This window comes from Astatotilapia calliptera, chromosome 6, assembly GCF_964374335.1.
Source record: "Astatotilapia calliptera chromosome 6, fAstCal68.1, whole genome shotgun sequence".
Classification (NCBI taxonomy): domain Eukaryota; kingdom Metazoa; phylum Chordata; class Actinopteri; order Cichliformes; family Cichlidae; genus Astatotilapia; species Astatotilapia calliptera.
Window position 1 is genome coordinate 20,830,129 of NC_137427.1, and position 57,994 is coordinate 20,888,122.

The 57,994-nt window shown below is 40.4% G+C and overlaps 2 protein-coding genes across 6 annotated transcripts; one reads left to right on the plus strand and one right to left on the minus strand.

Annotated features, from left to right (window-relative positions):
* Positions 1-13,146: 13,146 nt before the first annotated feature.
* On the plus strand, positions 13,147-33,356 carry lcorl (ligand dependent nuclear receptor corepressor-like). Of its 2 annotated transcripts, XM_026170989.2 has the most exons (8): positions 13,147-13,375; positions 14,676-14,738; positions 20,413-20,501; positions 20,641-20,767; positions 21,242-21,463; positions 21,585-21,663; positions 28,022-32,673; positions 32,772-33,356. In XM_026170989.2, exons 1-8 carry the CDS (start codon positions 13,285-13,287, stop codon positions 32,777-32,779), a joined length of 5,331 nt encoding a protein of 1,776 aa, XP_026026774.2. In that variant the 5' UTR covers positions 13,147-13,284; the 3' UTR covers positions 32,780-33,356. The 2 variants fall into 2 exon arrangements, with proteins under 2 accessions (XP_026026774.2, XP_026026776.2); XM_026170991.2 differs by lacking the exons at positions 28,022-32,673; positions 32,772-33,356 and adding an exon at positions 22,547-23,852.
* A 4,171-nt stretch (positions 33,357-37,527) lies between these two features.
* ncapg (non-SMC condensin I complex, subunit G) lies at positions 37,528-54,887 on the minus strand. 4 transcript variants are annotated; one of them, XM_026170992.2, is made up of 22 exons: positions 54,777-54,887; positions 54,360-54,489; positions 53,637-53,885; positions 52,971-53,199; positions 52,621-52,766; positions 52,445-52,529; positions 51,514-51,706; positions 51,283-51,432; positions 49,440-49,580; positions 48,496-48,619; positions 48,112-48,201; positions 47,089-47,277; positions 45,908-46,018; positions 41,907-42,026; positions 40,928-41,170; positions 40,658-40,839; positions 40,393-40,558; positions 39,913-40,080; positions 38,422-38,545; positions 38,097-38,144; positions 37,890-37,959; positions 37,528-37,784 (listed from the first exon to the last, which is right to left on the minus strand). In XM_026170992.2, the coding sequence occupies exons 2-22, from the start codon at positions 54,465-54,467 to the stop codon at positions 37,658-37,660; spliced, it is 3,063 nt and encodes a 1,020-aa protein (XP_026026777.2). In that variant the 5' UTR covers positions 54,468-54,489; positions 54,777-54,887; the 3' UTR covers positions 37,528-37,657. The 4 variants fall into 4 exon arrangements, with proteins under 4 accessions (XP_026026777.2, XP_026026778.2, XP_080159056.1 ...); XM_026170993.2 differs by having other exon boundaries at positions 54,360-54,484; positions 54,777-54,886; XM_080302930.1 differs by having other exon boundaries at positions 54,621-54,845.
* Between the last annotated feature and the right edge of the window lie 3,107 nt (positions 54,888-57,994).

A 57,994-nucleotide genomic window follows, 5' to 3' on the forward strand; every position in this document is an offset into this window, starting at 1 on the left:
CCACTGAATCCTTGCTGTTGACCCCAGAACGTTATGAATACAGACACTTGAGTTTACTTAAACATCTGTTACATCTGCTACAGTCACCATTTGTCATTTGTGACAGTCACCTTTCATGCACAAAACTCTACTTGGAGCATTTTCTCTATATTTTTTAATATTATAACTGCTCTGTTGTTTTTGGTTGGTTAAGATGTTTTGATTGGTAACAGCCAAAGCTGTTGCTAGACACTAAGCTCGACTGAATTTGAGCGTGATGCTGTAACAGGATGCCACCATTGCAAAGTCGAAGTCTTTAGGAACCAACCAGAAGCAACTGTCACGGCTGCACAGCAGTCGTGTGGTGTATTGAAAAAAAGGATCCAAAATGCAGGTACCGGCTGGGGTGCGAGTGAGTGTTTATTTACAGCGGTGAGAAGGTGACAAAACAGGAAGAGCAGAGCGGGGAGTAAACAAACCTAAACTGGGAAAACTAAAGAACAAAACTTAAACCAAACACTCACGGGAGGAGGAGCGAAATGCACAAAGAGAGATGGCAGAGAGACGCAGAATGAATACCAGGTAACAGAATAATGCAGACTGACATGGAACTAAACAGACGACGCGACAGAGAGCACAGGAAAACACAGGGCTTAAATACACGGGGAGTAATCAGGGAATGGGCCACAGGAGGGAGACACAGCTGGGAGCAATAAGGCTAACGAGACAGGGGAGGGGTAAAACTGAACACACTGACATGAGACATGAACTTTCAGAATAAAACAGGAAACTAACAGACACAGAGAATCAGACAGGACACTGAACTTGACAGGCAGACTCATGAGCAGACACAATAACACCATGGACAGACAGAGGGAACACAGAGAAGTGGGAGCAGGCAGGCAAAGAACAGAAACCTAACAAATGGCAAAATCACAACAGAATACACACTCGGAATGAACAAAAGCATAAGGAAACACAAAACACTGAGTCCTCAGACTCAGGACCATGACAAAAACACTGAGTCCTCAGACTCAGGACCATGACAGCAACAGCCTGGGCGCCTAAGCATCAGTAAATTAAACAGAAGGAAGCCCCACATGAGTCCACTCACTTTAACTGCAAGTGGCATTTATAACTCTGTCTAATTGAACCCAGTGATTGATGCCAATAAATGAAAGTTGAGAGGAGTTATTATTCTGGGAGTCATGCACGAAAGAACAAAAGGTGGCAATGAAAATGGAGTGATTTGGAGAGTGAAACCCACTATGACATGGAAGCTTACTTAGATATTACTGTTACAAGAATCTTATATTTTATCACTTTATCTTCTTTCTCTGAAACATTACTCAGGTTTCTGGCACCGGCAGCAATAGAAAATGATAAATACTGATAATGCTAGCTATTATTCTCCTGTTCAGCTTCTCATTTTTCAACCATGATACTCTTGTCTTCTCTAAGTTTGTCTCCTGCACATCCTGGGTTCACATACTAAAGGAGGGCATGATGAGTCTGGGATGATTGCAGATGTTCCTTGCCTGTTTCTGTAGGTAAGGGGTGAGCGGATTTTATCCTGCCTGCGTGGTTCAGCTTTGCTCTAACGTTTGTCTTTTTACTGCCTTTTTCTAACATTTTGATGACTTAGAGAGTCATTGTACCAGATCTGTGCCCACTGTTGGCCACTCTTTTGCTTTGATAAGGGTTATTCAGTACTAAAGGTACTCCAAGTCTAGATCTACAAAAACTGCATTTAATCAGCTCAGAGAGTGAACCGTGTCCACTGTAATGTGTAATGTTCTCGACTGTGACGAGCTCTGGTGATTGCAGCTTAGATTCACTGACCTCTACAGTGGTGACTTCTGGTGTTGCTGCCAATCATGCTTCAGGGCCATGTTTGTGCTTGGCTTTTGAATGGTGTCCAAGCTGTCCTCAGCTTCTGCAAAGGGCGTCTCCTGGTTGCTTGTGTACACAGACTGAAGGAGGACATCGGTTTGTGTGCATTCCAGATTCTCCTTATCAGTGTTCATGGATAACGGTGTGACCAGACTTTTTTTCTGCCTACTAGGTGATTTCCATATAACTTCTTCTTTCCAACATTTTGCTGGTGTGGAGAACTATCATATCAAACCTGTGTTCAAGGTTGGCACATTCTGGCATTTGCTCATGCACATCTGTCTGAAGCTCCATTTGCAGATTTAATGGTTAAACTAGCCAAACAATCATTGCAAGCACCTAAACTGAGGTACATTTCACAGATTATCACGTAATTATTATCAGTTATATGATGGTTGCTGAATAGATCTGATCATCACACTAACTGACTAACTAATCCTAGTTGTGGATTTAGGAAGCTGTTATCTCTAAAGTGTTGTTGGTTATCCAATCAGCCACACAGATGAGTTAAGTGAAACCACTAAAATCTTTCACCTTTTCACAGTTCTCCTGTTCTAGATGAACTCTGCTGTCGCTCCCCTCTCTGTTCTGGCCCACTTGTCAACCAGTCAACGTTCAGTGGAAGCCAGTGTCTTCAACTTCCAGGATGCACAGTCAGGATCTTAAGGACTGCCCAGGCCTGTGCGTGGGAATCCCCTCCACATCCGAACGGAAGCTTGTACACAGAAGGACACATTTGAAGAACCGTAACTTATGAGGGCCGACAAATGAAGACAAGAGAGTACTCAGGTGTGATACTGCAAATTTCTGTATTGATCCAGCACCAAGTGTTATATTATTGATACCAATACAGACAGTGATACTCTTAACTTATATAGGCAGCTTATATAGGGAAGATCAGTGCGCCATGACTTATGAGATGAATCTTTAATTTGCTAATTCTGGAGTCCATAAATCGATGGATGATATCATGGTGGCTACATACATCTGTTATGTGCAGTCTATAGTTATCATCTGTTTTATGGATCTAGTATTGGTGGGCCGAGTTGTTAGTGGTGTCAAATATGGTGACATTTCTCACCGTCGCCTTTACTGATAATTTGATGTATGACCAACCATCTATAGCTTCATCTGGGCTTTTATACTGCCTGTGGTCAGTTTATAGATGTTCTGGTCTAACATTAATATGAGACGTGGCACAAACTGGGTTTGATAACGCTGCACTGAAGTGCAGTGTGTTTCAGGTGTGGTGTGGAGTTTTGGGTGTAAAAGCAAACAAAGGTGATGGATATCACCATACATATTTTATTTTTAGCAACTTCTAAATGCATTACAGGTATATCCATGCTGCTCTGAGGATAAAGTAAAATGACTTTGGTGATCCACTGACTGTTATATTTACTTTTGGTGACACCAAAAGGACTCGTCCTGTGAAGGCTCTTGTAAACCTTGATAGACGTATCCTGGAAAATGGATTGACTTTACTGGTGTTTTGCTTTTTTGTAGCAGTATCATCATGAAACCTGTATTTGAGTAAACCAGATTATGAATGAGGAATAGCTCACTAAAGATTAGAACTGGATGGAGACGTCTGAATCTGTACAAACAATAGTTATAAGATATTACTGCTGCTCACAGTAAACACGTTACATAAAGCTAAAAAGATAACATTTAGAATCAATAAGGGTAATTATTTGTTAAAATAAGGTCCAAGCGCTCCTAAAGCCAGCTAAAGAGAATGATATGCATACAAGCTAGTGGGCAGAGAGAGGCAGAGAGAAACAACCCCATTGCTGTCTTGTATTTCCCTCTTATCAGTAAGTCACAGCTCTTATCAGAAACATGAGTCCAACAGAATCTTCATAACTGCATTACATAAAACACAAACACACACACACAGATTCACACACACAGCTGTCTGGATTTATGGGCAGTCTATGAGCACTGACATCTTCAAATATCAAATAACTATTTCATTTCCCTAACAGGGCAAACATCGCACATGGAGGTGACTCTTTTTGTTCCCATCTTCCTCCACAATAACATGTTCATATCCCGAGTCTCACAGACACGCCTGGATCACTCTCAGACCTCACAAACAGTCTTTTTTGAGTCTGCCATTGACGCAGGAGAGCTCAGTATCTGGTCTAAGCCACAGCTGTTTATAGTTGCTTCCATAAATGATTGTAAATAACACTGCCAGCTGATGCTTGAGAATCTGGTTAGTTGTATACAGGCATAAATCAGCGCTTTACAAATCATTGACTCCCACAAAACAACTGGCAGCACGGTGGCTCAGTATTTAGCACCAACAACAAGGTCCTGGGTTTAAAACCTGGGAGGGGCCCTTCTGTGTTGAGTTTGCTTGTGAAGGTTTTCTCTGGGAATTCTGACTTCTTGGCAAATTAAAAGCATGCTCAGTTAATGCTCGCTAACTTAACCCAGAAGACTGTTGCAAAAGATATTCTTTAAAAAAAAATTCACTTTCTGGTAAATAAAGGTTACAAGAAAACTGTGATGCGTAAAACAAATAAGAGAAATAATAAAGCAGGAACTTACACATTTGATATAAAAAAAAGGCAAGTTTATATATTTATATATGGTCCCACTACCACAGTCCCAGATTTCATGTCACAAGTTTTACAATAACATCTTTTTAGCGTGTACAATATGACATTTAAAATAGAAAAACAAAATCTAAACAAGCAACAAACTACCTCGAGCTGCTTGTCCAATGTGTTCAGTCCTGTTATAGCTACATTCAGTGGACATCGTTTAAAATATCACCAATTCTAAGAATAAGGTGCAGATGTGATTCCAAACTGCAAACTACTCCGATTTTTATGTCTGTATAGTCAGTTTAGATTTTACAATGTACAAATTACAAATATTAATGGTGTGAGCATTCATTTAACTGCAAAAACAACACTCAGCATTCTTGCTTGAAAACACTGGTGAACGTTGCTTAGTCAAAATTATTGCCTATAGGTGATCTCGCCTTTGAAATGGTTACTTTGAAGATGGGGAGAAAATCTGTTATCTTTAGGTGCATCAGGATGGCAATAAAACTTCTTTCGGTGGGGTATATATTGCAGTTAACTGTGGTTAATAGGCAAGAAAAAATCAAAAGTCGATTGACGTCTACATTAACTGAAATTCACAATAACCACTTGCATTCAGAGTCCAAACAGAACTTGGAAGATGTGAGAAAGAAACTGCACTAATAGTGACGTAGCTGCTGCTGGACAGTGATTTATCAGCAAAATGGCACAGACAATCAGGAGCTTTGCTTTAACATATATAACCAGAATAAAACCAGTTGGCGATACATTGCTATTGGAGAGAGAAAAGAAGCACATCAAACACTCGACATGCTGGTCTAAAGTCAAGCTTTGGTTAAAAAGCAACACATACCTAACCTGTATAAAAGAGACCCAGTTCTTATCTACACAATTAAATCGAAACTCTCTCGGCCACAATTTAGAAGAGAAAAAATCTTCACAGATTAACAGACCTAATCCGTATATAATTCAGGCAAGTGAAGGAGCAGATGGGGGGAAAAAACTAGACTGATAAGTCTGACAGCAATGTGGTTCTTTTTTAGCTTGTTCCTCCATTATATGCTAAATGAAGGAGAACACTTGACCTTGCATGTGTTTTTACTTTGGCTGTTTCCTCTCCCCTCCACCTCCTTCTACCCTCATCCCTGGGGCAAGGTCTGCCCCTGTGCACCTCCACTTAAAATGACCCTCCACCTTCCTGCCCCCTCCGCAGTCCACCTTTACCCAGCTCAAATGGTTAGCGTGTGTGTGTGTGTATGTGTGTGCGTGTGCATTTGTCTTCAAAGTCAAGTGCCTCATTGTGTGCAGAATTAATGATAATCCTTCGTAGTGCTCCTGTGCTGCATAAGCCCCTTGAGCTGCCTTTTACCTTTTACCTCCAGAAAAACACACGTCTCGCTGAGCCCCGTCTTACCTATAGAGCTGCCCAGAAGCACAAAAGACAGACAGCTCAGACAGGCAGGGAGAGAGATGGGGGTCAGTTGAAACCAGTTGGACCGAACAGAAGTTATGAAAGACTTCTTGAAATCGACAGCGGTTTGGTGTCTCCCTGCACAGCGGTAAAGCTCTCCAGGTCTCTGCATGCATGTCTACACACCATCTCCAACTCAAATTAAAAACTTCTTTTCAAACTCTTTGACCTTCCTTCCTCTTTCTGTTTGCCTTTCTTATCCATTTTTTCCAATTGCCCAAATCAAGAGCATAGCTTCAGAAATGTAGGCTATATATATATATTGGGTGGTCAAAAATGTATTCGAGGACCTTTGTGAAGGAATGCAAAGAAAGGCTCTATCACAAATAAACATTACCATCCCATACAGTGACCACCGTACCTCACTTAAAGCCAGGAATTCTAAACAGATGTCTTCATGCATTCACTTGCTCAACAGTGAGTACGCCTGTCTGTTTGGACATGGGAAGCTGATGTGAGGGTTCACACTGGACTCTGTAGGGAACGGAATACGGCATCTCTGTAATAATCACAATGGCCATGCTCCAACCATAATACTACCCCTCCTTCAGGACTCATGCACACATCCATACGCACTGCACAAGCACGTGCACTCAGAAAACACCTAGGTAATTATTTCCATACCTGTTTTCTTTGCATTTATATTCCTGTCTCCTTCATATGCGTTCATAAAAACAATGCCAAAGCTTTCGAAGGTTATATGAATGATTTTTGAAAACTCGTTTAAAGGCCTCTCCTAAAAGCACGGCGTGCATCTGTGCAACGTCAGAAACACATCCCTGGACTCCCTCAACTTAAATGGAATTTGGTCATGGTTAACTAAAATTTAACAAAAAGCTCAAGCTAGGTGGGAGAAAGAGCAACATGGTTATCTGAAAATCGACTTCCTCTTCTTCTTCTTTTGTGTACTTGCAAAAGTAACTAAAATAAAAATGTAATGAAAAAGTCAAGCCATTTAGCGGGGTGACACCCACCCCGCTAAATGGCTTGTTTTGATTTTTTCACAAAGGATTAAATATGTTTGATCCAGGTATTAGCACAAATTGCATCCTCAGCCTTTAAACTGACACAAAGCCTGTGCTTTCAGACACAAAGCTTCTGAGTGTTTCTCTAATTCATCTAAATTTTTAAAACTAAGCATCCCCCACTGGTCTGAATGTGGGGAGGAGGAGGAGGAGGTTAATGGTCACAGAACTGTGCACCCCCTGTGACTTCACTTGCAATTTGGTAAACTCAACAAAACGCCAAGAATTAAGAAGGATGAAACAAGAAAAAAGCATGGAAAAACATGCGTCACAGTCAGTTCTAGGGCACACAGGGCGAAGAGAGTGAGTTCATACCAGGCAAACATGCCGAGCCAATTTATTTGTTAGTGTGAACAATAAAACCCTACTAATACCAGGTAAATCTTGCTTATATTAAACATGGGAGGTGTTTCTTTTACGGCATATGGAGAACTGGTTCTAATCATCCTTAAAAAGTCTATGGGCACATGGAAATGCACCTGTAAATTAAATTCACTTGAAACATCCTAAAATGCATCATTCGCACTGCCCTCTTCAGGGAACAGAGAGAATTAAAGCAGGGAAACCAGCAGGATGAGATCTGGGCAGAAAAAGTGTAAATGAGGAAGGAGTTAGGGGAAATAAGATGGATAATTTGGTTGTCATCTTTCCGTGGTTATTTTAAAGGATATGCTTTGTTCTTGGGTGTAATGAGTTCTTGGGATTTATTCATCCTGTGGTTATATTTAATCGGGTAGTTGTGTTTGGACTTTGAGAGCTGGTTCAACTGAGGGAAATTAAAATGTAGTGCTACTGTGCCCCTCTTCTGAACTTAATAACAAGACCCAGGTGTGCACTTACACAGTTATTCTCACAGGCCCACACCTCTGAGAGGGCCTATCCGCAGTTACGGCTGTGTGCATTGTCGTAATGAGATATAGTGACAACTGAGGTGTTAAAAGGTCCTCGGGGTGGCTGCAGAGGCAGCAGAGGGCCCACCACTGAGGTGGGAAGCTGCTGCTCTTTCCCTGATCGCTCAATACATGTTGGAGATACAGTGTACTACACTGACACACAACATACACGCCGGCATTAAAACACACACTCACGTGCACGCACTGTGATGCATGGGTGCTTGAAAGTAAAGCGCACATAGCCACAGCAATGTGGTGACCCTGCACACGATCATCTCTGCCGCCCCCCCTCAGGGCACACGGGGCTGTATGCTGTTGGTCACGCTCCGGCCCAGAAATGCCATTCACCAGACTGCCGTCTTTCATCGCCATCTCCACAGCAACAGCGCCCTAAGTCACCGTGACAACGAATTCCACCTGGGCTTGTGACACTTGTGCCTCCTCCACGCTCACCATTCAATCACGTCTCCCCGTTTGCTCTACAGCCCTCCATCGCTCTTCATAACTATTTCATATGTCCTCTAGTCGGCCTCCCCGCTCTGTCCCCGCCACAGTCTCTTTCCACGAGCCCATTTGATTGCCCTTGTTGTTCACATACCTTCTGGGGTTCCCCATTATTGGTTTGGATTAACCTATCAGGGGACCCTGAGAGAAGCAAAAGGTTTCAGCAAAGGCAGACCCTGCATTCTTTGCGCATTACTTAAGACAGTGTAGATGGAGAAACACACAGAAAAAAAGCAAAATCCTTTATTTATTTATTTTTATTGCATACATCCTTCATCCCCTCAGACTGTACAAATATACCTTTAAGTCAGTGATTTAGGAGCACGATGTGCCTTAGTGGCATGTAATCCCATCAGATTTGCAATTAATTACAATTTTCAAAAGTGACACAGTGAAACTGGGGCTTTTGGGCCTCTTTAACGTCCGCAGCTTGAGTCCCCTGTTGACAGAACAGCCGCAGCTGGATGTAAATAAATAAACTATATTTATAAAGTGTCAGATAATAGAATTCTGTAATCACGATGAATAATAATGGTGAATTCACTCGACTCTGCTAATCCAAACATGTCCTGTGTACAGTGCGCCTAACCCTCACATCCTGAAAGCGCTCTGCTGCCCTCATGCGGTCACTCTGACTGTGACGAGTGTGATGACACTGAGGATAGTGAGAATATTTGCATTTGTTTGGATTTTCTGCTTTATTACAATCCCCATTAGCAGCTACCTTTGCGGTCGCACATATACATGCAATCAATGTTCAGAAAACATAAACACAAAACAAAGTAAGCCGTTCTCATTCAGATGTTATTGAAATTCATGGAAGAGAATATTTTTTAAAAAACTACCTTATAACAGGATATTAAACAGAAGCAATGATCACGAGCTTCATAGAATAAGTAATCAATGCAATATACATTAATTTCCATTCAATTATGATTCAGCATTTCCCATCTGTGTTGTTATACTTTAGCTTCAAAATCAAGGTTATAAGTCTGCTTCATATTCACACGGCAGCTATAGACTCTCTCTCTCCACCAGCTGTGTTTGTTATACAACTGGTAATGTCTTCAACCAGATCACAGCATGAGAAATTACAGTTTTTAAACAGTTTGATTCAGCTCAGTATAGTTTTATTCATGTAACACTAAATTACAGCAGCAGATACCTCAAGGGATTTAACCCTATCTAACCCTATCGAAAGATTAAGACCCTACAATAAAACAGAGAAAACCCCAACAATCAGACAACACCCTATGACAAGCACTCGGTCATGGTGGGAATGAAAAACTCTTTTTTAGCAGGAACAAATCTCCAGCAGAACCAGGCTCAGGGAGGGCAGCCATCTGCCACAACCAGATAGGAGTGAGTGGAGGGAGACAAGACGAAAAATAGAGCTAGAAAGTAATAATAACTAATGATGCACTTTTATGTTGAGTTGCTTGATTTTTTTTTTTTTTTATTTCATTGGCTTAAGCAATAGATCCAATCACACACAGACCACCTGGGCTTGAGTCCAGGCCCCCAACAGGACCTGTGCATCTTCTGTGCTCAATGAGGTGAACTTTAACAGTGCGCAACTCTACAGTCGCTGCTGCAGTTTCACTGCTGTTAAAGTGAAACTGTGAAAGTGTCAAGCTGCTGTTTGGCAGTGGTTAAATCCTTATATACGATCTCATTTTGTACAGATATGTGATATGTAACTCGGATAAAACAGGTGGTGTGTAGTTTCATTTTCTTCCTCTTTCAAGGGTAATATTTACTCCCTTGCAATAGCGCTGCATTATACAGTACAGCTGCATAACACTCAATGTTAGGTATATTTTAGCATTAACAATGTCTCCATTAAATGTGCTGTGAGTAAGTAACCACACAGCTTTGGTCTGCATTTTATGTCAAATCTGCACAAAAACTACTCTGTGGTGTGTCGCGCATCCTTCTTAGTCATGCCAAACACCAGATGCTGTGTGCAGAATTGTTCCGATATTTAAAAAAACAAAAAACATCACAGCGAATATATTTATGAAATCACAAGCTATTAATTCAATGATTTGAGTTTAATTTTAGGAGTTTAAATAGACTTTTAAAATAGTCGCGTATGCCACGTATTCCTTTTTTACTCTCACTAAATCAAAAATCACATATCTGACCTTTGACTGTGGCACATCAAATGTTTTAATGTCAGGGGTTTTCCTGCTCAGAGTGGGGCTGTTGTGAGCTGATTATTCTTATAAGCACAAATGGTCCACATGTAGTTCAGGCAAGGAGTCTGTGTTTGCTTACTTAACAGAATTGTGTGGTGCCTGATATCGGGCATGCTTTTAAGCTTGTGTCTGACTTGTCGTGTCTGAGTTTCACATTCTTTTAGGGAGTTTCTGTCTTCTTACATGTCAGGTATCGATTATTGTGTTTTGGTGTAGATTTTTGTGTGGTTTTATCTTCTGTCACTGCTGTGGTTTCAGTATTGTAGTAGTGCATTTCCATGTTGGGACATCACTGCCTCATGGTTTTGAGACTTCTTAATGGTCCTTTGTATTTATCACTGTGATTTTCTTGTCTGTGTATTTTATCTTGTTGTTTCTGGTTTTACTTGGATCTTTACAGCTGCTTGTGCCTTGAGTTTTACTTCTCCCTCGTGATTGTCTTGATTATGTACATTATGTCCCTTTCAGTTATCACTTCCTTGGTCAGCCCTCTCTCCCCCTCTTTGCTTTGTTGGTTTTCTGTTGTTCCTCGAATGCTCCTTGTGTATGTGTACTATATTCCTGTGCATGGGTTGTTTGTGTCATTGTTGAACCTTTGCATTCTTTCTCCTTTTGTTTTTTTTTTACTTTAAATTAAGTTCACTTTTTGTTTTGTCACTCTATATCCTGAAGCCTTTACTATGACACAAGTTCAGCATATCCAGGGTATCGTTCTGGATTAATTTCTGGATTAATTTACCCTAACACTGGACGTCGGGATAAGCAGTCACGCAATCCCACACCGTGTTGGACAGGAAAGGGGTGACAGTGGCAGCATCGGCATACAGAGGTCTGAGGGATCTTCCAGAAAATGGTGACTCTATTTTCCAGAGAACTGATTGGTCAGTAGACAATCATCTGGTCTGCATTTTTAACTGATTTGCGAAACACAGTTTTAAATACATTTTTGTTTAGCTAAGTAAATGATAAAGTAAATGACACTTAAATAAGTGGTTTGAAATATTGTAATCACATTGTGATTGTCCCTTAGTGTTTTTTAATGCAAGAGAGACTCTTGATAAAGTTTCTATCTATAAATGCCTACATATGTTTGCCACTGTAAAGAGAGGGGCTGACCTCTCAACTCACCACCTGGTGGTGAGTTGGATCAGATTGCAGAGGAGGATGCTGGACAGACCTGGTGCACCTAAATGTATAGTGAGGGTGTGCTGTGAACGAGTGGCAGAGGCCCCGGTCCACAGGATCTTCAACGCACACCTCATTCATACTTCCAATAGGTGGTGGTAATGCACCCGCCCAAATAAAGTTGAAGAGTAACTTATCAATACTCTTTTATGAGTTTATTATCGAGGTGCAATGCCAATGTTGCGTATGTAAGACGAGAGATGCCTTCTACTTTAGTTATTAATACTCTACCTTTTAATGATAAATCTCTTAAGAGTCACTGAGTAAATCTGTTTTTGAGTTTCTCTAGAATAGGATAGAAATTTTGAGTAATTCTTCTTTCCTGGTTTTTGGTTATTAGAATACCTAAATAGCGAACTTCTTGTTTTATTGGAATGTTACACAAAGCTGTTTTCGAACATTCTTTTATTGCCATAAGTTCACATTTAGGAATATTCAAGTACAGTCCAGAAGCTTTGGGAAACGTGGAGATTGTTTCAACAGCAATAGATATTTGATGTTCATCTTTTAGGAATAATGTGGTGTCATCTGCTAACTGTGTTATGAGTAAATCTTTGCCAATTAGCATATACCTTCTATATTGCTTGACTTCATATGACTAGACAACAGTTGGGCAATTAACAAAAAAAGGTATGGAGAAATGGGACAGCCTTGTCTTATCCCTCTTTCTATGTTAAATCTGGGTGAAGTACCATTTGTTAATTTAATACTGTTGTTACTGTTATTGTATAATCACTGAAGAGAAGTAAGTACCAAAACCATATTTATCTCGAGCTTGAAATATAAATTCATGCTCCACTGTATTGAAGGCCTTGTGGAATTCTAAAAATAATATGAATCCATTGCTATTTATTAGGTTAGAATAATCCAGAATATCTAAAACCAATCTGATATAGTTATGTGTCTTTTGGGCAGGAAGCCAGATTGTGTTTCATCAATAACCGAGTCAAGAACCATCTTAAGTCTACTAGCTAAAATTAGAGCAAATGCTTTATAATCGTTATTTAATAAGCTAGTTGGTCTCCAATTATCAATATTAATAGTTCCTTATTAGGCTTTGGAATCAACCTGGTCAAACCTTGATGCATTGTACTGGGAAGTTGTTGGTTTCCTATGCTTTCTGCAAAATACTCAAGAAGAAAGGGAACCAACTCTTCAGAAAATGTTGAGAAGGGTCTGGCTGCAGCCGCTCTGGAGCGCCATATTTTGTGACCTCCACAGTAGGCTGCATGGATACAGTGGAAACCTTGGATCGTAAAGGGTTGGGACAGAGTCTTTCATATATAAATTTGCCGTTAGTAATTTCATAATTCTATGAATCATCTAGTCTGCTTGCACTGATCATGTTGGTAATTTGTTTGCGTTACAACAACGGTCATTTTTAAATTTTGTTTTTTTTAATCGTGCTCCAGGAAATGTTGGCAAAGAGAGGAAGTGAGGTAAGGTTCGCGCATGCGTGGTCGGATTGGGTTTCAGGTACGGATCGGGTAGCGGCGACAAATGCACCGCAGCGGTTACAATACACAGCGGCTGTAACGCAAACAGGGGAGAAAGAGGGGCAGAGGACGAAGAATGACGACGCTGCAGTGTAGATGCATGGCAGAAAAGAAGTTGTTTCGGCGGGAACTTGATTCTTGGCGTTACAAATTGATACACTGCGTCGGTATGGTTCATATGCAGTTTAGTATTTTGTAAAAAATAAAACATGTAGTGAATGGTTTTGTCCGGCAACAGAGGGATCGCTACCCGAGCTGTGTTGGTTCCTAGCTAACTAGCAGCTACTGATGTGGCTGCTTTTAGTGTTCAGTTAAGCCAAGACAGCTGCTTAGCTAGCTCCTTTTGTCTGCGCTTGCTAGCCCTTCGCCGGCGTTAGCGCTTTCTTGGGTCGTTTCATTTCTGTCTTAAATTGGATTGTAACCAATAAGATATAATGCATATGCCCAACCAAGATATGTAATTTTATCTATCGGTGTACCATAACACAATCAGTTATATTAGTAACATACAGTTATAATTGTTTATTGTTCGATGGCTATGCTATAGCAGTGCTTAGCTAAAAGCTGTTGTTATTTCGGGAGGATGTTGTTGTTACGTTAAGTAGGCTAATGTCAGTGCAATGCCAGGAAAGCATTCATTTCAGTGGTGTCCGGTAACGGTTTTTCTCGGGCTCTCTTCTAATTTGAACGTAGTTTTTAATGCTACAGCAGCTGGTGATGTTAGCATAAGGCTGGCGCACCTATTCGTAAGTCAGTTTCCTACTGTGTATAACGTCTAAACAAGGGGTGTCAAACTCGTTTTAGCTAATGAACCATATACGGTCCAGTCCGGTCTCAAGTCGGCCGGATTTATAAGACCACTGTCCATTTGGTCACAAAAAAACTCGATCTTTTTTTTAATTTTTTTTTTTTAAACAAAGCAAAAAACTGACATCACCCAAAATATAGAAGACTCCCGTAAAATTTTGTCAGACATCAAATTATTTTGGTCATTTTGCAAATATGATGATTGATGTAGTTTCAGCATTTCTCGATGTTCTTTGCATCGTCTGGTATTGTATGTATCACAGTTAAAAAGGCACAAAATAAACCTTTACATTTGTTTTTGTGATTTAAAGAAATTGCCTGTATCTACAGTTACATTTTAATTCCTGTGAAATAATGCTGTTAACACCACACCAGGAAATTTTAAATGGGAGTAATAATAACTTCACGGTAATATTCACACTGCATGTTTGACACCTCTGATCTAAACTGTTGTGACAATGGCATCCTACATGTAATCATGTATGTGTGTTTTTCAAGGTTTATAAAGAGTTCATTGTAAACATCTAAATTGTTCTGTCTTCCTGAAAATGACAACATAGTAAACAGTTTTGAGAGCAGATTTTTCTCAGATCTTGGAGCCCTAAACCATGCACTTGTTCGTATCAGCACTGATGGATTGCTCCCATTTTTGTCTTGCAGGGTTTGAAAGCATTCTGGAGGGAATTTATGGCCCGCTGCCGAGAGACCTCAATTTATTTCATGGTGGGTTGTTGGTTGTATATGCTCTTTACCATTGGCTTGTGACTATAAGAGGACTGTACATTTATTTTCAGCATAAGCGATGATATTGCCAAACAAACAAATCATTATTCTTGCCATGCCTTTTGTCTTCCCAACGCTGTCCCATATCTATTCTTATAATATCAGACCTCAAACATGTGTCACCAATATTAAGGCTTTTAAACCAAAAACGATTAGCATTTGTTGTGGGATTTACTTAGCTATTGATTGGTATTCATTATGTTATTTAAGTAGTTGAATCAGAAACTACGTATTCAGTATGATTCATACTTGTACTTCCCATTTGACTGTAATTTTAACCGTATATTGTTTTTAAGTAGGACTCAAAAATAGCAAAAACGATTCTTTTCCTGCTCATTTAAAAGCAGTCCACTTCCTCTTTAACTCATAATTTTACATATATATGCTCTATGCTACCTCGAGAGAAAGCACAGCAGATTGCATTATTAGATTATTTAACAACCATTGTTAACAAATTATGATACAGTTTCACTGATCCTAGAGGCAAGTCTAAATATTTTCTGGTATTCTAATTTCAATATTTTGTTAGACCTAAAGCTGTGGTAGGAGTAATCAGGGACTAGATTTTCAAAAGCCTAAAACTGAGCCCTGAGGAGATAGAGTCCATTTCTGTGTCAGATGACTGTACAGTATGCTGAAAAGTAGAGTCTCCAGAGCTCCCAAAACCATGTTGAGTAAACTGTAATGTATCAGCTGAAATTTAATCTTCTTTGCCTTTGCCATGTGTTTATGTGTGACCCATTTCTCACCTGCTAAAATTCTGCAGTCACATAACAACCTCAGCGTCACAAAAGCCCCCACGCCCTGGAAACTTCCGTCACTCTTTACGGTGTGCTCCAAGGCACCACCAGTATGTCAGCCTCACAAGAACAAAGGTCTTCACAAAATATTTGCAGTATATAAAGCAAGCAGTTACACCATAAAACATACCCATGGTGCCACTACCCTTTGTACTTATATCAGGAAGGAGCACAATATCGAACCTGGAAGTCAAATAAATCTAACCTAAAACACCAGAATTTGGTAGATCCCTGAAAAAACTAAAGAAAGTCTTACTTTCTGTCTCTCTGATGCCTTTATTAGCTTCGATCATGCCTTCACATCCCTCTAGCACTCTGTGGACACCAGCAGCCAAAACATACAGCTTGCTTGACACTGTCTGGGATCTCATTGAAGTCTGCAGTGTCATCTGGAGTTTGAGTTAGGCTACACTGGAACCTAGTCAGATGACGTGATAGACTCCTGGCTGGGTGGATGATTTGTTCAGTGAGGCATTCATTTGAGACAAGATCAGGGTGGGAAAAAAAATCTATCTTAAATGAATGATAAGACAGCGCAACACCACTGTGCAACATTTTTTTTACTGCCACCCTTAATAATTTATTTTCCACACTATAAGGCATACCGTACTTAAAATCCTTTAATTTTCTCAAAGATCCTCAGTGTGCCTTAATTATTAATTCCGGTTGTGCTTACTGACCTTGAACCAATTTTATGTGGTACACAGCGCTCAAAAATCTGACAAAAAATCTTTTAGTACAACTTTAGCTACGAAGTCGCACCGCTTGATGTATTGTCGGAGGATTACGGGTACCGTAGTCAAGGGCCTCGCGGAGTAATCTGGGTCCAAAGCTGCGTCTGCTTCAGGTCTCAAAGTCAAACGAACACTGCGGCATCACTGAGAGTTACAGACTGTCTAAATTCTTTCATCTTTAATAAAATGAGCAGCGTTGCTGCTTTACCAGGTGTGACAATTAAGTTTAACATCCAGGTATCCATGAAAACAGAATTTCTTAAATTTAATGGAGTTAGAAGTTAGCAGGAAGTTAGCTCGCTAGTTTCCACCTAAACATGGTATACCACGTTTTGAGTGAGTGATTTGTGAAAAATATAAACATACAGCTCTGCTATCACTTCCAACATAAATGAAGACAGAAAAGTAAACAGCAGTGACTTTTGTAGGGTTACTGAAGTTGGACTAGCTGGTATATAATGCTGTGCTATGTGATCGCTAGCAACATAGCTATGTTAGCATAACATAAACAGTGAAGCTGGAGGATAAATGCTAATGCTTGTTTCGCTTAATGCGCTTTATGGTCCAAAAAAATACGGTACTAACAATATGAAATTAAAATATACTTAATTCATATAAATTGTGCCTTCAAAGTACCAAAATATCCTTTACACTTTAATTCATAGTATTTTAGGCATCGGTCTAAAATTATTCTGGAAAACTGATATTACATGTACCTTTAAGAAAATCATAGCAAGGCTTTCCATGATATGAAGTAAACTGCTGATGGGTGTAGGTACATCCAACCTCAGAAACATTTTAGCTCAAAAAGTCAAATGCAGTGGCAGCTGATGCCGCTTTTTAAATACAAGCGTGCAGCACACTATTGGCAACAGTAAAATTACTGGCAACTGTAGGCATTTACATTTAATGCAGCATCATATCTAAAGTCTGATTTTAATCACTTCTTCAATCAGTGATGTATTCATGTAATATACACTTGGATTAGAGCAAGATGGTTACTTAAAATGTATCTAAAACAATTTGGGGTAATGGGTCATATGCAGATAATATAAAATATATAATTTATAGGACATTTTATTCTGTTATACATTTACAGCTCAATGTATAAGGTTGGAAAATTATATTTTCAGTATTCTTTTTAATGCTATGTCATCTAATCAGACAAGAGGTGAGTTGTGCATATACCATGATGAGGCATCATGTGTCTGTCTGCCAGAGGTGGGTAGAGTATCCAAAAATTGTACTCAAGTAAGAGTAGCATTACTTTAAAATATTATTACTCAAGTAAAAGTGAAAAGTAGTCGTCAAAAAAGTTACTCAAGTAAGAGTAAAAAAGTACTTGGTGAAAAGACTACTCAAGTAGTGAGTAACTGTTTGAAATGTCCGGTTTATTTTATAAATAAATGTTATCAGACAAACAAAAATAAATAAATATATAAATTTTAGTATTTTCAAAAGGAATATATGTAAAAACATCAACAAAATAAGGCACAATTCTGATTTCAGTTTTTCACAACATAAAGCTTTTTTCACCAATACCTACAGTAAATAATATAAATATATAAACAGTGCAAACAATTTCCAGTGACAAGATATGCTGTAAACTTTATATTCATTTTTGCTCCAAATGGCACAGCAGCCTCAGAGAAAACATTAGAACGAGGCATCTTCAACATATGTACATACAAGGCAGCTCAGTTTACCATAAGTTGTATGGGTGTGCATTTTCTGGATATTTAGCAAAAATGTGCCATTTCTTCACTCAGTGAAGTGATGGTTAAGCTTCAGCAGCAGTTTGCTCTCAAGGTTCTTTCTGTGAAGCTGTAACTATTAAGCAATGAACAGGAGTCCTGCATGACTGAGAAGTCCTTCACAAGCTCCAGATGCAGGAAGAGCTGTATTGATTTTGATTGACAGCTTCTTAATGTGAGGAAAGCCATGCAATAGATCCACACCTCCAGTGAATGGACATGAAAGGTACCTCTCCAGCTCCCCTGCTTCTGGCTTTCCTGCCCCCATGGATCCATCATCTTCGTCGGTTAGGCCGCTGTTTGTACTGGCATCATCCAGCTCTGTGTCTAGGTTATGTCTGATGAAGTTGAGACCTGTATGATGTATGGTTTTCAAAAGAATTAGCTCTGGTCATTATAGTGCTGTATACACTGCCAAGCTGCGGATGTTTGGCAAGAAAATTTGATCACACTGGAGATGTTTTTTTACCAACTCTTGTTGAAAAACAAAATCTTGTCATTCATATCCCGCACAAACACTTTGCAATGAATTCCAGATTAAGTTTAAAATAAGAACGCGTGCAAGGCTAAGCAGTGCTAGCCATTAGATCCTCCTGTTTGGCTGTTACTCTGGGAAAGACGAGAAAGACAGTGATGGAAGCCGTGACTGGAGCTACGATGTAGCCTCTAATCTCTCCATGGCTGTCTTGAGAAGGCAAACACCTCAGTCTGGCTGCAAAAAGATAAAAACCCGCCCCTTCCAACCACAGGGGAGGGAGACGGATGAAGCTAGCTTTCAAAAGCTGGGCATACACTGTGCAAATTTTTTTGGCCCATTTTGAGCCGATTTTTCAGTCGCGCAACCGTTTTGGGGATCGGCCCGAGTTTCGCCTTAACCGTGTGTTGTGCATAGTGTAGTATACATGGGGTAACGAAAAGCAATTAAGATCTCACGACCAGCTCCCAATCATCAATCGTATGGTCGCAAGAACATCAAACCTGTTTGAAATCCTGTTGCCCCTCAACGCACCCTCTCAAACTGCGCATGCACAAACACAGAAATGAAAGTGAAAAGGCGGAGCAGCGTTTGATATGGACACGAGATGGAGGCACAACTTGTAGAACTGTGGCAAGCTCATCCGAGTACGTAAGCGTAGAGCTGCCACCCAGGCAAAAGAAAAATACAGCTATATCACGTTATAACCTGAAAAGTTTATTGTTCTAACAATATACTTTTCATGTTAGTGCAATATACCTTTCACGTTTGAACAATATAATATCACGTTATTACAGTATACATAATTATCATGTTCATACAATATAATTATCACGTTCGTGCAATATAATATATATATATATATATATACATATATATATATATATTGTATTGCTTTTAAGCAAAACATTCTTTGTATATGAGGCCAAGGGTGTTCATCCTCTTCAGCTCTAGCGTAGACAGTTGGCTCTGCCATGTTTTCATGTGTTTCTTCTTTCCGTGTGTCCGCTACTTTGAAACGCTCGGGCCGCTCTGCCCGCCACAGTTTCAAACTGGTCATGTGACTGCATGGCCACATCTGATTGGTAAAAAATTTACTGGAAACTCCACTGGCGGCATGTTATCTAATGTGTTAAACTAAGTATTTTTTTAAAAAGTAACGAGTCGAATTTTGCAAATGTAGTGGAGTAAAAGTACAGTTTCTTCTTCACAAATGTACTCAAGTAAAAGTAAAAAGTATTGTGCAAAAAAGGTACGGAGTAAATGTAACTCGTTACTACCCACCTCTGCTGTCCGCATTCACACGATTCACTACACCTTCTACAGTATTAGTTGGAATTAAATCAAACTGATTGTGGGCTTCACACAGTTTGTGTTCAGGGTCACATTTGTCATTTTACAGGCACTGATCTGCAATAGATGAGCTACTGCAACAAACGTTCTGGTTGAGAGTAGCTGTAAAAGCAGTTCTTGTTCAGTGTATTTTGTCGCCTTAAAAAAGGGGGGTGTTAAACAGTTATGTAGAGTTCATTGAGGCAGGAGTGACGGTCACTTTAACTGGTTATAAAAAAGACAAGCATGATAAACTGTTAATCAAAACCATTCTATTGAAATCAACATTAGCAGCTAATTGATTTTTAGATGCCACTTATGGAAAAACTTTAGTCATTCTTCCGTGTGTATTGTCTATATATGATAGCGTGGCTCATAATGAGATTAGTATTGTGTCAGCAGCATTTGAAGTGGCTGGTATAAGGAAACAGAATAGAAACCCCTGCTGCCTGTTGTCAGTTTCGGTTTGATCCATCAGCAGTACTGTAATACATGGTTATGCGATATTGTGTCTTTCAGACTGTGAACCGGAAGAGGTAGATGACTGGTCTCCAGAATCAAACTGCTCTCCGTGCTCTTTCTGCAACGTGCTCCTGGACAAATCTAGTGTAAGGACTTTAGTTTTGATAAGCCTCAGAGAGGTTGTCTTTCTTTTCTCTGCACCCTAGAGTAAAAAATAATTCTAAATAAGTAATCACCTTTCTGTCTCTGTATCTTCTTCTTTTTCCTCTTTATCATCCTCTCTAGGATCAAGCACCTGCAGCCACGTCGCCCCTCTCCTCCCCCTCTGATTACTCACCTTGTCGGGCCCCAACCATCTCTGAGAGCACCCAATCAGCACACAAGTTCCTCCAAGCTGTGTTCCACAAGAAAGGTGAGTCAGGTGGATTTGGACAACCTCGTTGTTATGTAGAACTGTTAATATACTAAGAGCTCCTATACTGAAAACAGCTGCCAAAGTTGACATAAATATTAATGTGGGGAATAACCAGAGAGGAGTATCTCACAGTTCCTGTCTACTGATGTACACAATGAACTGAATTACATTATTGACCTAATACACATTGCGGTTACTGTGGTGTAATTGGCATGTCAAATCTCTGCTATTCATGACCCACTAAGTGTTCCCAAAGATTTAGGATGCTTTTGAGACTTGTTTCTAGTGTGGTAACATCAGAAGACATTTTTTGTTACAGTGGATTTAATTTCAATATCTCATTAAAAACGCTGTTTAAACACTGTTTTCTAGATCAGTTTTTCAGATCAGTTTTCTAGTCCTTTAAATAATGCATGTTAAAATTGAAACCAGTGATTTTAATTGTATTTTTTTTCTTTCTCCTCCTGTTAGATGTGCACCTGAGCAGTAATTCCAACATACCTCAGATTGCTCAGGAGCTGATGAAGAAGATGATAACCACATTTGCTAAGGAGTATGCATCCAAGTGCCTGCTCCACACCAATACAAATGGTGTCACAAGGACCTCATCACCCTTGTCTGACGCGTCCGAAGCATCTGACGCCCCTCTGGACCTCACAGTGAACCGAACTCAGGAGGAGAACACGATCGAAGGTAGAGAACGCATTTAGTGCACGCATATAAAATTTAATGTTATGTCTGACTGTAACATGGGCATCCTCCTGAAGGAACCAAACAACTGGCACTCAGACTCTGACCACTTGTCTTGTAACAGATGGTGTGCTGGACCTCTCCAACCGGAACTCTGCCTGCTCAACAACTTCGTCATCATCAGAGAATCACAGGGGATCAGGGTAAGTTTTTGTAGTTCTCTGACTGCATTTTAATGTGTCTGGCCTATTGACTTATCCCTACTCTTAGTTAAATCTGGGTCTTCTTCACAAAAACAAGAATGCCGTTTACATAACTATGGCCCATATCCTATGACTAGAAAAATCACTTTGGTTTGCAGCAAATCCACATTTCAGAGTGTGGTACAACAACAGCTATATAGCATGCCAAAGATTAAGAGGTTAGCATGAGCACTGTGTTTATTACTGTCATGCTCACTGCTCAGCTAAATAGCACCTGTTCAGCCTGAAATACACACATTCCTGTTTTAGCAGTGCTTTGGTTCAAGTAATTGTAATAAATTGTGAGGAGCTAGCTTGTGTTTGGTGTTGTGGTTCTATGGGGTTTACTCTTTTATCTCTTGAGCGGTAACGTCACAGCAATGGCCGTATTATAACATTTGCCAGCAGCTCAGGATTGTATAATGAGGAGAGCATTTCAGTACTTCACAACCATTTTACGTCCGTTTTTACTAATACATTAATGATGAGTTTGATTATCCAATCTTCAAGCATGTAGGACTTTCACTGGATATCCCAAAACTACAGGGGTTTTATGTGAGCACCAAAGTAACCCCAGCCATTCACAGACTGTCCCACCTGGACGTGAAGAGGCTTTGCTGCTGTGTGTGAGAGACACACAGCAGCAGTGTGTGTGCGTGCGTGTGAGGGCCCACAAACAGACTGAGAACATACAGACATGAAACTAACAGTCGCAGTGATGTTACCAACACAAGGCATAAAGGAGTGGACCCCTCGCTCTGCACCCCCTTGTCCCCTATGCCACAAATCAAACCACCTCCATCACCTCCATCCTGACCCTGCTGTTTGGTCCTCACATCCCTAGGAGGCAGTGCAGGCAGAAGGAATACACTGAGAGGAGCTGGGAGCTGTCTGAGGGATTGCTGTCCAAGGCCTTGAAGGATATACGATCAGGAAGGCTGCAGGAGCAGCGGGCTGCGTTGCTTTATGGAATACCCCTTCAAACCCTGAGACAGGGTCTGGATGGCTGGGCTGAAGGGAGGCTGGGAGTGCTGCATCAGCTTAAAGCAGGAAGCAGAGATATCAGGGATGAAGTGACATCATGCAATGTGATGTCAACAATGCTGGGTGGCGAAGCACGCCTTGTTTTGCAGAAAGTGGCAGCATGGGCAGAGCGAGCAGAAATTGGAGGTGCTGTCGAGGAGCATGGGGACTTTAGTTTCCCTTCATCTGTTCTTGCCTTTTATCAGCCGGGTAGTTTACAGAAGACCCTCCCTCACTGTTTTCCCCAGCTCAGGGATGCTCTCCAGCCCCCTCCAAGCCCCACCCCCAGTCTGGAGCCACCCACACCCCTGCGTATTCCTCAGGTTCGTTGTGCGTCTGACCACAAAAGGTCAGTGTCAGCTGAGAATTGCAGCATAGCTGAAAACCTACATCAACGTACCTCATCAAGCGAAGGTACTGCCAGTTCATCAACAGCAGCTGCCAGACCTTCATCTCTCTTCAAACTCAGACCTCCACTCTTGGCACAAGGATGTCCAGGCAGTGCCAGCCAGTCACCTCATCGCCTGGGACCACGTGGATCCTCACTGGATGAGTCAGAAGATGGGGCAGGTTGCCGGGATAAAGACAAGCAACCTAGAAAGAAGCGTGGGAGGTACCGCCAGTATGACCACGAACTGATGGAGGAGGCCATCACCATGGTGATGGCTGGTCGCATGAGTGTGTCTAAAGCCCAGGGGGTTTATGGGGTGCCCCATAGCACACTAGAATACAAAGTGAAAGAGCGTACTGGAACACTGAAGAACCCACCTAAGAAGAAATCTGCCAACTTCTGTTTGTCCAGTTCTCACTCGTCTGGTTCTGGTAGCACGACCAGTTCCACTAACTCAGGGAGTCTTGCCTCAGCTGCTGACGCAAAGAGGTTCTAGACCACAAACGCCTCAAAAACACCTCAACACTTGAACACATCACCTCCTACAAGATAAATGTTTTCTGGAGACACTTGTTAAAACACAACACATGCCTTTACAAACTACACTGATATTAATATTCAGGTCTTTTAACTCTGTCTGTGATGTGATAGTCATACTTAAAGCTGTATTTCTCCTGCTTCGTTCTGAGTCCTTTGGTTAAAGCAGCCATAAACAGTACTGTTTTATTCAGGTAGAAGTCCTGCTCATCTTGATCTAGACGAATGATTTAGATCGTTTACTTTGTTTATGGATAGAGCAACATGGTAAATGAATTCGGATCAGAGCCTGAGGTACTGAACCTCTTAATTCACCATCTCCTTTCGTTTCACTGTACTATTGTCAGAATACTGTTTTTCTATTTTTTGTTTGTTTGTTTTTTTCCGTTTGGGACTGCTGTGGAGTTTCTTGGCTTGGTTATTAAGATACCAGTATGTGATTACATCTAATTAAATCATCGATAAGTTAATGTTCAACAAAATGTAACGTATTCATAGTTTAACATTAGATCACTTAGTAATTTTTACTACCACGATTGATCAACAGAATTAAAAACAAAGGCTTTTTTAAAACGAGAATCTGTTGGTGATATAGAATCAAATTATTTTACCTTCAGGGTAGTTGTACTGTGTTGTACATCCTTTTCTCAAGGAGGAAAAACAAACAATGATGGCTGCCCAAAAAGATTGCTCAAGACTCAAGTATGAGAAACACAGTTGCAGACCTTTTAAGGCTGAAAAATAAAGTGTGACTGTCATATTTGTTAGCTGTTAGGTTATTAGGTTATTCAGGTTTAATTCAATTCTTAAAGCTCCTTGGTAATGGAGCATTGATGATTGTGATTTGCAGCTTTCTATCTCTCTGGGTATGTATACCTAGGCTTTTCAAGTGACTTAGAGCCATTAAAACTATTTAAAAACTCATTTCTATTGTTAGAGACCTCTACAAACAGGGAGCTTGTACAGTATATATGCTGTGGTGGCTACATCTTGATTATGAGTTTTTGTACAAGAGATTAGCTTAAAAAAGCCATTTTGTGTCCACATATTTCCTTTCATTCTGTACAAGCTAATCTAAACACTGTATTGAGTGTAGTTGGAATGCAAACGTGCAGCATGTTTTAAATGTGCACTGATAAGCTTGGGAACTGTATATTATTGTGTATTTGTACCGTTTGTGAAAGATGTTCTTTTATTATCACAGATATTTACTAATTCTGCTACTGTAGCTGTATTACTGCAAACCTCATACCATGACCGCTGCTTAACTTTTACGGGACTGTTTTCCTGGCACATGGATGCGTAGCTACAAGAAAAACTCATTTCAGTTAACGTTTTAACAGTAATACCGTTAAGCCTAATATTAATATTTGTTTTATGGGTAGTCTTAATGTTATAGATGGTCGACTGTGTCAGCTACTGGAGGTTTCGGTAGTTTAGGTTTTTAGTGAAATGTTTAAACGGCGACCACGCGGCTATTCAGTGTCAGGCTTTTAAGGCTTCTTTGTCTGCGTCTGTAAAAATGCTAAAAGTTTCGTCTACACTCATGTCTGCCTCTAGAATGGGCTTTTTTCCATTAACAGTGCTACTACCAAAGCAGCATTTCAGGGTTACCCACACAAAGCTGCTTTACTTTGGATTTGCTGCAATGTCAGCCTGCCCCCCCCCCCCCCCCCCTCTCACCGTCTTTAACCTGTTGCCATATATACCTCTGAACATTCTCTGCCTATAGCCCAGTGTTAGGTTTCAAATCAAGCTTAAAATCTGTATGAGTTCTTTATCTCTCAAGAAACAGCGAAATGTAAATTCACTGCTATCAACAACACTTAAACTTTAAAAAAAAACTAGCCATGTGGCATGTAAAATCTTTTTTTTTTTCTTTTTTTTTCCTTTAAGGTTGAAATTCTGTCTTGCGGCATTTACAGATTTTTATTTTTTATTTATTTTTTTGTAATTAATGTCGGTTTTTAAAAGTTCTTCAGTCACAAAATTGTGGCATTTCAACCTTTGTAATTCCTCCAGCTGTGCAAATGTTGTCTCCACTTCTGAATGTCTGTTCTTATTGCGGTACATGGTGCCGGTCTCTATGGCGACAGCTCAGCACAGCATGTCTCTATTTTGGGAGTTATCTACTATTTATATCAAAATGACTCCGAACACGCCCTGAGAAATTGAAAAAGGACATCATTGTATTTGTTTAATTGCAGCTAATTCTGGGAACACACTTGGGCTTTGAGATTAGGGCTTTTTAATTTTTGATTGAACTGCTGGCAAATCTTTGAGGCAACGTAATTCTGCTATTTATGCATAAATCAATTATTGCACTATGATTTATAAAACAAAATTGTTTTTTTCTAGAAACTTGTTTTGTGTTGTTATGGCATATTTATTTATTGATTGCGCTTCAGAACTGTGATTTATTTTTTTATTTTTTTAAATATTGTGGTAGTTCTTGATTTGTAACGGGGCACTTTGATGCATTGTGAAATGTGTATTGCTACAATTGCATGAATGCTTTTAAATGTTAGCTCATATAATTTATTTAGTCCAGAAATTATACTGCTGACTATTGTGATTGTTTAGTGATTTTGTTACTATTAAATTATTTTAATGATTTTAAAGAATAATTTGTCATAACAAACTCAACAATATAGCCTCTGTAACACCTAAAGTACTTGGAAAGTTTCCACCGCAGAAACTAGGCGGAGATGGGCAGGTGGTTTTGCAACATATACACCTTTGTATATGTTCCAGTTGTAGGACTAATTTGTGAGGGTAGATATTCCTGCCCAGAAAAGCTTCAAGTGGGGCTCAATGCTGTTAGGTTAAATGTTGAATAAGCACTATTTTTGAAAATTAGCAACCTGTCAAACAAGACAAAGAACATGAAATTGCTGTAAACTGCTCATGTATGAAACAGCAATGGCTGTTCGAGACCCACCACCACCGCTTTTAAATTAAACACAACAATACAGCAAACTGCCCAGTAGTTGGAAGAAATTATTTAACAAGTCGGTCAGAAAAGTTTAGCTTGAACCCCACCACCAAAGTTGCTGTTCTACCTCCTGAGCAAGGACTCTCTTGGAGGTACACCCCAGAATTGTAATTGTACCCTGGTTCCTTCAGTGAAAAGTTCCTGCAGTGGAAACTTGACTCAACACTACAGAATGTAACACTTAAACCTGGCCTCTTGAAACCTGACATGGTTTGGCCGCAAACAGTACTTAAATTGCTGGAGAGAAAAAGTAAAAACTTGAAAATAGGTTGATATTAAATCAGTTACTTGATTCTATAATTAAATATCTTACTTCTTGGACCTGCTGGCTGTTATGAAAATTAGAGGGCTTTTTGAACTGTTGGTTTGTTGATGAAAGTGCTGTTGGTTTAAAAAAAAAAAAAGTTAAGTTGAGCGTTTCTTCAATCATTCCTTCTGCTGTTAGCAGAATGTTATCATTTGCCTTCAGCAACTAATCAATAAAACAGTTCTTTAATCAATCGCCTGTTGTTATTTTTTTTCTAGAATAATGGTTTGCTTTACAGTTATCAGAGAGTTGTACTGCAGATCAAAGGTTTTACAACTTTTTACAAGGGCTAGAATCCAGTAAATGGTAAAATGGTAAATGGCCTGTATTTGTATAGCACTTTTCTAGTTCCTAAGGACCCCAAAGCGCTTTACACAACCTGTCATCCACCCATTCACACACACATTCACACAATGTAGAGCAATGCATCATGTCACTTCCTTCTGCAATACATCAACATTATAGTGGCACTCCAAAAATGAAAGTGCATTTGGGGGAAAAACTACACGGCAAACGCTGCTAAATAGGCTGCATTTACAATATCGTTTTCCTGGTGTAATAAACCACAAAAACATCTTGCACTACAAGCTACATTCCACTTTTTTTTTTCCAAATGTTATTATTTAAGCTGAAAGTTTTGTACCATTCAGAGTTCATTTTATTTCATTATTGATGGCTAGCAAGTCTACTGCCAAAAAAATTTACTGTGTAACTTTTTTTCTTCTTAAGCTTATTTCAAACATTGATTTCTGTAAGGATACATTACCATCATTTCATCACAATATGTTGCCTACATCTTAAGCTGCATATCACATTTTTACATTAACTCTAATAATGCGGGTGCAGTCTTGCAACCAGCACGAACTCCAGTCTCATCTATAAAATATATGGAAGTCAGAAATGACAAACTTTCAGGCAGTGCTGTTATGGAACAAATGCAACTTAAATGTGCTTGCTGCTGAAATTTTTAGTCTTCATTATTTTGTGTGCATGCTCTTGTTTTTTTTCTCATTTGAAACTTTGTGAGTAAAACATTCTAACTCCAGTTTTTACCTTTTACCTCTAGCTCCCCGGTGCCATCTTTCACAGAAGACAAGGCAGGTCAGCAACAGCGAGGGACTAAGTTTGGTCAATGTTCCACATTGGATGATGTTCTGAGTTCTCTCTGCCCAGCTCACCAATCCTTAATCTACCAAATCCTCAAGTATGCTTGCCATGAAAAAGAGATGCTCAGGAACGAAAGGGACACTGTTTTATGTTCCAAGAAGCTGCATTGCACTTCGTGTCAGAGTCTTGTTGCAGCCTCTCCTGCATCGTTCCATTCGCCTTGCACACCCTCTTCTAATTTATGCTTGTCCTCTTCCATATGTTGTGAGAAACGCAGCTTCCAAATCAAGAAAACAACAGATGGAGAGGTAGGAGATGGAGACCCTCCTTGTCCTGTTCTGAAGAGAGAGCAGAGTCCCTCTCCTCCCCCTCTTTCCCCAATCCCATCAGATTTCGGTAAGAAATGTGATGAAAACCCACCCTCTCTGCTTCACCAAGAGGAGGATGTTAATCTCATGGTACAGAGTTTTGTAACTGCAAGCTACGAAGCCTCAGATGTCAATGCAACTACAGAAGATGCTGAAAGTAAGATCGCTGAAAGAAGTCAGGCTGATAAGAATCCAAGTGGGACTTCACTGCAGGATGTCATGGATCGTTTTAGTGAGAAACTGGAGACAATAACACCTCTAGACAAGGACCCTACTCTGGTTTCTACAGCTATCTATGTTTCTGAGAAGGAGCAGCCGTTATCTCCCTCAACCAGCTACAACCTGCCTTTTCGTGCTGATGCCCATGTCACTGAGATCATCACCACAGTGCTTCGCACAAGCAGTCCCAGTGATTACAGCTTGAGTGAGCTGTTTAGTCGCCAAGACAAAGAATCCAAGTCACCCGTTACTAGATCCCGTCATCGCCAGAATGTTGAAAAACCTAAATGCACCCCTGAGATACAGAACAACAATGACCAACAAAGTTCAAGTGTACAAAAACAGGTGAATACAGTGGCTACAAGCTCAGCTAAACAGTGTGTTTTGTCCTGCAAAGAAGGTAGTGAGGGTTGCAGTTCTACAAATGACAAAAGCCACAAGGGATCCCCATCAAGTGAAACCACTGAGGCTGAAAGATCAGGTAAAAGGAAAGCTTGTGCTATTAAAGGGAGAGTGTGTCATCTGCTTAACATTTCTGAGGGTGCAAGAAGATCAAGGAGAAATATAGTCCCTCCACCGCGGTTCTCCTCCTATGTCACAGAGCCCAGACGTATGTTCTTTGTTGCGTGTTTCTCTGAACCTATCTTCAATCAGAAAGCACAAAAGGACAAGGCTTCATCTAGCACCAATCATATGTCATCAAAAGATCCAGATGCTAAGGATGCCAACGTAGAATCCAGAAATGACGTTTCTTTGTCCTCATGTGTGAACACAGGGAAGCTTGCCTTTCAGTCAGCAGAAAAAGGACATGAACTATCTCACATGGAAGTGAAAAGTCAAAGCCAGGTCACTCCACAGATTGTGACTGCGAAAGACCAAAGTCCTAAAAAACATCGCTCAGGCAAAGAGAACAATAGTAGTGACAGTGTTGTCCCTCTCTTAGGACGGTTACGATCAGCATCATCAAAAAGAGTACAGGACTCATCAAATATGGATGTCCCTATAAATTCTGATACTTGTCTTGAGAGTCTTAAAAATTCCCAAGTCCAGTACACTAGTCCAATTAAACTTATGTTTGTATCACCAGTAAAGGATAAAGAGGGAGTTAAATACAGTCTCAAATCAGCAGGCTCTGGTTCTGGCTCACAAACAGAACATTTTGATCCCTGTGAAGAGTCTTCATGGTCAGGGACACTTCAGAAGCACACAATCCAGAGCAAAAAGCCTGCAATATCACAAGTAAAATCAGTTGTCTCACCACTAAAATCTTCTGCCTCATGCATACGGTCTTCTTGTTCCCCAACCAAGTCATCTTCTTCACCAGCCAAGTCTGGTTCCTCAGCACGCAGGTCTGCTTCTTCACCTGCCAAATCTGGTTCCTCAACACCCAAGTCTCCTTCATCACCAGCCAAGTCTGTTTCCTCAACACGCAGGTCTGGTTCTTCAACACCCAAGTCTCTTTATTCACCATACAAGTCTGATTCTTCAGTATCGAAGTCCTCTTCCTCACCAAGCAAATCTGCTTCCTTAACACGCAGGTCTGCTAATTCACCATCCAAGTCTGGTTCTTCAACACCCAAGTGTGCTTTGTCACCCGCCAAATCTGGTTCCTCAACACCCAAGTACGGTTCTTCACCACGCAAGTCTCCTTCTTTGCCCAGGTCCCCTTCCTCATCACCTAAAGATGCTTCCAGAGGATCAGGTGAAGGTACTCCAACTAAGCGCGTAGCTGGAGCTGACAGCCAGGGATTATCAGGTAACTCGACTTCTTTTCATGAAACCACTCCACCAAAAAGGCGTCCTGGGCGTCCGAAGAAACTGGGACCACAGCTGGAGCAAAAAGCAAAAAGGCCAATTGGCCGACCCCGTAAGCAGAAGACTTTGGATTCCGAACCTAAAAATGTTAAAATGGTAAATGGTAAATGTCAGTTGGCACCTAATATTGAGGAGAATACAACTAAAAACCTCAAGATAACAGTCGTATATGGCCGTTCGAGGAGAAACAAACGATTGGTGTCAGAGGGCTTTGACCAGCTGCAAACAGAATTTCATGACGCTTGGCGAGCCGTAAATCTATTGCACAACTCTAAGACCAGCTCAGGTAGTATTAAAACAACCTCAGAGGAGTTGGATTTTGTCAGACCAGCGAAAAGGCCTGCTCCTCAATCTGGCAGTAACATCAAATGTCAAAAGCATGATGATTCTGTTCGCTCAAGGAAACCAGGTAGACCTGCAAAGGTTAAAATCTCTGGAATCTCAGTCACAGTGACCACAGTGTCACCTCGTCAACGTAAAATTCAAATCAATAAAGAGAATAGGCAGTCTCCTGAAATGCTGGCTCCTAGGAAAGTACTTCTACAAGACTTCATGTCTGCCAAAGAGCCCAGGACAATCAGTCATCAGTTAATGAGCAAAAGGGGTCAAAAAGAAGAAGGGAAAGAAACAGAGGATGGTAGTAAAGATGAACTCCCCAATCAGCCTGTAGTACGACACTCCAAGAGAGTGAGAAAGCCATCAATACACTTTTTGCATGCTGTTGCCACCTCTACATCATACAGCCGCAGCAATGCGCTGGTACGACGCTCTAAACAACTTCTTTTAAACAAGGCAAACAGTGAAAGGAGACAGGATGAGCAGCAAAGTAGTTTCGAAACTTCAGGTGAGAAGAGAAAGTCATGTGGACCACAGAAGAAGGGCGTTTCTCTAGACGTAAGCAGATTGGCAGGGGTATCTGTTGATTCGATCTTTAGGTCTAAAGAGACATTAAGGTGGTGGGCAGCATCAGCTGAGGAAAAGACAATGAACCAGGAGCTCGCCAGACGAATAAGAGTCATCTCTGACACTTGGGTCTCAGACGCTGTGGACAACCAAGAAAAAGAATTGGCCCTCGATTCTAAACTAGGCACTAAAGACAGCAGTTTATTTGCCAAGAATTCAAATCATTCCTCTGTGGTCCGAACACTGTTTGACTGTTCGCCCAACAAACCAAGGTCCTGTAGCATGCAGCAGATCTGCTCCTGGTTTATGGAGACCACCGAGACACAATCTCTGGCCATTGTCAAGAAGGCAAGCTCCCGTAATCGTTACGAACTTATGCACTTCCCTCGTTCTGCTAATGCAAAAAGTGTTTGCCACAGTCCTCAGGCAGAGCGACTCCGCAAACACATCAAGAAGTTTGCCAAAATGGTGCCAAAAAGCCCTTTACAGCATCAGAAGGCTCAGAGACGGCTGAGGAAGAGAAACAAAGCAGCTGTGTCAACACACAGACGACAACTTTTTACTTTAAGCATTGCAAGCAAGCGCACTCGCCAAGTCCAGCCGTTGAGAGGCAAAGCATTTAGTATATATCAAGCCACTCTGGTTAGAGCAAGGACACGTTTTCTAACCCAGAAAGAAAGGGATAGGTGGCAAAATGGGGCTAGGGACAGGAGAAACATAAAAGCAGTATCATGTTGTAGAAATGAACGTATAGTAACTGGACTACAATCTAAACGTAAAGCATTATACACATCCACAAACGATCGGCACTCTGTTGGTTTGGAAAACGGTTCTGCCGCCTCTTCGGTTAGCCAAACTCGGGAACTCGTGGATGTACACAAAGAGCAGAACCTTTGCTCCAAAGCCTGGGGTCCTGAAACGCTGAAAGAATGCCGGGTGTTTCTAAGGAAGATCAACTCTCCTGATAGCGAATCGGCTGAGGAAGAGTCTTGTACTGTGACACTGGAAGGGTCACCTTCTGCATACCTCTTTGCAGAACAGGACAGGCAACTGGTAAGATTCGTTAAAGCTGTGAAAACTGAAAGAAAAAGGAGCATTAATAGGAGGACTGCCTCGAAAGAGTTGGCAGATTCTGCATCAAAATCAGTCCAGGAGCAGGAAGCAAAGCCAGCAGGGAGGCAGAAAAGAAAATTCAAGAGTCCCAGGGTTGCGTCTACTGAACCACCACAACCACCACCAGCGAAAATCTTGAGACAATCGCGAATGAGGGGCCTGACTGGGCCGAGATGGCGTGACTTTGTCCTTGGTAACTACTTTTCTTTCTTTTCTTTGAATTGAAGGCATTGACTTTGCCCATGCAAAAGTTACCCAATAAACGTTTGTTCTTTTATCTTTTCCTGACAGAAAGCTAACTGAAGCATGAGGCCTCCTCTTCCTGGGAAAGGGACTGTGGTTTAACGTGGTGCCTTTGGACTTTGTGCTGACCACGTAGACTGGCCATCTCAGTATGGTTCAGTCTTACAATCAGCAGCTATGTAGCAGTCTAACTTAAAAGCTTGATGTTGCACTATTTTTATCCATGGATATGTATGTACATTTTGTCATCTTGCCTTTGTCTTTCTGAAGGTGTATAGTAGATCAATATAATAGTTACTTCAGAGTTTTAATGGAAAGAGTGCTTATACCGTGAACCCTGTCAGAGTGGTCATAGAGGAATGAAAGCTCGACTGCCATCTCCCTAAAAATGTACCTTTACTGATACTAAGACCAACACTTCTTCTCGGAAATGAGCCCTTACTGTATATCTTAACCTGACATTTATCATAATTTTTACTACTTTAAGCCACAATGCCAGCTCTAAAACCCCCACTTATTTTATTTATAGTGACTCGTACTTTGGCACTGTTTTGAATGTTTAATTTGTAATTTAATATTTGCTTTTGTATTTTAGGTTTGCTTAAAGTATATTGGAATTTGATTTGAAACTTTCTCTTAATCCGAGCCTTTTGTTTTCTCTACTGCTGTCGCAAACAAGTAGCCAAAACAGGCTTTTAATGAAGGAATCTTTCAGTTCACTTAACACCCAATCTTAACTCCAGTAGCTATCTGTGAAAAGGCCACAGCTGTAAGAGTGTGTCTTGAAATGCACTAATTGGCCTGTACTAAAACCAAATATTTTGATGTCATGAGTTCTTTTTCAAGAGCATTTTCAGTTGTCAATTCCCCACAAAATGCAGAGGTGTCTGTGAAGTGACAGAAATGGCATTATGCAGTTGTAGAACATAGCTTCTGGTTAATTTCATGGTTTGTGGGATCTTTCTTGTTTTTATTCAGTTATCTTTCTAAGAACGTATTATTTTCACCCAAAGCATATACTGTATGTTGCTGTCAGATCGACTTTTTGCACTATTGAGCCCCTTTCAGACGTGATATATGCACCGCTGGCTTTTCGTTAAAGTGCTGACATCCTGTCAGTCAGACGTAGGGTCCTTTTACATTGTTTTTCACAATTTACTCGTATTTAATCTGTGATATTTTTTTTTTTTTTTTTTTTTTTGCGCTTGTTGTTCACAAATATTTAGCCAGTGACCTCCCAACTTTGAATGACTAGAATTTTTACGTTTTATTCAGTATGATGTGAAACCGACGACTGGGACCACAAAATCATCTGAAAAACTGAGCTGTGAAGAGGGTGTGGGCGTTTGTCTCATAGATTTAGGCACGGTCCTAGAGACAGGTTGGCAACCACCAGTTACTGGGGAAAAATGAGTTTTCCCTGACCAGCTGTTTAACTATTAATTTCTGCTGTTGTCACTATGAACAGGGTATTTTTCTTAAGCGTGTGCGTTGCACGTATAAGTAGCTGCAGACACCACTGACGAGTAGCATTTCCTGTTACTTTCTGCACATGTTGTTTGTAAACTGCAGCATCTCAGCGGGCAAGTCTATGCCATCACTGCAAATTGGCAGGCATGCAGATGTCTTGCACACCATCTGCTGATGCAATTTACATCACTCAGACTTGCCTACGTGGGAAGTGGAACGCACCCATTACTGCATGTATCCTGCTGAGAGAGCTGTACCCTGCCTCTCCTGCACAGGCTCAGAGAGATGTTTGCTGTTGTTTCGAAACAGAGTTGGCGAGATAAAATCTCATTGTGTACCTGGTATTTCTGTTCAGGTCTTTCACTTGAGAGCTCAACAACTCGCAGGTCCACGCGATACAGTCGCTGTCCTAATCTCGCAAGTTCCTTTTAAGTTGCAATGCGACGCATGCAGTGTAGAAGTTGATACACTAATGTTGCAAGTTCAACATTAGTAAAAGCTTTGCCGTCGTGGCTTTCACAGAAGAGTGACCGGGGTCTTCCTTCGCACATGAAACCTACGTGTTTTCATGCTGTCAGATCAAAGGCGAAGAGTGCACGTCTGAAAGGGGCTCTATATTTGAGATTAATCCCACTACGCAGATTCCTCCTCCCATATTTTGCACATCCCATCTCCCACTACCACTCCCCCCCCCCTTACTGTAAAACTAGAATCTGTTTGGTGCAATACAAATCCAGATGATTTATCAGTATGTAGTAATTATTTTATTGCTGACAGACGAATGGATGTACATGAGTACCAGTGGCCTGGGATGTTACTTCAGTTGTTTCCATAGCCATGTAATGTGATCTTAAAGGATTCTGCTATACAAACTATGTTTGCCCACCTGCGTTGGTCTCATCAGAGAAACAAAAATATAAGAATTTTTTTTTTTTTCCTCTTACACGTAATAGCATTATTTACTTTTTAAATGTTGAGTTGTCACTGTTTCCCTGGATTTTCTGTTATTTTCTTAAGTTGCAGCAGGGGACGCCGACCTCCACAGGAGCTCAGCTAGGACTAGGCCTGAGAGTTGATGGGGTAACACTAATCTTGGATCAATGTCATTGTTTTTCTGCCATCTGTCCAGAGACCGGCAGATCCAAGGTGTCCAGCTGTAGGTCAAAAACTTCACCCTTTAGGGTGTGTTGTGCCCGACTACCGTTGTATGCATGTCACTATGGTTGCCGTTTCAACATAAAGGAGGTGGGCAAGTCTCTGTCATTTGATAAATAACCATCAGCCCTTTGTTTGTTGAAGAACCTGGTGCTATACATCTGTTGTATATTTTCTTTATCATGTGTTTTTATACTGTCCAATACAGATGCAACAAACAGGTGTCTGTGACTGAACCAATAAAGAGTCTTTTGAGATAACCAGAGAGAGGTGTGAGTTATTCATTCATTTGTTGTTGTGGAGCCACTAGAACATGGGAACAAGTATACATGAAGCGGACATACCTGAGTGGCCGCGATCTAATCCTGTTTACATAAAGTAAGCCTGCTCCCGAGCAGGTTTACGCTTACGGATCTGTTGCTATGACAGCAAGTCCCGGATGAGCTTCGGGGAACCGAACGATCCAGGATCACGCGAAATCGTCAACAATCAAATCCAGCTAACTTACTTAGCGAGGTACGAAGAACGGACCCCAGGGTCATAGTAAATAAGTTCTTCAACCAGTAGTGTGGTTATCCTTGCAGTCACTGTAAACACCGTTGTGGAGATCAGGGCAATATTTTACTGCTACTATTCATAACCATCATTACCATTACATTAATTATCATTTCATCAAAGCATTTATTCAATAGATTACACATGTTCTTAGTTAAGATTATTACACCTATCACAGAGAGCTTCTGTCTGGTAAAAGGCCAGAAGCGTCAACGGGCGGGGTGAGGCTGAGTGCGTTGGAGGTCGAGACACACACATACACACACACACACAAACAGTAGTTGGACTCATGTTTAGGTAAGAGTTCAAATAATAGTTTGCAAAAGCTTGTGATTGCAAAATTGTGTCTGCCTAAGGGACAGTTTGCTCCAGGAGATAAGTGAGAGTCAGAAGATTAACAGGAAGCGCCTGGCCTCGAGACGGAGAAGATGTCCTTTTAAATGTGTCAAAAGTCGTCAACATTTATTGTATTGTATCTGCTTTGGCGCATGAGGGGGCGTCATAAATAATACCCTGATGTTATAAAAACAGCTACTTGTGTATCACTGGCCGGAGATCGATGCTGTCTGTGCGCAGTGTTCATCTCCCCACGCGTGTGTTCATTAAAAATCATTGTTTGACCGACTCTCCTGGACCATTGTTGTTTTTGTGCTCACCCTCAATATTTGAACCCGCAACACCCTACAGGGTGTCTACATGTATTAATGTAAATAGAAAACAAAGTGAAAAAAAAACAAAAATAAAGTTCCCACAAATAACTATACACCACACATTTAACATACTCGCGGTGTGGAGGGCCTTGAGTGCCAAAATGATTTAATACATCATTAAATTTGTTAAATTAAAACTGTTTAAACTTAATTACATGTAATTTCATTTAAAACACAATTATTTAATTTGGTATTTAATTCATTTTGACACTCGTGGCCCACAATAAAGGCTATCAGTTTGTTGTGATTAAGTCCAACTCATTACTTTTCCTTTTACAGTTCAAACACAATTTAGAAATACATTAACAATAAACTGTTCTAAATCCCTACTATATGATTACTATAGAGTGGGGGGAGGGGGGGTGGGAAAAAAAAACCCATCATGAATATGAATATTAAATTAAAATGTAAAAGTAAATAAATATATAAAAATGCAAGATTAATCCAGTCCAAAAGTACAGCATACTTACAACGTGCTGGGAAAACATTATTCTAATACCATAAAATTACCATGAAATACTTAAAATTGCTTACACTTTACTTACAGTATAATTATTTGTTTACCGTAAAAACCTGACTTGTTACTCTCCCTTTAAGAATTTATAGAAAATGTATGTAACTTCAAGCAAAACTGAAATACCATTTCCATTTTTATTCTGTAAGATTTCAATGATTGAGATCAGACCTCTCTGAATTCTTCACATTCGTGGTGATTAACATGGTTTAATTATGTACTGGTAGAGAGGGAACTGGTAAGGGAATCTAGAAAGGTCACATGGTTATTCAGGGCATTAAAACATGAACACAAAAGAAACATTTTGTCTTTGCTTCTTGTGTGAAATGGTGATTTGCTTTTTTCCCTGTTAAAAGTTATCAGGATATGTTTGCACTAAATTTTTAAAAAGAGAACAAGCTTTGTTAACTTTGATACATTTATTTAATGATTAAAATGACAAAACTTTAAACAACAAAAATGTAACTTAAGGGTAAATATGACTCATTGCCTGAACACTTGAGTCGATACAGAAAGGTAAATCTCTTTATTCAGGACACATTGGCCTCCTGGTTGATAAGAGGGTTGAGGTCCAGCTTCGTCTTCTCCAGAGCTGCAGTCTTGGCCCTCCGTGACGGACGCACCATGGAGGCCGACTCTGGGACATTTTCTCCATCGCTGTAGCCAAAGAGAGACGGTGAGACGAGAAAATGAGTAAATGCACTTGTGATGAATATGTTACTGAATGGGTGTTTTCTATTTTGCTAAAATCAGCAAACTCGCCTCTCCTCTGACGACTCTGCCCTCCTGTTCGGCTTTCTGCCACCTTTGGCTGTGCACGCTTTCCTCTGACCTGTGAAAACAAAGACTCGGGTTACCTCCCAGTGCTGACTCAACTTCTTGCCTCGGGCAGGAGAGGAGGAGCTCTAAAAATATAGTGGCACTGAAGGACTGCGGTTTTAGACGAGCATATAAAAACCCCTGCATTACCTCTTTTGGGTCTCTTGGCAGATTTTGATGGATCATCTGCCGCAGCCTCTGTGGAAACAGCAAACAGAGAACTCATTTTTCTGCATTTCCGCCCTCAGCCTGCTGCATTTTTATCTAAACAAACACCGAATGGGACGGAGCGAGTCATTTTTAATCTACTTAGCAACATGCTGGTAAAGTCATGTAATCCTTTTGCAGGAGCGCTTGTCACAAATTAGCATTTTAAATCTATTTAGACACACACTCAGGAGGTAACATAAGTTGGAGATGCTCCATGGGATATCAGATGGCCATTCCTATTTAAAGTCTGTGTTTGCATACGTACCATCTGCATTGACATCCAGGGGTTGTAACGCAGTGGTGCTGAGGAGCTCAGCCTGTTCTTTTGAGTCCGCCAGCTGATAAATCATCTTCTCCAGAGCACGGAGACAGACACGATCCTTCACCACCTGAAAGAAAGGAGGAGGGAAAGGGGTGAACTTAAACAATGGGCCTTTTAACAGACAGATATGCAGGTACAGCTCTGTGCTCCACACTACATGAGCTCGGTTTGATGGACTGCTGTGAAGGTTTTTCTATATATCTTGATGATTTCTGTCTTTTGACATTCACACACGTGACACTTTCACCACTAGGGGGGGAAGCATGTTAAAATGTTTTTGGACTTATAGTGCCATTTTCCTCCCGTCCTTTTAACTATTCCTCAAGAAACTTTACAACGGTGTCCTGGCAAAAGGTAAAGAGGAATACGTTCTCGTTGACTTTGTTTAAATGAAGATTAAACTGACTCAATCCACCTTGTGGTACAAGCTGGTATTACATTATAATACAGCCCAGTTTAGCTGACCTTCAACTCCACAGAAAACACATTTTGTTCATAAAGTCGGAGCTGCTGTTTTCTCCACTTTATTCTAATGAGAGGTGTAGTTAATTCTGGAAATTTTTCAACTGTTTTTAAAAACACAACATGGACCTATGATGTCGTTCATGTGTCCCGTTACAGTGGCTAATGCTATGTTCACAATCAAAGTCAAAGGCATCACACTGCTTTAATATCTTCATTTGAGACAGTGGTGCTCACAGTCGCACTCTAAATGTGACCACAACAGCTCCACCCACTTGCTGTTTAAACGTTCTGTTTGCAAGGACAAAACAAATCAGCAGAAGTTGGCTTAAAGGAAGAAGAGCTAAAAGAGCTTATTTCAGATAAACCGAGTAGCTGCACAAAGTCTTAGTATAAGGTAAATAAGGATTATTTTAAACTGTGAATCAGTCCCAGGATATAAAATATGGAGCTTGAAATGAACAGAACATGTTCAATACTTTGATTTTGTTTTTTTGGTTGAAAACAAACAAACAAACACAACAACAACAAAAAACCCAAAGAGCTTTTTTAATTGCAATTTTCACAGCTTTAGCTATAATTTGTGATTAGTTCTCACTCGTGTTTGCATCTTCTCTTTTTGGGTGGAGTAACTAACGAATTTCTACCTCTGTTTAAAGTTAGCTCAGAGAAAGCTTTTGCGGTCTCTCCCAGACCAAGCAGCTCCTGAGCATCTATAGGTCCCTCCTTTATGTTCTTTTTCCTTTTCTTTGTCAAGTTTTAGCAGTCTGCTGTTTTTTGGCAGTACCTTAGTTTAGCTTTTTATTTATACAACCTCGTTAAGGGTTGTCCTCCAGCCCATTGTGTGGCTCCCTCAGTCTCCTTCCACCTTTTGTTTCTTCCAGGCCTTCATTTCGTTTTTTGTTGATATGGTGAACTTGTTGCCAATATCACGTGGACTACGTTACAGTGGTGCGATAGCAGTAGGCTCACTTGTACAAGCTGCTGCAGCAGCGTCTGCAGGTCCTCCCTGACGGTCTCGTCTCTGCTGAGCTCTAGGTTGCTCAGAGTCTTTGCATAGAGGCGCACCTCGGGGGCTGTGGGGTCCTTCAGCATCTCGCCACAGATACGCACAGCCATGTAGTCATGGACACACACCTCCTGAGACATACACAGGTATACAAATACAATTATTCAGAGATTAATAATAACACTCTGTTCTGCTCACGCTTACTTGACCTGCAGTAATCGTGTGAAACATTTTGCAGACTGTTAGCTGGTATTTCAGGGAAGATGTATAACGAAAAGCTCAGTGAGGCAATAAAAACATCCTTGGTGTTTTCCTTGAACAGAGCCACAGACCCAACAGCAAATCCACACTCCTAATATAATAAGATTATAAATAGCTTGTTGGAATTTGGGTTTAATTTAAAATCTTCCTGAGTCTCTTCCTCAGTCTTCGATGTTTCTCACCTCAGTGTTAGTTGAAGGTTTAATGAGAGCTCCCGGGCGAGTCAGCTCAACAAAAAGCTCGACTACATTGTTGATGTCCACCTCAGCGAGCGGAGACGTCGCCGGAGCGTTCATCAGAGTCCGAACGGTCAGCAAGAAACTCTCCTCCACGACTTCCTGGTGAGCCCTGAAGCATAAAAACACCATTTTCATGTCACATGATCAGCTGGGGGAGATTCCATGCCAAATAAAAGTGACCACATCACTCAACATGCACATTAGTGACCTGCTCTCGCGGGCGTAGAGCTGGAAGAAGACGCCGAGGCAGTGTCGCAGGCGTATGTCGTCCTCTGTGACGGGATTGTACCACAACAGCACCAGACGGGACAGCATCTTGGCGCTGGAGATGCGGCCCGTGTACATGAGTTTGGCCAGGCCCTCCGCTGTCTCTGTCCGCAGGTCGGACACCTGAAGGATGTTCCCAGCACATGTATCAGACATCTATAAACACCCACATGCATACTGTAGTTTCTGGAGTAAAATATCTCAGCCTCACCTCACTGTCCAGGAACTCTGACAGCATCACAAGGATACTCTGTGCGGTGTCCTCTGGTACGTCCGCCTTCTCATCAGTTGCAACCGCCATGTCATCGTCCTGGTTCTCTGGTGAGGATTGGGAGGGCGGGGCCGCTTCAGTGGCAGCTGTTTCAGAGAGAAGCTGGAAGCCAAACAGCAGCAGCAGGTCGATGATGTCCCGCAGAGCACTGATACGGATCTTTACCTCATCCAGCTGAGCTATCTGGAAACACGCAGATACACACAGAGCACTTTGAATCAAGAAAGCCTTTAATACATGTGCGTTTTCTGTCAGTGAACAAAAATGACTAGAATCACCCCCCGACTCCCCTCCAGCCTGCATAATGTTGTTTATTTTGCAATTAGCTACATTTACAAAATAACTGAGGATTAGTTTGAGCACAGCTCTTAAGCTAAAGGCGTCATGTTTAGTTTATTACATGTTTTTTTTTTAAGAGATTAATTAGCAATTATTTTATTTGCAGAAAGACTGACAGTAACTGAATTATTAATGTCATTAACCTCTTAGGACCTGGCGTTCACATATGTGGACATCATTTGGGTTCTCTAGACCAAAATACTAAATTTTGCTCTGATATCCACTTACGAGGACATTATACTGTCACTGTTCTATCGAAAGTTAAAACGAATGCCCTCATATGTAAATCTCATTTTTCTCAGAAACAAAAATCAGGTGAAAAAAAAAAAAAATCATGTAATTCTTTGTTTTTACATTCATCAGGTTCCAATCAGCCCAAATAGCAAAGAGAAATTAAAAATGCATACCATGAAAGAGTTTGGGACTTACGAGGTTAATAATCATTTAATCCGATTAGAAGGGAAGCAGCAATTTAAGTGTGGAAATGACATTAAGGCTTAACTTTCTGTTCATCGTGTAGCATCCTTACACATATAAACAAAGTGTTTCAGGTATCTGAAACACATCTATAAGAAGTTACCTGTAGCAGCAGGACCATGTGGGTTTTGGCTAGCTCCTTGCTGTGCAGAGCACATGTTCCTAAACACACCACAGCCATGTTGCGGACAGCAGGGTGTGCGCTTGCTATGCTGGGCAGGATCTGAGATGCAGGAAAAAACAGTGAAAGCAATCAATAAGGTTAACACTTAACCATTGTTAATAAACTGTGCATTGTTAGTAACAGATAAGAATAAATGATAACAGCTGTTATTTATTTACATACGTTTTGTAATATAGGCTTATTACTGATGAATGGGTGTGAAATAATAATAATAATTTTATTTATAAAGCGCTTTCAAACAAAGTGCTGTACAACTAAAGGGATAAATAAAATAAAAGCGATACAGGTAAGAGACACAATAAAGTTAAAAACAATAAAAATTTAAAAACTAAAAGCCATAGAATTAAGACATATAGGATAAGGTGAACAAATGTGTCTTCAACTTAGTTTTAAAAACCTCCACAGAGCATGCCTGCCGAATATCTTGAGGGAGGTTGTTCCACAGAAACGGGGCACGAAAAGAAAAAGCACGCTCTCCAATTGTCTTTTTTAGGAACTTTTAGAAGGCCAGAGTCCTGAGATCGGAGAGCACGAGATGGAGCATAAAGGTGTAAAAGGTCGGAGAGGTATAGAGAGGCACCTATAGGTGCCAATCCGTTTAAAGCCTTGTAGGTGAGCAGCAGGACCTTAAAATCTGCTCGAACCTGACAAGGTAGCCAATGCAGAGATCTCAGAACAGGGGTGATGTGCTCAAATTTCCCAGTTCTTGTTAAAATGCAAGCAGCTGCATTTTGCACCATCTGTAGACCTCTAAAACTTTTCTTTGGTAGGCCAGAAAGAAGAGCATTGCAATAGTCAATACGGGAAGACACAAATGCATGGACAAGAACCTCTGCAGTGTCGCTTGACAAAACTTGTCTGATTCTGGCTCATGTTCCTCAAATGATAAAAGGCAGTCTTTGTTATCTCTTTCACATGAGATTCAAAGGAGAGCACCATGTTGAACCACACACCCAAGTTTTTTACCTTGTTCCTGCAATTTATGGCACTGTCATCAATTTTCAAGATGAAATTTTGGGACAAGTGCTGAAATTTGTGTGGCCCAATGACCATCAACTCTTTCTTTTCAAGAAGCAAGAAATTATCCGATAACCAGCCCTTAATTGCAGATAAACAACATTCTAGTTTAGAGACTTCAGCACAGTTCCAATGGTTAAAGGAACATAAAGCTGCAGGTCATCAGCGTAACAATGAAAGGTTACAAGAACGTAAAAGAACACCAAGAGGTAGCAGGTACATAGAAAACAGCAATGGTCCAAGTACGGAGCCCTGAGGGACCCCATGCCTCACTGCACAGGTCTCGGACAGATCATTTTTAAAACTAACAGTCTGAGACCTCCCAGACAGGTAAGATCTCAGCCATGATAAAACATTTCCTGTAATTCCAATAAAATGTTCAAGCCTATCCAATAAAATGCAGTGATCCACAGTGTCAAACGCAGCACTTAGATCCAGCAGTAATAAAACTGAAGTGCGATCATTGTCTGCATTTACCAGTAGATCATTTACCACTTTTACTAAAGCTGTTTCTGTGGAGTGATTTGGTCTAAAAGCAGACTGAAATGGTTCAAACAGATTGCTTGTTGACAAATGCTCAGTGAGCTGCTTAAAAACCACTTTTTCAAAGACCTTAGACAAAAAAGACAGATGCAACCATGTCAACATCCAGTCCAGGCTTTTTCAAGATCGGCACTACCACAGCTGATTTAAAACATTCAGGAAAGACTCCAGTCGTCAATGAAGTATTTAAAAGAAACAGAATGTAGGGTCCTAATACTGACCACAGTTCCTTTATAACCCATTTAACCAAGGCAAAGGGTTAAATGACATTTTTTGACATTTCAACTTCCCTACGGGAGCAACAGCAAATAGTGCTCCAAGTCATCAGGATTCACACACAATATTCTGCACAAGCTCACAGACTACCTGACTTGTCAGCACATGTACGATGTTTCGCTCCACACCTTAAACTTCGGACAGTTCTTGCCCAACTGATTCATGGACGGTACCAGCAGGGCCCGGTTTTATCGACTGAACCACCAACAGTTCAGCATCACTAACAAAGAAAGCTGCGAATTCAGGAGAACCGAGTGAGTGAAACAGCATGACCCGATTCAAACCACTTTAACCTCTGTTAACCGCTATTAGAACAAATACTGCAGATGTGCCTCATCATGACATCCATAGTACAGTGTACATTTAAACGTGATATGAAAATATTGTCACTACTATGGGCATTTCTGAGAGTGCGAGCCAGCGTGTCAGTACCTAAAAAGTCTGTGTTTTATTCCCCTCATCAAAATAAGTTATGACTGTATGAAATTTTAAAAGCTGAGAAATGGTACGTGACACACTTCTGAGAATAAAACAAATAGGGTCTATGAGAAAAACACATTTGTAAAACAGAAGAAATAACACATGAATTCATTGGTCAAAAACTTCCATCTAACCTCAGTATCGAATACAGAATTTTTTATTTGTTGATTGGTGACAGATGACTGTTTCTTTCTTCGTTTTTTTTGTAAACAACTTGATATGAAAATCTTCAGCTTTTGGACTTTGTGGTCTTGAGTTTTATCAGCAGCAAAAACAGTCTGTTATTTTTCTTGTGAAATCCCCTGATACTTTTTATGTGATAAATATTAAGAAAAATGAAAATGTTTGGCCAGTCTGTATGCACCGATCAGACATAACATAATGGCCTAATACTGTTCCCCCTTTTGCTGCCCAAACAGCAATAACCTGCGATCCTCAGTGTATTCAGACACCTTTCTATCAGAACAAGCATGAACCTTTTCAGCAATTTGAGCTAGAGTAGCTTGTCTGTTGGTTCAGCCTTCACTCCCAACATGCATCAGTGAGCCTTGGCTGCCCTTGACCCTGTTGCTGGTTCACCACTGCAGATCGGGAATACCCCGACAACAGCTGCAGTTTTGGAGATGCTCTGCCCCAGTCGTCTGGCCATCAATATTTGGCCTTCGCCAGACTCACTCAAATCCTTACACTTGCCCATTTCTCCTGCTTCTAACACATCAACTTTGAGAACAAAATGTTTACTCACTCCCTAATATATCCCACCGACTAACAGGTGCCATGATGAAGAGATAATCAGTGCTACTCACTTCAGCCATCAGTGGTCATATTGTTACGCCCGCTCTGTGGATTTAGTGTCCCTTGTTTGGAGAGATGCAGTTCTGAAATGTCTTCAGGCAGTTTTGTACAAACAGGATGTTTAAGTTCTCCTCAAAGAGGGCATTTGATGATAGGTCGGGTAATCCATTCTTCTTCTTCTTCTTCTTCTATCTGTGCAGAGTATCCTGTGCCACATATCATCTGTGATAGCTGACATTTATTTTGCCTTCCTGCCCGCCAGTCATGAAGCTCTTTATTCAACACTAACTTATCTTGGTCTCACAGATCTTTTTCTGGCGCCCTCAGTTCCCCTTAATTGCTTTTTCTGCATCACATTTTTAACGGCTGAAATTTCAATCTGGAACTACGGTGGTATCTCGTCATAGCCCGCCTCTGCTTTGCAGCTATCAGTTTGTTTCAACACCCACCAAGTATAAATCGTCTGAATGAGCAAAGTTTGAAGACTCAGAGAATCTGCCAGCTCTGAACCATCATCAGCTGTTTGGTTATGTGCATTGAAGTCTTTGGGAAAACCACCCTCTGGCTCCCTTCATCTGTGACCTCAATAAACTTTCATATACAGCTCATGCTCGTGTCCTAAAAAAGGGATATTTTTAAATGCTTGTTTTCTACAGGGTGGCGTCGGCTCAACACTAGCATGAAAGAAACTGAAGGTTTCTGGAAAAACAGATGTACAAACTCAGATCTGAAAAGGCGATCCTGCTGCCTTTACTATAGATCTGCATGTTTAGTTACGACACAAACTCAAGTGCTTGTTTTGTTTTTACCAGTGAAGACATTAAGGCGCTTGTGGTTGGACCAATCCGGGTCTTGATGTTCATTTGCTTCAGCAGCTCAGCACACATCGTTAGACACCTCAAAAGAGTATCTGGATCATTCTGCAAAGCAAACAAACACATACCATACTCACCATTTCATTTTATTAAAACGCATTTATTTTCTGTCATATGGATGCGTTTGGCTCATATGGAGATGGATGGTCATATGAACAAGGTTTCAAATAATGGAGGTGAGTGAGCAAAAAGCTCAAGCTTCTCTAAACCAGGTCAGGTCATAGTAATTTCAGTTCATGGGTCACATACAGACAGATCTGATCTCCACGGGGATGCACTAGTAAAACTATTGCATCACACCCTATGATGTATAAAAACAGGGACAAATTCAATGAAAAGCCAAAATCTCCACATGTGAAGCCTGTATGACGGTTTATTAAAAAAACAAAACAACGAGGACAAAAGTTGTCTTTATGACTCAGCTTGTTGGGATCTAAAAATACTGAAATTATTATAAACTGTGTAACTAGTGCTGTAAGCTTTAATCTCGTTAAAATGACGCTAACGCTGCAAATCTTCATCAGCAAGTTAGCGCGGCTCGCCCTGTGCGTGGGGCTGCATGGTGTCAACGCGTTAGCTCTTTAAAACGTTAGCACCGTGCAGCCCCACGCACGGGGCAATCGGCACTAGCTCGCTAACGGAGATTTACCAAGTTAATGCGGTTATGGCATTAATGTCATTTCAATGAGATTCACGCTGACAGCGATTTGGGGTAGCCATCATGCAGCTCTGGCCCTGAGCTCACTAACTCCACCCCATGGAAACTTGGCACCAATATGTAGAAATATTTGGTTTTTATCGCGACTTCATGAATCAAAACTTCAGGCCATTTTCTCCATTTTAAGTTATTTTCTCAGAAGTTTGAGTGATTGTGTCAAAATATTGAGATAATATCCAGAAATCTTGACTTAGGGTTGGCATTTTTCCCTCCAGTGGCAGAAGCAAGCCCCCATACCTCCTGTCTGCTTGGGAAACCTTCAGCTTACAAGGGGTAACAAATCAGAGCTGGCATAAACAGAGGGTTGCCTTAAAAGGAGAGGTCCATGAATGGAGCTAGAGCTGAGCAAAAACTGTACATTTAAATGCAGAGGTGATGTTTCTGTGTAGCTTAATACCTTCTCTGTGCGGACCTCCTTGTCAGCCACTTGGTTGCTTTCAGCAATGTCCTGGAGAATCTGGTTCCTGCGATTTTCCAGATCTGTGATGGAGTTCTTCAGCTCTGCCGCCTGGCTGAACTCCTGGGCGGAGATGCAGTCCTCCAGAGTTTGTTTAGCCTCTAAGATACGCACCTTCACTTCTGCAAGCTGGGAGCGAAAAGAGGGAAAGAAAAAAAACAAAAAAACAAACACAAACAGGTCAGACAATAAAAATAAGAGGGGAGGGTCATTCTTCAGCTGAAGCACGCTCAAGAGAGGACTGTTGAGATGGAAAACTGCACCTCCGCAAACAGGAAAAACAACAGCTGATGCTCTGGAGAGGCTACAGCCCTCTGGAGCCTTCTTTGCCTTTACTCACTGAAGAATAAAAAGATGGGAGAGACCAGGTGCACAGAGCGGACAAAGTAAGTGAACACCTGGGCTAGGATTAACTTTCTCAACAGCCATTTTGAATCCAACAGATTTCAGTATTTAGTGAGGAAACTAAGGTACAGTCACAACTGAGAGTAATTCCCTCAGAGCGTACGTGTGCATGGAGCTTAAGCAAAGGGAATGAAGCAAAGAAGGGAGAGCTAATGAACCAGGATTTACCAGGCAAAGATACGTTTAGCGTACATGACATTCACCATCCACCCCGCTAGTTTAAGTGGGCTTGGCCTTAAATATAAACCATCTGCCAGCTGGATGTAGAGCAGGACAAAGAAACAGAAAGGGAAGGAATATAAATGGAGCAGAGAGCAAAAAAAGGCAAAAATCCAACTAATTAAGAAATTATTAGACTGTAATCTGGTCGTCAGTCTACATGGTGTCCTTTAATAGAAAGGGATTTTTTTTTTGTCACCTTCTCACTTTTAACTTCTATAAAGTAGAATTGTGCAAAGACGCTGTTTAGCTCTTCTATTTAATCACAGTGAGACAACTGGACGGGTTTCCAGAATCAAATTGCTTCTGGGCGTTTTCATTTGGCAGAGTGTCACCCACCTGGACCTGCTGCCGGCGTCTCTCGTTCTCATCCACTGGCTGACTGGCCCCTGTGATGGGCTCCCTCACGTCGGAGATGATTTCTGCCACCTGTGCGACACAAAGCCAGCTCATTTAAACATCAATCTGAGGGTCAATGATGCCACAGCTGAGAGGAAACCTGCTATATTTTCTGACACGTCAAACAAAAAGACCCCGGTGTGTGTCCATCTGGAACCACTGATAAATAATTACAGCCTTTATCATTTCATTTCTGACTAATTGGTCTGTCAGCTGGATTCATAAAGGGCAGTGACATTTATATTTCCCCTCGTGTGCAAAAGGGGAGTTTAGATAACATGACAACTGACTATACAGTGAAGTTCATGTTTAAGCCTAACTTACAGTTTGGATGCGTCTGTGGTCATCGGAGATGAGGTTGAGGAGCTTCTCAGTGAGGAGGAAGACCAGAGAGGAGGGAGTCTGAGGAAGAGCCAACATGTCCTGCAGGACAGCCAGTACACGCTTCCTACGAACATGCACAGCTCAACCGTTAAATGAATAAACAGACTTCAAAAAACTAACATTATGAATCTCCTACCAAATTAATTAAGTCTTATATATAAACAAGAGTAGTCTCAGAGTCACAAGCCTAAAAACTACTAGCGTTCACAGACACACTCACACCATTCACACAGAATGGAGGAGTCGAAGATAAAGCCAGTGACCTTCACATTATTAGATGACCCGCTCTACACCCTAAGCCTCAAGCTGCCACTACGAACCAGAATCTAGTTCCAAAGCTAGACTGACTGCACAGGTTTATTACTTCCGAGGGATGAAACCCAAAAGTAAAATTTCACGCAAATCTGACCAAAGCCTCCTGAGCTATCCAGATAAACAGACAGGCAAACAAATCAAAACAATATTTAATTTAATATTTAACCAAACAGTCAGCTCACTGTCTAACCTGTCACAGCAGCTAATCTGGGTCTGAAATTTATTCATTAATTTATCTATTAGCTGCCTGTCAGAAAATAATCTTTACTTGCAGTCATTTCTCAAACAAAGAAAAGACAATACTTTCTTGTATGAGTTTTGTCAATATGAAGATCTCATACACTTGTTTCTTATTTCTGGCCTGCTGTTTGGGTAGGAAACATCAGAAGGGGGCTCTAAAAGACTTATACCATTTTGGGCCATATTTGTTAGGACATGCTGATTAATGAAATACCAGACTGTTTGCATCACCCTCCAAAAACATCCTTCCTCTTTCCCAGCTGATTTCCACATGCATTTTAAGGTATTTTGCATCCGATTCACATTCCTCAACCTTGTTCTCATCTTACCTGCCACCCTCCTCGTTGGTGTCCAGACAACCGATGAGATGGATGAGATGTTGCGAGATGAACTCTTTGGTCATGACAAGCTCCACTTGGTTAAAGTCGGCCCTCTGCTCCTCGGACAGCACAGGCACGGCCTTCAGATATCTACAACAGTCAGAGTCAGACAACAGCAGCTCTCAGAGCCCATTCATTTAGAATAATTCCGCTACCCTGACAGCATAAACAAAATTAACGCTTCTCCCAAATGTCACGCAGCAGAGCCAGTTATCAGTCAGCGGTGGAGTGACTTTTAACCAACCAGCTACTTGTCACCTCACTCAAATTAATAAACCCATTTTACGAGCAGACAAATGTTAGATTTGCCAATTAGTTAAATCAAATTCATTTGCAGAGCATATCACACGTCAGTATTTCACACACTTACATACACAAGCACTAGACTGGTGATAAAACAGCTCTGTCAGTGCACAGCAAGGGTAGCAGATGAGCTGTCAGTCTGCTTGAGTATGGCAAAAATCAGCTATGATCACTTGGATCACTACTGAGATCGTGATTACCCACAGACTTTGGAAAAAATAGAACTTTATAAAGTGGATTTCTTTGGACTATAGATATCACTCAAATAAAAAAAGAAATAAAAAGCTTTGGCTTACACAGCTTGGCAGAGAGTTAGGGGCATAAAGCACCACAATACCAATTTAGGCAACAAAACCAAACAACAACATCATTACAAAAATAATGCGGTGCAATAATTGTCTGGTTTTCATATTTGCTGAAAACCACAACTGTTACTATAAAAGATAAAAGTCTAGAGGATTACAAAAAGAAACCTGCTGCTGCAAATGAGATAACTTATCTGTATAATTAACTTGTTAATAAACAAAAGACACAGAAAACGTCAATTTAACAAGGACTGCGAAGGATAATGGTACCCATCAAAAGCAAATAACATTATTTAAAAAAATAAACATGAAGGTGGATATGTCGTGCTTTTCTTTATTGTTCCACTGGTGCATGTTCAAATTAAACATGGCAAAAGTTTCAACTAATGGGTTCAGTGTGAGTGTTTTGAAGTCCATGCAAGCTCAGGCTTCAGGCTGCTCTAAACATGAGCTCCAGATATCGATCCGATATTTGGTCGGATGTCGGTGACAACGTGACGATCTGTGGAGAGTGGGAGAGCTAATGGCAACGCAACAACAGCATGGAGGTGTTTCACTCAAGCTACACTAACTACTTTTATTTGTGATTTGTTTAATTTAATTTAACTGCAAATTGTGGACATTTCAGCTGCTATGACTAAAAAGTCCTAATGAACTCTTTCTCACAACTGGAAAAAGTTGGATTGGTACATACCTGGATTGGATTGTACTTGACCTGCTGCACACTAAGGGCGTGTTAAACTGATTACTACTGTTTTTAAAGTATCACGTTTTACTCTTGTAACACACCCATTTTTATGTGCACTGACCATGAGCAAAGCAGGTTAACTTGTCTGGATGTAAAACTATATTTTATAATAGCCAGGTGAAGTTTAACAAAAAGCAGTCAGTTAGCCTCGCTGTTATATAAGCTTTGAGTTAGCCACACAGTTACATACAGAACGAGCTCCTCTGAGAACACCGGACCTGCCTTCAGATACCTAGAGTTACAACACAATCATTATGGCAACTGTATTTTTTTTCCCAAATAAAGCACCACAAAGTAACTAAAAGCACATTAAGTGCCCAATAAAATATTCCATAAATTCCACCAATATGAAAAGTTACTTGGTCCAGAATTTACACAGCACAGCAATAAGCAAGAAAACCACAATTTATAATCCAATAACAGTGGCTCTTCTTACCCACAGAGGTAGTCGGCATAAGTGGCTGCATCTGGCAATACTTGCTCCAGCATTTCATCACCATCATCTCCTTTACTCCTGATGAACTCACACAGGGCTCTCCAGTAAAGCACATTTTCACAGGTCAGACTGTCCTTTGGGATCAGCCTCCTGTTAAAAAACACACACGATGATCTCTAACTTCAGACATTTTATTTATTATTTGTTAGACAGAGGGAGAAGTGGGAGTACCTGTTGTCGAGCTCTACTTGGTTCTGCAGCAGCTCTTCAGTCGGGATGTTTTTGAAGATCGCTTTCAGGGTCTCCAGAGCCGTTTCTGCGCAGTTTTCCACATCCAGCCTATGGAGCAGTTCAATGATGTTCCCATCCAGCCGAAGCAGCCAGGCCGGTAACAAACGAGAACAAACCACCTCCCTTACCGCTTCTGAAAAGCACACAGGCTATCAGACACATATACAGCAGGACCATTCCTATCAATCGAACAAAAATACTAGCGGTGCCCAGTTCAGCACACTAGTTGATACACCGACGGTATCAATTTGAAACTCTTACGTCACTTTATTCTCAAGTTATCACATTTACAAGATTTTCGGAAAACTTGACCTCTGACCTTCTGGTCAAGATCACTGAGATTTAAACTCGTCCGAGATTTTTAGTAAATTCACTTATGTTACCAATTTCAAAATCCAAGGCAACTTCCTTCTCGAGTTATTGCCTTCACAAGATTCTCAGAAAACCTGACCTCGAGGTCAAGGTCACAGATTCAAATTGTGAGGTAGATACACTTCTGGTATCATTTTGAAAGCCCCACGTTGCTTTGATGTCGAGTTATCGAATTCACAAACTTGGATGTCAAAGTTCAATACCCCATCAGCCTTTAAAAGCCGAGGGGTAAAAAAGGGCTCAACTTCTCCAGTGTGTTTTTCATTTTATATTTGGTAAAGAAATCTCTTTAAATTTTAGATCACTCATTATTCCAAAGAGCTTTTTGCTGTATAAACAAACATTTTTGACAATGAAGAAAAAATAACTGGTGTATTAATAATTAAAACAATAAGAAGCAGCTTTGATTAGGGTTTTGCGTTACTTTAAGTGCAAATTTTGAAGTTAAAAATGCATCTTTATAAAAGTAGTATTATTTAACCACAAAAATCAGTGTTACCTGAGGTGTCATGGAGGCCTTGCTGCAGTAGGCTTACTCTCTGTGCAATGCTAAGGGCTTTAATGTGAACTTTGTCAGCCAGAACCTTAAATAGAAACACACATGGAAGTTTTAGTGCAAATATCCGTAATCAACCAGCCCTTGCAGTGGATACATATTTTTACATTCATAGGTACCTGATACGCCAATTTGCGAACATTTTCTTTGATGTCTCGAGTGCGCTTGAGTACTTTGAGGAGGGTCCGAGGGGACATTGCAATACAGGACAGAACGGCACGTCGCACCTCGGCATTAGTATCGTTTTCCAGAATCAACATAAACGCTAGAAATAGAAAATAATTCCGCAGTTAGAGTGACAGTAACAAAGATACACAAACACAAAAACAAACAACCACGTGACAATAATTACTTTCTAAGAAGTGAGATTCAAGAGAAGATTAAGAATTTAAGACCATGTAGAGGATGGGGATTCAACACATAATTTTAGATAATAAGTCACAGATTTCAGCATTTAAAAAAAACAAACCATTGATGGTCGGACAGTCTGGATCTGTTGGCTGCTGAAGGCGGGTCATGGCCAAAGCAGCCTGAATCCTCACATTGGGGAATTTGTCAGTGACACGGACCAGCATGGCTTGGTGGATGCGATCAAAGAGATCATCGTCAATCTGTGCATTCTCAGCCATACTGCCCAGCAATTTGTTGATCAGCTGACACGCTCTGAAACGTACTGCATGACTATTGGCTTTGTGGGACTGAGAAGAAAGAAAGGCAGGAAACGAGATGAGACGGTCATTAGAATAAGAGCGAAACGCACAAAACTCAGATTGGGAGGGAAAAGGCAGAGATACAAGAGTAGTTGTGAACATGGATTGGATCAGGATAAGTGTATGAGGAAAAACAGATGTGAATACATAAGGAATAGAAAGAAGTCATATGGGAAACCACAAAATAAAATTGAGAGGCAGTATAGACAAGAATCACATCAAAGCCTTTGTGTTCAAAAAGTCAGAGCAAAATCAGAAATGAACAAGTTTTAATTTTTGTGGTTAACAGATTTGTTTAAAAAAGAAAAAAAAATGATACATTTTTAACAAATCATCATCAATAGGTCAAGAATTTGCTGGTCAGTTCATTAACAACACCAGAAAACAGTGCTCACAGGCATAAACTAGCATTATAATGTTCATACCTCCAACAGAAAGTTGAAGATGAAACTCAGAAATGGATGATCGTCCTCAGCATCATCATCTTCTTCTTCTTCTTCCTCCTCTTGTTGCTGCTCCCCCTCCTCGTTTGTTTTAGGTGGAGACTGGAAACTTGAAGCAAACCTTGCAACGAACTCGATGACGTTTTCAACTGCAGGTTCACGCTTGTAGACAATCATTGCATACTTCAGGTAGTGCGCAAACTCCTCATGGAACAGTGATTTATCCTCAAGCTGAAGGAAGAGACAGAGGAAAGAAGGGTCCATGCTTATGAGATCAATAATAAGAACCCAGGTCATCTGAAAGACTTATTTAACAATCCAGACATCTCAGTTAATCTGAGATTAGTATGCTTTCTGTCAAACAGTTTAATACAAACACCTTACAAGCACTTCAAACTTCCAGAAACTTAAGCAAGAAAGAAGAAAGATGGAGCTGCCAGACAGGAGAAAAAGAGGAAGACCACAGAGAAGATTCAAGCACGTAGTAAAAGAGGATATACAGAGAGTACCGATAGATGTGACGGAGAATGAAAACCTGTGTACAAGCTTTAATTTCACTTTACTGTATTTCTTCTAAGAAGAAAGCGCATTTATACATTCTCGTATAAACCGAGTTATTTTATCATATTAAACGATGCACTCATTAATCCAGGATAATGTGAAAGACATTTAGGAAGAGACTGATAAGAAAGCATCATCTCGTACCTTGTTATAGCGGCTCTTGAGGCTCGCCACCAGCTTTGCCTTGTTATTGTGGCCCTTCTGAGCTCGCTGAAACGCCTCCTTGATGTCTATTTCGTTGTCCGCCGTCATCTTTCCTTCGCAGAAACCTAAACTAATACAGACAGCGATACAATGAGCCGAAGCAGGCTTACCTAGAGTAAACTGTCAGAAATGTCTCTATTAGCTAGCAGTAAAGGAAGCCGCCTGATGGTCTCTGGTGTCTCATTAGCTTCCTAAACCCACCTCGAGAGAATTACCAGTGAAACGAGCCGAGAAAAAAACACAACGCAACGTAATTAAGTCACGCACGACGAAGTCCCTAGAGAGGCGTTTTATAATTATCAGACATGAAAAGTAGTATTAAAGCCAAAAGCTTAACGCGTGAGCTTTAAAACGTACCTCTTGGTTAGTTTTCTTCTCAACGAACAACCGCCTGTTTTTGAATTTTACTCTCGCGAGAACTGAGATGTTTGCGTACGTACGTGCGTCACGTGTATGGTTTATCCCTGTATGCCAAGCGGGTAAGCGATTCTCTGGAGGATATAGCAGACAAAAAATTTTATTTATTTATTTTTATTTATTTATTTAATCTGATAATCGAACAATGGATATTTGACCTCTTGTCGCTGCCATATTACAATAATTGTTTTAATGAGAAAACAACATAATAAAAGCTTCTCAAATGTTTTAATTAAAAAGAGCTTGTTTCTGCCACTAAAAATAATAATAATTAATTTAAAAAAAATTTAAAATGCAATCCGGCTTTCTAACTCAAAATTCTGAGTAAATAAATTTAAATTTTGAAATACTAGCCCAAAAGTTTGACTTATGGATGCCAGAATGTATATATGCCTAATATATTAGTCAAATATCATTATCAGTTTGTTGAATTCAATCAACCCATTGTCAAATAAGATGGCTACTGAATGATGCTGGATGTCATATTAATGTTTTACTGGGGAAATATTAAAAGATAGTGTGATTAAGATATTTGGAGGTTTTATTCTATAGATCAAACCCACTGAGAAAACACTGATGGTTTTTTTCACGGTTTTGAAATATTTAACAGATTTTGTAGATATGCAAAAATGTAATTTAAGGGTATTTTTTGATTTCCTCTGCATTATGTTTATACTTCAAAATGGCATTAGACTAATAATTATTAGTTGAGTTCTTGTGTTTGTTTGTTTTGCTAACCCTTACCTTTTTTTTAAACTTTATTTAGCTTGGTTTCCTGCAAGGAACTAACTGAGGTGACTAACCACTTTTATGAAAGCATCTCTTTTACTTTATAACAACTGAAAACTTATTCTCCTTAAAACTATATAAATACATTAGGTAATCATGTGGATGAATTTCTGTTGTACTGATGTTTATAATTTAACCCATATGTGTAATATATTTGTCATTATCATGCAGCCAGTGTCCAGGGCCACAGCTGCTGGACAGCTGTGGAGGGGACAGCTCACCCATAAGGAGGGCAGAAACATGCTTCTGCACAGGCAGAGAGGGCTCCTTATTTTATGGCATCTATTTTTGGAAATTAATTTAATATAGATGGCACTCTGTCAGACTGTTTGCTTTAGACCTGTGTGCATGTAGGCCGGGGATTATCATGAAGGTGTATTATCTTATTAAATATTTATACAATACGGGGACAAACTATCCCTGCATTAGACCACATAGCTACAGCATCAGAAGCCAGAGGGATGAAAAATACCCCTGTGTATGTCTGTAAATCCTGCAAAGGTGACAAGAAATTGTTTGAGATTCAAACTCTGAATTAACTGTAAGGTAATAAACACAATGACTTATCATTTAGGTCTACATATTTAAAGGCTTGGTTAGCTGCTCCTAGTTTCTCCTGTTTGTTACATAATGTGAACCACCAAAGAATGTGGCCCAATAATCAGTTTGTTTCAAATAAACTGGGCTGTCATTAGATCAAAACTGGATTTATAAAGGTGGCACAGCAACACACACACTCTCCTGGGGAACATTTAGAAAAATGTTTAAGAGGAATGTTTCAGAAACTGAGAGATTTAGGCCCAAGACGGTGCGAGTCAACTGTGTCCAACAAAATTATCAGAAAAACGTAAGTGGCACAGAAGGTCTGGCCAAAGCAGGTATTATCCTGCCAAACTGCTCTGTCATAAATGTTTGTATATGTCTGTGCTTGAATAACACTCGGATGTGAAAGGGTTGATGCAAGCAGCCTAAACAAGGAGGATGTTATAATGGTTAAGTTGGTTTTGTATATTTCTGATATCATGTACACTTTGTGCCATAATTCACTGGCACTGTGGAAATAGGGAACAAAAATGAGATTTTCCATGCTCACCCACAAACTAGCAATGGTCAATTTCTGCCTCTTCCTGAACTTGGTTTTGCTGGAGGTCTCCTCTAATTAAGGAGATGTTCTTCTCATCATTGTCGAGGGTGTGCTCATAGGAGGACCATCTGCTTGTTAAATTTGTCTAATATTGTAGTCTTTACCTCACAATATAAAACGCTTTGAGAAAACTGCTTTTTTTGTGAAGGGATAGTTTAATTGAATTGTATATTTTTCTCATTTTTATTGTTGCTTATTTGTGACACTTTTTATGCAAACAGCTAAAGCCAAAGGTTTTCTGCCGATCTGAAAAAGTGCCATATTATCTCCGGTATCATATCTCACCCTTCTCCAGAATAACCACACACATTTGAGTTGATCCTATCATATCAGGGTTTACTTCAGCATCAGCTTAAAGGCCAAGAAAATCTTGCATTAGAAATTGAAGATTTGAACTTAAAAGACAGTGTTCAATAATTAACTCAAGCACTTTAACAGATAACGTGCCTCACAGGCTCAACTTTATCTGTAAATTCATTGCATTTATAAAAAGGATGCAAGGACCAAAAATGATCTATCCTTAAACACAATTACAAAAACTAGACACTTCAGATTATCACATTTATCCTACGTTGTGACTGCCTGCCCTCTCCACGTCCTTTCCACCTTGGACCCTTGTGTTTTGTCATTCATTCTGTCTTCTGTGTGTATATATAGCCCTGCCCACTTTGGGAAGGGGTGAGGCACCCACCACATTGAAATTTGATCCCCACCTCCAAACATATTGTGCTATTATATCCATGCAATAACAGACAAAAATTGCAGATAAATTACAACCGGAAAAACTGTTTTCTCCCCGTCAACACATCACTGAAAATGTATATCTGCATAATGTTAAATAATATTACATGCAGTAAAATCTATTGGTTTAAAAGCCTGGTTTTGAACGATGGACATCCTCTCACGTACCTTTCCTTAATTTCTTTAAAAAAAGAAGAGTCCACTGTATTTTTGTCAGTAGTTACCTTTGTGCACATTAAAATCATTACAATTCACTAGATTTTCAACCAGTTTCAAGTGATTTTTAGTTCTGAAAGCATATTCTGATTTCCCATGAGCTCCCTCTGGTCGGTTATAACCCTTGAAAAAAAAAAATCATGTTAATGTCCCTGCATTTGGATCCTCTCATTACATCCTGACACTCTGCTGCATTTTTTTTTTTAAACCTGTCTCTGTCAGTCCACCAAACGCTATGAAAAACCGCAGCAACACATTTCTGGAGCAG

Bases quoted from the DNA above. Each gene is read 5' to 3' on its own strand.
- lcorl (XM_026170989.2), top strand. From the start codon at position 13,285: ATGACGACGCTGCAGTGTAGATGCATGGCAGAAAAGAAGTTGTTTCGG. The intron at 20,502-20,640 runs GTAAGGACTTTA...CATCCTCTCTAG, and splicing joins TGCTCCTGGACAAATCTAGT to GATCAAGCACCTGCAGCCAC. The intron at 21,464-21,584 runs GTAGAGAACGCA...GTCTTGTAACAG, and splicing joins GGAGGAGAACACGATCGAAG to ATGGTGTGCTGGACCTCTCC.
- ncapg (XM_026170992.2), bottom strand. From the start codon at position 54,467: ATGACGGCGGACAACGAAATAGACATCAAGGAGGCGTTTCAGCGAGCT. The intron at 52,530-52,620 runs GTACCTATGAAT...TTTCTATTTAAG, and splicing joins TTCGCAAATTGGCGTATCAG to GTTCTGGCTGACAAAGTTCA. The intron at 42,027-45,907 runs GTAAAAACAAAA...CCTGCATCTCAG, and splicing joins GCGCCTTAATGTCTTCACTG to ATCCTGCCCAGCATAGCAAG.